Raw genomic sequence first — 72,089 nt, 5'->3', positions numbered from 1 at the left:
ACCTTTGCTTTGGGTGTGGATGTATGACTAATTATTATTATTATTGTTTTCAATCTCTTTTACTGTTTGTCTTGTAGATGTGTTTTGAGTAATTTTTGTTTTCTGTGTTTTTTCTATCATTTGAAAGAAAGTGAACTGTTGTTACTAATGAGATAATTGTATGGGTTCATATAAAGCGGGGCTCGTGATTTGTCATACGACTGATACCAGATGGTAATGGAGCAATTCTAACTACTGTGAAAGAAAAGTAGATATTCTCATTTAAAATGAGATCTTAGATGGAAGCTGGTACATAGCATTAACCATCATATAATGACAATAGTAAAACTAGAGGTGAGCTTGAGAGTGTTACTTGCTTAGTAGCTCTGGGTAAACATGCCAGATTCAAAATCAGCAGCCCTAAGTCATTATTACTTCCACTCATCAGGTCCTGTAAAAGTGTATGAGGGATATCCTTTTTGGGTTTTATGTTTAAAGGAATATGTTTAATTACTTCATAATCTCTGTCATTCTGATCAGTAGCACCACTGATCCCATTTTTCTACCTTCATTAACTACCCTGATAAATATTGGATTATAAACTTGTTACTTCCAATAGTTAAAAATACTGTGTTCCTTCTAAATGTCTCTTCATTTCATAAAATAATTCTTTCTTTAATCATGCTAGGCCATGATTTTGTAACTTTGTGTTTGGATTACTGCAATGGAATCTACTTTAAACTCTACATTACCAATTCTTCTTACTGGCAGTTCATCTGGATGTCAGACGGGGCTTCCTAAAACAGTTTTCTGCTAGCTTAGGTAAATACACAACAGATTACTCTTATTAGCTTTCCATTTTATTCTTATTAGTTATTCATCAGTCTTTTCTATATTCTGTTACTTAACTCTTTTGTTGAGTTTATCACAATTGTTTTAGTCCCCTTTATACCCCTACCTTGCGACTTCCTATGCCATTGCTTACTCCACTTCTTGTCTGTGTCTATGTTCTCTGATCCTGAATCAAACTCTATTTATGTCTTGAGATTAACTATTAAGCAATGCCAACTTCCCTCTGCCTGAATGAAAAAATATTTAATATTTATCTTCCCAGTCATCAGAGTTTTCTTAACATTTTAGACCATCCCATTCAGTACTCAAGCATATATTTCTATATACTATTTTAATTTATCTTTGTTAATGTATGCATGTTGTACAAATAATATGTACAAATACTTTAATAAGTTCTATTAACTTGTAAACCCGTTTTCTCTTTTTGCAAAATAAACCAACACAAGACTTTTCCAAACATAATTCTGGACATGTGACTACAACATTTATGTTGTTTTAAACCGTTTAGGCTTCTGCTCCAAAAATACAGCACTTGAGCGGGAAATGACTTCTGATAGCACATTAGTCAAGGGAGGGATAAAGTAATTTTCCACTGCAGGGAACATCTGAGATTTAGTTCAGTAAATGAAAGAGAGAAGGAGGGTTGTGCAGGAAAATATGCACCTTTATGCACTGTGCTTTTGTTTCTGGTTACCTGGATGAGACAGAGGTCTATCCTACATGCATACCCCAACCAATGTAAAACACTGAAATACTCATTCTATGCTTTGTGCCGTAAGGAATTTCCAAAGGATTTGTGAATAAAATCAAAATTATTAACTATGTCTAAAAAGATGATCTTGAGACGGTTTTACTGGTTAAACATGTGATGCTAAGCAAAGATTTCCCACTTAACTAGAAAGAGAAAAACAGGTGAAGTGTGGATTGCTCTGCAAATTAGTGCATAGCTGAAACCATCTTTGCCAATTGGATTGTTAAACCCAAAGTGAGCCTTTGGTTCACAGCAATGACCTTTCTATAATGCCACCTAAACGAAACCCAGAGTATTTTTTTTAAATAAAAGCATATCCATGTTTTAATTACAATTAAATTTTGGTATTATTATTGTTGTGGTTGTTGTTGTAAACTATCTGGATTAAAATGCTGTGTACCTTAAAATTTGTGGATATAAGCTGTGGTAAAGAAAACATATTCTGTAAACAGATTTCCCCTGTTCCACAAATGTGGCAGCTATTGAGGTTAATTGTACTATAAATGATATACTTCTATAGTAAATCGAACCTACATTTGTGACTGTGATATGTACATATATGAGTTTTTTAAGACATGTTGGCATTCTCTGGGAGACAACAACAGGAAGAGGCAGCTTCATGATTTAATAAAATTAACAGTCTGCTGGGAGTAATTATAATTAGAGCAATTTTGAGTATAAAAGCTCTTCTGATTACTCCTGCAATATTGTTCTAATATTCTTGGCATCTTTTGTATCTGCTTAAAGAAGGCATAATTCCTGTGATCTCTGCTACAAGGCTGGGATTTCCTCAAGTACTCTTGACCATCAACAAACCTAAAAGGGCCTTTAAATGAGAAAATGTCTCGGGTTTTGGCATCTGCTTTATTTATTCTTTCTTTGTTTCTTGGATTCTGGAAGCTTTAAGTCTCATCTGCCAGAATCTCTCCATGCATGGTCCATGGTTGGTGTATCAGTCTTCACAGTACCTCCTGGGCCCAGATTTGTTGGCTCTGCTGGTCTTTTTGTGGAGCTCCTGTCTCTTTCGGGTCCTTCTATCCCTTTACTCTTCCATTAGACACGCCGGGCTCTGCCCAAAGTTTAGTTGTGAGTCTCAGCATCTGCTTCAATCCCCAGGTGGGTGGAATCTTTCAGAGGATATCTATGATGGGCTCCCATTCTGTTCCTTTTCTTCATCTGCTCCCCGTGGCTGTCCTATTTGTCTTTCTGAGTGAGAATTAAGCATCCTCCCTAGGATCCTCCTTGTTACTTAGCTTCTTTAGTTCTGTGGATTGTAGTATGGTTATTCTGTATTATATGGCTTATATCCATTTATAAGTGAGTATATATCATGCATGTCTTTCTAGGTTTGCCTGCAAATTTAACGGTGCCCTTGTTTTTAATAGCTGAATAGTATCCCATTGTATAGATATACCATTGTTTCTTTATCCATTCTTTTGTTGAGTGACATCTGAGTTGTTTCCAGTTTCTGGCTACTATAAATAAAGCCACTATGACCATAGTTGTACATATATCCTTGTTGTATGATGGAGCATGTTTTAGATATATGCCCATGGGTGATATAGCTGTATCTTGAGGTAGAGCTTTTCCCAATTTTCTGAGGAAGAGTCAGATTAATTTTCAAAGTGGTTGTACAAGTTTGCACTCCCAAACAGGAATGCAAGAGTATTTTCCTTTATCTGCAACTTCACCAGCATGTGTTGTCACTTGAGTTTTTAATCTTAGCCATTCTGATAGTGTAAGATGGAATCATAGTGTTGTTTTGATTTCTCTGATGACTAAGGATATTGAGCATTTCTTTAAGTGTTTCTCCACCATTTGAACATTTCTTTAGATGCTTCTCAGCCATTCTATATTCCTTTTCTGAGAATTCTTTTTAGCTTTGTAGCCTGTTTTTAATTGGATTATTTAGTTTGTTGGTGTTTAACTTCTTGAGTTCTATATGTACTATCCCTCTGTCAGATATAGGGTCGGTGAAGATCCTTTCCCAGTCTGTAGGCTGTTGATTTGCTCTATTGACAGTGTCCTTTGCCTTACAGATGCTTTTCAGTTTCATCATGTCCTGTTTATTAATTGTTGATCTTAGAGCATGAGTTGTTATTCTGTTCAGGAAATTGTCTCCTGTGCCAATGAATTGTAAGATCTTCCCCATTTTTTCTTCTAATACATATAGTGAGTCTTGTTTTATGTAGAGATCTTTGATCCACTTGGACTTGAGTTTAGTGCAGGGTAATAAATCCATTTGCATTTTTCTACATTTAGACATCTAGTTAGACCAGCCCATTTATTAAAAATGCTCTTTTTTCCATTGTATGGTTTTGGTACCTTTGTAAAAAATCAAGTGTCCATAGGTGTGTGGATTTATTTCTGGGTGTTCAATTTAATTCCATTGATCCATCAGTCTGTTTCTATGCCAGTACCATGCAATTTTTATTACTCTTGTTCTATAGTACAGCTTGAGAATAGTGATTCAGATACCTCAGGAAGATCTTTTATTGTACAGGATTGTTTTAGCAATTCTTGATTTTTTGTTTTTTGTTTTTCCATAGGAAGTTGAGGATTGGCTTTTCTATGTCTTTAAAGAATTGTGTTGGGAATTGCATTTATTGCTTTTGGTAGGATGCCATTTTTACTATGATAATCCTACTGATCCATGAGTATGGGAGATCTTCCCATTTTCTGGTATCTTCTTCAATTTCTTTCTTCATAGACTTGAATTTCTGTCTTACAAGTCTTTTACTTGCTTGATTAGATTTACACCAAGATACTTTGTTTTTTTGTGGCTATTGTGAAGGGTATTATTTCTCTAATTTCTTACTCAGCCCATTTGTCATTTGTATACAGGGAGGCTGCTGATTTTTTTTCAGTTAATTTTGTATTCAGCCACTTTGCTGAAGGTGTTTATCAGCTGTAGGAGTTCCCTGGTAAACACTTATTTATAATATCATATTATCCACAGATAGTGACACCTTGGCTTCTTCCTTTCTAAAGTTTTATTCTATTTATTTTATTTACTCTATAGAATAGTTGCACATAAAATTTATTACTTTCTATTAATAAAATAAGTCTCTCCAGCATCACTAACTAAAGGGAAGATGAGGTTCATACATTGTTATTTTTCTATGATTTGTCACATACCCTTAGATTCTAAGGTCATGGTGAATCCCCGTTTGTCTTTCCTGTTGGTCTGAGTATCCTTTGGCTCTATTTTTCTGTCTTTTGCTGATCCTCTTTGTTTACTTATTTATTTATACTTATTGCTTATAGAGAAACTATGCCACCATTAGATTTTACTCCAGTTTCTCTCTGAAATATATTTATTTCCACATCTTTATTCTTGAGACAAGTTCACATTCTGTCTAGTTTGATCATCTCTGTGTACCCAATCTAGTTTTGAGCTCACCACAGTCCTTCTGACTCATACAGGCATGAGCCACCATGACTAATGCCACCTTATTTTTAAAGGATGGCTTGATGAGATACAGAATTTTGAGTTGGTGGGGGTTTTCCACCATTTTAATGATGACCTGCCATTGTCTTCAGATTTCCATTGTTCCTAAGTATTAATTGCAGACTGTGATTTTTTTACTTGCCTAATTGATTACAACTGTTCTCCCAGATGACTTGAAGATAATTTTCTCTATTTCACTTAAGTTGGTCAACTTATGGTATAATTATGGTGTCTGTGAGGGTCAGGCTTGACCGTCATCACCTTGACTACATTGAGAAATGGAGAGGGGCTTCAACAAAAAAGGTTTCCACATGTGTATTATGTGGTAATTTCAGAGACAACTGGCATGCAGGGCAGAAACTGAGGAGGAGGCATCCTCTTAAATGTGGGCTCTATATAGTAAATTGGGGCCAAGATGGAGAATGAGGGATGCCAGTTAGTATGTACAACCTGCATTTTTTTTTTTCTGAGTGAATCTTCTGCTGCTGCCATCACCCTGAACTTCAGATTCCAGCTTCTGCAGTCTTTTGATATGAACATAAGGAAGCCACGCTCTACAGGGATCCTGGCCTTCAGCCTTGGGCACTGCCCCATCATTTTTTCTTCTTTTTCTGAGGTTCTAGCATGTTAGACTGATCAGCTCCCACATGTTCTGGATCTGCAACCTGTAAAAGACCCTGTTGGACTGAGAAGCCTCCATTCATTTAGGACATTCTCATAACATCCCTTTTATAATGATAAAATACATATACATAGATGATTGATTGACCAAATGTGACGGATTACCGTGTTCATTCTTCTCTTTTAGATAACCTTCATTAATACAAGGACAGACCCTCTTCAGGATAGTGTCAGAGAGCTGAGTGAAAAATAGACACTATATCCTATTTCAATTTCATAGTAGTAGAAGGTGATTTGTCACATGAAACTATTACAAAAATGCAAAAAGAGAAGTAAAAATTTCCTTGTTTTTCCAAATCAAATACAATTTTAGGAATAATTTAAATAATATTTTTACTCAGAATTTGGAGGAGAGATTCTTTAAGTGGACTTGCCTCTGTATATAGGCCACATAATATTACTTATATATACAGCAGAGCTGATTTTCAAAATGAGTTTATATTGGATAACACATGTTATGGCTACTACTGACTGACAACTTAACAAAATCCATAACTGTATCAGAAATAAGCCTCTGGTCATGCTTGTGGGAGATTTTCTTGTGAGATAATTGACAGGAAATAAATTATAAGTGTGAGTGTTATCTGGATTGTGTATATGGAGAGAGAGCTGAACACCAATGTGCTTGTGCTCAATGCTTACTTCTGATTGTGGATGTGATGTGACCAGGGTCTTTAAGTTCTTAAAATTTTGACTTCCCTGCCATGCTGGACTGTAATCCTGAACCATGAGCCAAATAAACCCTTAAGTTGGTTCTCTCAAGATAATTTTTAAAGTAAGAGAAGAAAGTAAGTAATCATTTCTCTACTGAACTTATATGCCATCATTTTTTTATTTTAACCCAGTAATCTCTCTAGTAACTTTGTAACTATCTATCTATCTATCTATCTATCTATCTATCTATCTATCTATCTAACTATCTATTATCTATCCATCTACTTGGTTTTGTACAGGGTTTCTCTGCATAGATCTGGTTGTCCTGGAAGTGACTCTCTCATACAGGGTGTCCTTGAACTCAGAGATACACCTGCCTCTGCCTCCCAAGTAATGGGATTAAAGGAATGCACCATCTGGCTATTTAGTTCTAATTGTACATAAATTGACACTGATTCTCAGATATTTCTATATTTAATGCTAGCATCCTAAAACAGCAGAATAATTTTTCTTTAATTTATTCCAATTTTCATCCCCCTATTCTCTCCCTTTTTAAATTCCTATACTTTTTCCTGAAGCTGCTTTTTTTTTTAATTTGTGGTTTGACTTAGATTTTAACTTTTCCTCTTTTTATATGGTATGCACGAATTACCTTTTTATCATTGACATGCCATTCATATACACACAAAAAAACCAATCAAATACAACTGCTCCAGGAGAAGTTGTCATTATTATTATATTAGTTGTTGTTAACACTTGCTGAGCATGTAGTCTGTGGAGTCTGTTAAAAAGAGAAATTGAAACTGAATTTGCTAAGGATGTTTGCTTGCCTTAGTTTTACTAGGAAATTACTATGATGAAACGCAAATATGATCAACAATGCTAACTTAATTATTTGAGATGAATGGAAAGCAGCCTCTTCATTCCCTCTGAAAGTACAGTACATTTTTGTTCTTAGCAACCTAAAGATCCTGTATCACCAGCCAGCCATTATTGGTCTGTATGATGGCCTTCTTAGGCTCACTGCCATCTAGATTAACTGTGGCAGTTACCTTTTTCTGTGCAACCTTACACAGTGTTATAATATAACACTTGAATATAAACATCCCCAATAAAATGTTTCTTTTTAAGATAAAAGAAGATAAGAAAGTATATTTGACTAGTCCAAGAATTCATGACTAGTGCAGTAGGCTATAAATCTCTAACCAACAGCCTTCTTCTGCAGCTTCTACGTCCTTCATTCCATGAGCACTCTGGGAACTGGATTTTGTCCCACTGATTAACTGCTTCTTTCAGAAGACTGTAAAATGAATTGTTATTATGGATGTGATTTTCCCTTTTCAAGCACCTTTTCAATATGGTCCCTCTTATATTCAGAACCCTTATCTGTCAGATTTCTTGTTTCATCTCATCTAGAAATACAACCTTGTAACCTAGGTGCTGACTGAATAGTCCTTGTCTCTCTTTCCTCAATTCAGGTTCTCATTTGGACCATTGCAACATCCCCTTAAAACATGGTTTTAGGTTTTCTTCTGAGCAATTGTTTATGCTGCCAGTAGTTATCTTCATGAATGTGACTGTTGTGCCCTTACTCAATAAAGACGTCTCTCTCTCATGTGATAGAAAATAAAAGTCAGACTTCTTAGGGCAACAGTATATTTCCATAATTTGGGCCTGATACTACCTTTCAGACTCAATTCTTTCTTCCCTTGTATGCACTAGCTTTCATTTTGATTTCTTTACAGTGAGTTATCAGCTTCCACAAGTATTTTTCCATCCTTTCTAATATGAATCCATATCATTTCTCTGTTTAAAACCTACATTTGTCTTACTATTCATGCAAAATGCTCCCTTCCTATCATGCTGACCTTAATGTACTTGCTCAAACTCACTTCTCCTATGTTTGTTCATACTTTTCCTGTTTCATTCACTACAGCATGCATGAATCATGGCTACAATGTTTATGAGTACTTGGTTTTACCAGTTTCTTGATGCAAATGACCATAAGTAATAGTGATAGCCAGGATTTATTTCTAATTCATAAGATAATCTGTAAACAGTACTCAAGTTTCCTATTGCTGTAGCTATTTTGATGATATTTTTCAAAGGTAAACTGTTAAAAATAAATATTAAACATTTTATCTAGTAAAATATTAAGGAATATCTGACCTACAAGGTACAACATTGACCTTAACTTTGCCCAGATTTTTTTTTTTTTTCAATGCAGTTTATTCAGGAACATTGAACAATCCTCGGACCCCGGGGAAAGCCAGCCCACAGCTTAAATAGCCTCTGGGTAGCCAACCCAGGCGTGCCACGGGGGCAATGCAGATAGGTCCACATACATGGAAGCAAGCCAGATCCTCGGCCTTAGCCAAATGTGGAGTTGTTCGTGACAGAGAGCACTCACCATCGGGAAGGTGGAAGGCAGAAACCAGCTCCATCTTTAAGGCATAGCATTCCGCAGCTCTCTACAGTTCCCCCTTTTTGTTTTAGACGCATCAGGCAAGAGTAGAGGTCTGATCTCTGATATTAGAAATAAATTGGGACTTTGTACAGATGTTCATTTAGGTGTCATCCACCCAAAGAGCATCAGACCCGTCCAATACCTTTTTCTCAGAGGCGGGACCTGGGGCATCAACCCGCATGCAATCAGACATGCTCTTCTCTGGGTCCAAAGCGGCTGACCCTGAGTGCAGTCTTTGCCCAGATTTTATGAAGAACAGGTCAACAGATAGTATCTACTTTATTAAAGATAAAGAAATGGATTTGGGTTTTTAGTGGAGGATTTTTGTTGAGCCATTGTTTGATTAAATAATTTTAGCAAAACAAAATAAGAAACAGAATTTTTTTTTATCCTGGAAAATTCAACACTTTATATGAAAATGTCGTAACTGTTAGTATTTAGAGATGTTTTTCCCACATCAGAAAGGTAAGAAATTTATTATACAAACTTAAAATATCAAAAAATAAATGCCCTTTTCTGTTTCTCAATTTCTTTGTATCAAACATGGAGGCAGGTAAATTCCTTTCCCCAAGAACTTCATAGGTAAATCAGAGTATACAAGCACAAAGAAGTCACCTGTTCTCTATCAATATCCTTTGGCTATGGTTCCAGAGGGCAAAGCCATCTATATAACAATATGTAGCTCAAATCTAATTGAGATCACTTTTTAAGTCAGGCCCAGCCTTAGCTGGGCAGCTGATCTGAGAACTGTCTGAGGATTATCTTGCCATTGAACCCTGGGGAAAGAAAGGCTGGGTGACCTGGGTCTTGGGAACTCCTTGTCACCCTAAAGCTCAGAAACTCGGGGCATTTGCCTGAGAACGTCTGCCAGAGTGAAGTTGTGGCTCTCATGGGGATGGGGTCATTGCTGTTATTCTTCCAGTCTCCAAGACAAAATACATGGTGTGAGAAGCCATGGAGGCAGTGCCAAAAACCACCTGGAAAAGACCCACAGTTGTACCAGGGCCAGGTCAAAGTGTGAGTCATTGAAACTGCTGACCACTACAAAACCATGGCAATTTTGTTTTTTACCCTCAGCAGGATCACAGTTAAGTAAAAGGACCAAAGTGAAGGCATTTAGAGGAAGAATTCAACTTGCTACAGAGGCATTTATTTTCTCCTGTCTTACTATGGCCATGATGTTATTCTAACTGACCTATTTAGAAACATTTAAGAGCAGTATAATGAGCAGTCGGTGAGGATTGGCAATTTCCTTAAGCTAGTTCATGCGTCACTCTGTTCTTGTTTGTCCAGCTGCCAGGATAAATTATGATCTGTTGAAGTGGATCTTGCTTGGTGCTCTTTGATGTTGTCCGGAACATTTGGACAGTCACATGTATCTTTCTGAGCAAGTGCATCATTTGATGGACTAATGCAGCTCAGATGATGCTTGGATATTCTGGAAGCACACAGGCACTCAAAATTGGTGGGAAAATGAACTAAGGGAAAGACTAAAGGATATTTGTGACTGTCCAGTTCTAAATGTTACTCCATGTGCTGGGACAGTGTGATGTTACCTCCTCACTGATGTGTCTAACATCTGGGATTTCACAGATGTTACAACTGAATCTCTTTATTGCCTAGTACTTCAACTTGCTCTACACATTACTGCCGATACTCTCCTATAGGTTCCCCCCACCTTAACAAATCAGAACCTTTTTCAGGTTTGGCATATTTACCATGGACATGATCATTCATATCCATAGTGCTAATGGAAGCTGTGAGAGACTATGTTCCTAATTATAGTCACTTCCATTCTGCCCTTCATTCTCTCTTTCATCATATATCATTCATACTTTTCAGAAATGCAATTCTATCACTTTCTTTATGATTATCTCCATAACTGTGCACATTTTAAATTACAAAAGTGTACAAATACACTTTTTGTTTTGTAAAAAAATATCTAGATAGTCTTCATTTCTCCTTCCCCTTTCCTTTCTCTGTATATAATTGCTAAATGCTTTCAGTAGTTTACTTCTTTGGATTTTCACAAAAACCATGTGATGTGTATTTCTCTTCCTCATTTAAAGAAGAAAAAAAGATTGGCTTACTGAAATCAGATAATTTGCTGATATATCTGTGTTTGGGCTGCCTAGGAGTCAGAGTCAAATCACGGCATGGCTTTGTGTTTCCAGGTGATGTCCCCTCATTTCTTCCCATGACAAATGCAAGCCTGGTACTTGAGCAAAGGAAAGACATCTCATTGCCAAGAATAAAGAAGAAGGACTTACAGCAGATCTTGAAGATCATTTGTCATTATCTTCTGGAAAGGAAATTTTATTTTTTGTTATAAGTGTTTTCAGTTTTTGAGTCCCCACTTATTTTTCAGATCCTTCGCAAGTTGGCCTGAAGATATGCCTATAGCCAAACACACAACTCCAAAGGAGTTAAAAGATTATACTACTGACATCACACTGCAGTGGGGGCATGTACCCATCAAAATAAAAAAAAAATAAACAGTGCCTAATAACCAACTGAAACTTACCAGAAAAGAGGGTAATATTGGATGACTTTCCCACTACAATATTGAGAAATTGTCCTCTTCACTTAACTAGACATAGACATTTCCTGTCTTTGTTTGAGTAGGCCAGTTTCATGTGACACAGTATTTTGTAATAAGGGCTGAAGATGAAGCTCAGTTGTTACTGCTTGCCTGGTTTGTGATGGCTTGGGTTATATTCTCGGTACTGTAAATAATAGGTTTTAAAGGTTTTTAATAATCTCAGCTCATGCATTCTATGGTTGTTTCTTCTGTTCCAAGTTTTGTAGGCAGATATCAGAAATTGGTGGATTTGGATAACTATAGGAGCAATTTATTAGATTTATTAAGACAGAGTGTACTTCCCAGGGAGGAGTGAACCAGAGTTGGAGTCAAGGTTGGAAACTCAATGGGCTCCATGCCAGTGGTCTGGAATCATTGGAGGTCATTTGTACTGTATGCATAATTTTTTTTTTGCACATGCTTTAATGTGGGACTTGGTGAGTAGGACATTCCATTTTTCCCTCTGACAACTACTTTATTCTATACGCTAATTTTGATCTCACTCTTCCCTATTCCTCATCCATGATAATATGTAATCACTCCTTTTTATTACTCACTTCTAAGAGGATATTAGACATATAATGTAAGATAAACGTATGAAAATCTGTACTCCTAAAGAAGCTAAGCAAGAAGGACGACCCAGAGTAAGATGATCAATCTTCATTCAGAAAGGCAAACAGGATAGACATCAGAAGAGGGAAAAAACAGGGAACAGGACAGGAGCTTACCACAGAGGGCCTGTGAAAGATTCTACCCAGATGCTGAGACTCATAACCAAACTTTGGGCAGAGTGCAGGGAATCTTATGAAAGAAGGGCAAGATGAAATACGTGGAGAAGACAGGGACTCCACAAGGAGAGCAACAGAACCAAGAAATCTGAGCACAGGGTTCTTTTCTGAGACTCATACTCCAACCAAGGACCATTCACGGAAATTACCTAGAACCCCTGCACAGATGTAGTCCATGGCAGCTCAGTGTCCAAGTGGGTTCCCTAGTAAATGGACTAAGGACTGTCTCTGACATGAACTCAATGGCTGGCTCTTTGATCACTTCCCCCTGAGGGGGAAGCAACCTTACCAGGCCACAGAGGAAGACAATGCAGCCAGTTCCAATGAGACCCGACAGACTAGGGTCAGATGGAAGGGGAGGAGGACCTCCTGTGGCAGTGGACGAGGGGAAGGGCATGGGAGGAAACGAGGGAGGGAGGGTGGGTGGAATTGGGAGGGGATGAGGAAGGTGGCTACAGTTCGGATACAAAGTGAATAAATTTTAATTAATAAAAATTAATAATAATAAAAAGAACACACACACAGATACAAAGAAACATTATTGTTAAGTCCTCAACCAAAATTGAGTGTTTTTCAGAGACTCTGGTCATGTCTGTTGGTTGCACAAGCATTAGAAAACAAACCTCACATAGTTTGCTACCCACTCACTTGAGAATCCCCATCACAAGTGCCCTATCAAGTGATGACTTGATCTAAGTTCAGGTCGAGGGAGACAAATACATGAGCAGCTTTTTTTTTTTTTTTTTGTAGTAAAGTTGGTAGGCTTTGGGTGTACTATATCCAAAGGTGAATAGGAAACCAACAAAGATACAGCTACTGAGAGAAAATATTTTGTAAAGTATAGAACATTGTGTTCTTATTCTGTTGAAAGTCATTTATTCAAAGACATTGTAAGATGTATATTGCAAAATGAGTGAGAGATTCGGGCTGAAGGCAGAGACTTAAGGCATAGATAAAGCATAAGGTATTAGGAAACAGTATTCGAAAACTGTTCCAACAAGAGGACATGTACCCCCACAGGTTATGTTTTTTCAGCCCCTGGCCCCTGGTTGTTGATGCTGTTTGGGAAAGTTGTGAAATGCTTGGCTGGTGGAGCCTTGTTGAAGAAAGTATGTCAGTGGGGATAGGCATTTGGTATTTATAGCCATGACCTATTTCCTGTTCCTGATTTCTTCTTGCATTTGAAGATGCGAGCTCTCAGCTTCCTGTACCTGTCACCATGCTTGCTGTTTGCTGTTGTGCTTCCCTGACAGGATAGACTCTAAAACCTCTTGAACTGTGTTAGTTTAAATAAACTCTTTCTTCTGTAAGTTGGTCATAGTGTTTTATCATACTAACAGAAAAGTAACGAATATAATGCATAAACTTATTTTCTAGACAACTAAAAAATGCAAAGAAAGAAAACCATGAAAATAAAAAAAGAGGAAGATATATTTGTGGAAATCATTCACTGTCACAAATCTCCAAGTATGTTTTTTTTGTTTATTATTATTAGTTACATTTTATTAACTCTGTATCCCAGCTGTATCCCACTCCCTTATTCTCTCCCAATTCCACCCTCCCTCAGCTTCTCCCTGCTCCTTTCCAAGTCCACAGATTGGGGAGGACCTCCTCCCTTTTGTCTGGCCCTGTTTTATCAGGTATCTTCAGGGCTGGCTGCAAAGTCCTCCTCTGTGCCCTAGCAGGACTGCTCCTCCTTTCGGGGGTGGGGAGGCCAAAGAGCCTGCCATTGAGCTCCTGTCAGAGATAGTCCCTGTTGCCCTTACTATGGGAAAGCAGTTGGTTATTGAGCTACCACCAGCTTTGTCCGAGTAAAGGTTTTAGGTTATATCCATACATGTTCCTTGGTTGGAGAGACAGTTTCAGAAAAAATCCCTGTGCCCAGATATATTTGGTCCTTGTGGGGCTCCTATCCTTTCCCTATCATACTAGCTCCCCTTCTGCTGAAGGTTTGGTTATGAGTCTTAGTATCTGTTTTGAAACGCTGCTTGGTAGGGTCTTTCAGATGCCTTCTGCGGTAGACTCCTGTCATACATCCTATGCACATCTTATTTGCCTTTCTAAGTGAGGATTGATCATCTTACCTCACGTCTGCTTTCTTGTTTATCTCCTTTAGGTGTATAGACTTCATTATGTTTATCATTTCTTGTAGGTCTATATAAGCAAGTATATACCATGTTTGTCTTTCTCCTTCTGGGATACTTCACTCAGAATGATCTTTTCTAGATCCCACCATTTGCCTGCAAATTTCATGATTTCCTCTTTTTTGATTGCTGAGTAGTATTCCATTCTGTAAAAATACCACACTTTCTGTATCCATCCCTCCTTTAATGGACATCTGGGTTGTTTTCAGGTTCTGGCTATTACGAATAAAGCTGCTACAAATATGGTTGAGCAAATGTCCTTGTTGTGTACTTGAGCAAGTTTTGGGTATATACCTAGCAGTGGTATAGCTTGTTTTTAAAGTGTGCAAGAAGTCAACATTGCAAATTTGAAGATGGGCTTATAAAAAAAAAATAGGTAACACTTCTCAGAATCAGGAGGGAAAATACTGTCTCTCTCTTTCTCACACACACACACACATACACACATCAAATTCATTTATACACATATGCACATACCGACACATACATGCAAACACAGAAAGATACAGACAGACACACACACAAACATAGATGCAGTGAAATAAAAACAGTTTTGAGATGAAGTGAAAGTGAGTGCTTCCTTCGTTGAGGCCACGTTTATTATTGTACCAAAATAGTGTGTCCCCTCATTGAGAAATGGACTGATTCTCCTGACCTTATTACCCAGTACACAAAACAAGCATAAAATTAGTGGCTATAACTACACAAAGCATTGGTTTCTTTTAAGCATGTTGTTCTCATAGTCCCCAGGCCAACTGGATCCTCGGTATTTACAAAAGTAATAAAATCAAGTCCCAGAGTCCACTCAAGTTCTGCTCAAACAAACAGAAACAACAACCTTTAATGTGTTACTGATTCCTCTTGCTTGGTGACTCTGCAAGAGCTTAAGGTTTGAGCACCTCTGTTTACAGGGAGTCATAGAAGAAGGTAAACTCAAGCTGAGGTGGAGTGAAAGGTGGGAAACCTTTGTGGAGAAATTATCTCAGCATTTAAGGTGAAACTAAACAAAACTATCTTACCATGTCAGTTTTATTAGTGAAAAGAAGCCAGATGCTGATTTTAGGCATCATTAATTTTTCCTAACATTAGTCCTTTGTAGGATTTTTAACTTTGAGTATTTGCATCAGCAAAGTAGAAGGGAGCAGCAACAGATTAGAAAGGGAAGATTAAGTAGTGAGCAGAGTCTTGATATTTCTTCAAAATGCACAGTTAACATGTATCCTTGAAACACCAGGATGACATTTAAATATCTGTAAATAGATCAGTCATACAGAAATCACTATATTACATTGATGTATTTCATAAGATCTTTAAATGCAAATTAGATGGCTTAACAGACATGTGTAGGCACAGCTAGTTACATGTCATCTTTCTTCTCACATCTCTCTTCATGGGTTTTCCTTGATCTTCTTTCTTTTTCTTTATTAAGAACTGTTTCTGTGTAGAATCATTTTCTTTATCACTGCCTCTTAAGTATCTGATACACTTTCAAGGATTTTACCAGCATTTCTATTTTAAAGATCCGTACTTATTTATAGTATTTCAAGAACATGTGTGGAAGTCTGGTATTCTTTGTTGTAATCATAGCCTACTAAATCTAATGGGATGGCATATTTGTTTACTTCCAATTATACATGCTTTTCTCTAGCCATGCATATAGAACTGGCAGCAAACACTGCAAACATGAGATTCCACAGTCTTGCTTTTTCCCCTTCTGCCCATATTTGCTTCAAATTCTTTCTTGCATCTGTGCAGATTTAAATTTCATGTTGCTTCCTTGCTTAGCCTAAGAAGATGTACTAACTTACTCATATTAACTAATTTTCTGGTGTTGATTGATTGTTGGATAGAACTTAGCCTGCATTGTATTCTCTGCTCTCCCCACATCTGTCCTGATGAAAAAAAGAAATCCTGACCATTACTCAATTCCCAGAACAATGCCTCCAACTCTCCAACTTGACACTTCCAATTAAAAATCATTTCAAACTCAACACATACAAATTAAGCTCCTTACTCTGACAACATTTAATTCTTATTTATCAACCTCCATGTTAAATTCCATTTCTTGGCCACACCTACTCCTGTCCCACAAAAGTTCTAGCTTTAATTTTGTTCTTTGTGCTTATATGGGGAGATCCTATTTTGAAGCCCTAATGAGTTTTATTTTTATTAGGTTTGATTTTATTTCCTGAGAATAAAATTTTTGATTATTTTTAATATTTGTTCATTTCATTTTATTTTAAACTTAGAGATGATTTCTTACAGTACTTAATAGAAACACATTTAACTGTGTTCACATTTTATTTCTATTCCCACAACCAACATATGAACGATTAGGAAGATAGGCCTGCAAGATGGCTGAGTGGGTTAAGGTCTTTAAGTGCCAAGCCTGACAGTTTGAGCTTGATACCTAGAACCAACATGATACAACGAGAGAATAAATTTCCTTAGTGTGTCCTCTGACCATCACACTGGCATTCTAATATGCACACATGCATACACACACCCCCTAAATGAAAATGTAAACAAAAGTCAGTTTAAAAGAAAAAAATCCAATATTTTTAAATGCTATTGTCATCTGTAGTACTCAAGAAAGGACTGAAAACCAAGTTTTCATGTAGTAGTTGTTTAGTAGTTGATGATATTTACCTATGTAAACCTTACTTTGCTTCAAGTTGGCAGGATACTATGAAACTGGGATGTCAGACTTTGTCCTCTCTCAAGTAGAGCAATGAATTTGACATTGGGAAGCCTGAACATATGTAATCATTTCACTAAATCTCAAAAAATTTTAAACAATACAGTAGGGATATAAAAAGTCATAATATTACATATTATGATGAAGAACCTTTATCTTAGAAAAAAATTTTATTATAGTATGTCTCAATATACTGCTGGAGCTATTATTTCTGTCATTATTTATTAGTTTTAAGAATACTGGGTAGCAGATATACCACTCCTGGGCATGTACCTAAAAGATGCTCCACATGCAGCAAAGAAATTTGCTCAGCTATGTTCATAATAGCCAGAAACTGGAAACAACCCAGATGTCCCTCAACCAAAGAATGAATAAAGAAAATGTGATACATTTACACACATTTGAATACTACTCAGCTATTAGAAACAAGGAAATCATGAAATTTGCAAGCAAATGGATGGAACTAGAAAAGATCATCCTGAGGTAACTGAGACCCAGAAAGACACATATGACAGGAGTCTACATGTCCTCTGAGAGGCTCCACCCTGCAGCAGATTACATGGTCATCATCTGAGTCCCCTAGAAAGGGTAAAGGAGGCTGTCTCTGACAAGACTCTGTTGCAGATTTTTTGATCATGTCCTCCTTGCATGACAGGTTACAGGGGAAGAGCATGCATTCAGTCCTGATGTGACTTGGAGTGCTGTGGTGAGTTATGGCGGGGCTCCCAATTACTAAGGAGTTGAGAAGGAGGGATTGGGGAAGAGGAATGAAATGTGGGACCAGGAGGAGAAGAGAGAGATGACCTAGATCAGGACGTTAAGGGAATAAATAAATTTTAAAAAAGGACACTAGGTTACCCAGCACTGCACCTATAATCCTAGAACTTGGGATCAGAGGAAAGTGGATCTCTATTAGTTTGAGGCCAACCTGGTGTATAAAGCAAGTCCAGGACAGGCAAGGATTCACAGAGAAACACTGTCTCAGAAAATTAAAATCAAAGCAAACCAAAACAAAACAAAATAGTGGGTAATATGTGAAAATAAATAAAAGTACTAGTTTATTTAGTTGGAAGAAGCAATAATTTAAAAAAAGCATAGGTACTTAAACCACGAACAATACAGATACATAAAACGCTAAGGAGACAGGAATATGTTGCCTAAGACTCAATGTTAAAGAAAAGATGGCTTCATTAACCACGCCTCTCAGATGCTGTTGACTGAAGTGGAAAAGGATTTCTGTTTACAAGGTTTGCAATGGCATGAGAGGAAAAAAAATATTTACAGAACTTTGTAAGAGAAAGGCAGTTTCTTCTATTTCCTCTAGGAAGTAAACTCTTCACGCTGAGACAGCTAGTGGAAAGCAGCAAATGATGCCATTGATCACAGCTTTAACAGCACCTCCAGGATGATTAAAATAGCATTTTCCCTTTTAGGTTATGACCCACTGCCTAGAACGAACACATAAGTCACTGACAGCAACACCGGAACAGGCTAAGACAGATGAAGTCCAAAAGTGGGGCTCTGTGTCATCAAGAGAAAATTCCTAGACAATTCACATGCCTTCCAAACAATCTTATGCAAATGTCTATCACATACTTGAAAGTGTTCACATGACAGTTCAAGGCTGTTCCCAAACCTTACAATTCCTAAGGTTTTCCCTACATCCTGATGGGTAGTAAAGGAAGAATTGGAGCAGAACATAAGTTTGACCCTTACCAAAAGAAAGACTAGCAGATCTTCTCTGGTTAACTCAACCTCTTTTGATTGAACACTCAGTTGTCCTGGGTTTTTCCTCCATCTTCCTACCTAAGACAGCTTCATTAGATAGATTAACCATGATTTTCTTTGGAACTGTAATGGCAGAAAGGCTTTGTGAGGGAGTGATTTGCAGGGAAATAATCATCATTTTAGCTTATTGTTCTCAAAATATAAACCATTATATGTAACTTTATTTGGTAGACTTTTTCATACATGCCAGTTACAAGAAAAAGCTTACAATTAAATATATGGATTAAAAATTTTTACCCATATTTTAATGTTTGTCTATCACTCCAGCGCAGTCATGAGACTACACACATCTAGTTCTGCTGGGTGATAGATTTTGTGACAACATAATGTACACGTGAAAGCACTCACAATATGTGTGCATTTCTAAGTTTTTGTTGGGCAGCTAGTCAGACTTTCCCACAGTGCTGGTCCAGATCTTATTCACAGTGAAAGGACTTGAGAGAATTGATGACTCTGGCCAGAGCGCAGATGGCTTTTGGAGAGCCCAAGTTTATTCTGGCTGTGTGCCCAGGTCCTAGATTAGAAAAAGGCCATGTTGACATAATGTTTGTTTACTTATCAAATTTAACAAACATGTTTTGGATACTTACTACAGAGAAAGTCTGAAATAATCTCACAAGTAAGTATGTTAAAAATCTGTCAACCTGAACACTGTATAGATAGTTGTCCTATTAAGGTCTTTATGATTGGTTCTGTTCTTGGCACAAAGAGAATAAATCCACCCTGTCACTATCGTGCTATTATTCCTTTCTGGCATTGGTTTTATCTTACATTAACTAGAGTGGAACTTCAAGATTTGCTATCTCTACAGGGCTACCATGCTTCTAAATGGGCCTGCCAGCAGACTCTCCCCCAACCCCTACATTGTATACTCCAAAAGCATTACCCAACTCCAACTATAACTTTTAAAGTATTTATGCTTTAACATGTGTTTTGCTAACTATGACTAGTATATTCTAAATCAGAAATTACTTGATTTTTCTACTACGAGTGGGATTTGGCATAGTACCAAGAGACAGATGATAATAAATGAAGTCAAACACTATTTCAGGTCACTGAAATGTTTTATTGATGTTTGTTGGTGGCATCACGAGAGTATTAGCTGGCTGAAGAGTCTCCATGCTTATTTTCCTTCAAGGCTGGCATAGTCTGCAGCTCTAGAAAGCTAGCCCTCCTTTGGGACTCTGCTTGACTCATTAGATGTTGTGTTTTATTTTAACACATTTAGTTTAGTTTCCAGATATGCTCCATCCTCATTCGGAAAGGCAAACAGGATGGACACTGGAAAAGGGAGAAAACAGGGAACAGGACAGGAGCCTACCACAGAGGGCCTCTGAAACGCTGTACTCTGCAGGGCACCAAGGCAGATGCTGAGACTCATAGCCAAACTCTGGGCAGAGTTCAGGAATCTTATGTAAGAAGGGGGAGATAGAAAGACCTGGAGGGAACAGGAGCTCCACAAGGAGAGCAAAAGAACCAAAAAATCTAGACACAGAGGTGTTTTCTGAGACTGATACTCCAACCAAGGACCATTCATGGAGATAACCTAGAACCCTACTCAGATGTAGCCCATCGCAGCTCAGTGTCCAAATTGGTTCCCTAGTAAGGGGAACAGGGGCTATCTCTGATATGAACTCAGGGGCTGGCTCTTTGTTCTCCTCTTCTTGAGGTATGGAGCAGCCTTACCAGGCCACAGAGGAAGACAATGCAGGCAGTTCTGATGAGACCTGATAGGCTAGAGTCAAATGGAAGGGGAGGAGGTCCTCCCCTATCAGTGGACTAAAGGAAGGGCATAAGAGGAGAAGAGGGGGAGTGGATGGGACTAAGCGGAGACAAGGGAGGGGGCTGGGATACAATGTGAATAAATTGTAATAAATAAAACATAAATTAAAATGAAAAGGAAGTGTATGTCCAGTGAATGTAAGTGTGTGCTCACTCTAATGACTGATTAGAAAATAGTTAAAACAGCCCATATTTTTGATGGGCTATGAAGTATATATTGTAACTGCCTGATACCTGTTCATTCAGAACCTCATCTAGTCCCTTAAACTAGAAGATAAAAATACTTCCAATGGCGTTAGGGCAAGGAAGGGAGACAAGGTTAATTTAAAATACATAAGTTTATTCTAGAAGTAAGGCTAATGAATTCTTAAGGGCAAAGGGTTCAGTCTGGGGAGAGGGGGATGGCTCATTGTTTATAAGCACTTGATTCTCTTTCAGAGGACCTGAGTACAGTTCCTTGCAGGCATAGCAGAGGGCTCATATCCAACTGTAATTTCAGCAACAGGTGATCTGATGCCCTCCCTTGGCTTCTAGAGATACCTGTACACATGTGCTCAAACACATGCCATGCACACACACACACTCCAATAAATAAATATTGAAGACATTTTCAGTTAAAGAATTATAGCAAAAGCAAACTGAGAGATGCGAGCAAGAGCAAATGTACCTTTAGTTTCATCTTCATCACAAGGTCTAACAGCTAATGTCTGTTTAGTGAACATATTTAATCTTGTACTATTTAAAAATAAGTTTTTGTTATTAGATTATTTTATTTTTTGTTTTTATTATTAGTTACATTTTATTAACTCTGTATCCCAGCTATGTCCCCCTCCCTCATTCCCTCCCAATCCCACCCTTCCTCTCTCATCTCCTCCCTGCCCCTTTCCAAGTCCACTGACAGGGGAGGACCTTCTCTTTCATCTGACCCTGTTTTATCAGGTATCTTCAGGGCTGGCTGCAAAGTCCTCCTCTGTGGCCTAGCAGGACTGCTCCTTCCTTGGGGAATAGGGAGGTCTAAGAGCCTGCCATTGAGTTCATGTCAGATATAGTCCCTGTTCCCCTTACTAGGGAAAACCAATTGATTACTGAGTTACCACCGGCTACATCCTAGCAGAATTAGGAATAGTGCTTCCTCAAGACCCAGGTATAATACTCCTAGGCATATACCCAAAATTTGCTCAAGTACACAACAAGGACATTTGTTCAACCATGTTTGTAGCAGCTTTATTTGTATTAGCCAGAACCTGGAAACAACCCAGATGTCCATCAACGGAGGAATGGATACAGAAATTGTGGTATTTTTACACAATCTAATACTACTCAGCAATCAAAAATGAGAAAATCATGAAATTTTCAGGCAAATGGTGGGATTTAGAAGAGATCATCCTGAGTGAGGTATCCCAGAAGGAGAAAGACACACATGATATATACTCACTTATATAGACCTATAAGATATGATAAACATACTAAAGTCTGTACAACTAAAGAAGATAAACAAGAAAGAAGACCCAGGGTAAGATGATCAATCCTCACTTAGAAAGACCAATAGGATGGGCATTGGACGTAAGAGAAAACAAGTAACAGGACAGGAGCCTACCATAGAGGGCCTCTGAAAGACTCTACCTAGCAGTGTATCAAAGCAGATACTAAGACTCATAACCAAACCTTCGGCAGAGTACAGGGAATCATATGAAATAAGGGGGAGTTAGTATGATGTGGAAAGGATAGGAGCTCCACAAGGATCAAATCTATCTGGGCACAGGGGTCTTTTCTGAGACTGATACTCCACCAAGGACCATGTATGGATCATATTATTTTTGAATATTTTGCCAGTGTATGCAATCTGAAGTCCATAGCTCTGTCAAGTTAAAATTAAAAATTCATCAACCCTATTGTATTTACACCTATACAATTCTTCCCATCAAAAAAAAAAAACTTTTTCTTAGCAGTTAACACCATAGTTCCATGTAAGATAAATGTTACTTGACTAACAAAAAACTAACTTTTCTACTCAAAAATTTGTGTAGTAGTAGCCATCTTTTAAAATAGCCGCAGTAATTCCTAGTGACTGATCAGCCTGTCTGCTTTCACACTGCATAACAGTGACTTATGTTGTCAGTATAATGGTGAGGAAATGCTTACAACGAGGCTATGGGACACATTTTTTTCCCCTCCTCCTTTGCTTCTGTCTCATTATTCTTAAGGAGGCCAGCACCAATGCTATAAGACTGAGCAAACAACTCTATGGAGGGGTGCATACATTTACAACACTTTCGGTGAAGAACCAGACACAGACTGGCTACTCTATGAACAGCCGCACGAATGGATTAGCAATTGAAAAGTTTGTTTGGTAATCTTTGTGGATGACATTTTTTTTTAAAGTTAAATTCACTTCTTCATTCATTTTATTTTTTTAATTATTTAACTTTTATTAATTACAATTTATTCATTTTATATCCAGATCGCAGCCCCTTCATGTCTCTCCACCTGGTCCTACCCTCCCACCTTCTTCTCTTCCCCCTCCCCTCCTCCCCAGAGAAGAGGAGTCCTCCCCATACAAACCCACCCCAGCACATCAAGTTGCATTAGGGTTAAGATGCATTCTCTTCCACGGAGGCCAGACAAGGCAGCCCAGCTAGGGGAAAGTGATTTAAAAGTAAGTTTTTATCAGATCAGTTTTGAATATTTTGGAAATGTATGTAATTTAAAGTCAATAGTTCTCTCAAGTTAGAATGAAAAAAAAAGTCAGCAATTTAATTCTATTTATCCTACACTGAAAACAAAAACAGGCAACAGAATCTCTGTCAGAGACAACCCCCACTCCACTTCCTAGGGAACTCACATAATGACCAAGCTGCCCTACATTAGATTTCTTAAAGTTAATTTTATTTCCTTACAACACCTGGCTATTGTTTTAACTGCAACATTTATGACCGACCATGCTCTGAAGTCATCTTGTGCAGAAATGGTGTAAAGTAATAAATATTTGGTGTTTTAACCTCCAACTTTGGGATAGTTTGTTATCTAGTAGTCAGTAACATAGAGTTTTATAAAGATGGTGGGTGTTTGGCTTTCTCTCAAGCACAACTCATGCCCCAATGAACATATAAATTTATACTATTTATTCCCCAAAGAGTACTCACGTATATTTAGGTTGTATTAATAGCAGTACTTTATATACAGCATATAAAATATATACTAATTATTATATATAATATACAATACATAATAGTAATTATTAGTTTATTATTAATAATACATTGTGTATTATAAATATGTTAATATATTAAAACTAAAATAATAATTAGTAATTAGTAGTATAATATTAGTAATTATATATATAATTTAATGTATTCCTTTTAGTAGATGCTAAATAACATTTAATAAAAGCAGTAGATTTAATTATATAGATATAGATAGACATAGGATTACATAGAGCAATTATGCTTTCATTGTCTTTTTTATTTTATATTAATTATTTTTATTTTATTTTTATTAATTACAGTTTATTCACTTTGTATTCCCCCTGTACCTCCCTCCCTCCTCCCCTCTCAATCCCACCCTCCCTCTTTCCCACCCCGTCCCTCTCTCAGTCCACTGATAAGGGAGGTCCTCTTCCCCTTCCCTCTGATCCTAGTGTATCAGGTCTCATCAGGAGTGGCTGAATTGTCTTCCTCTGTGGCCTGGTAAAGCTGCTCCCCCCTCAGGGGGAGGTAATCAAAGAGCAGGCCAATCAGATTATGTCAGAGACAGTCCCTGTCCGCATTACTATGGACCTATTTGGACACTGAACTGCCATAGGCTGCCTACGTGCAGGGGTTCCAGGCCATCTCCATGAGTGGTCCTTGGCTGGAGTATCAGTTTCAGAAAAGATCCCTGTGATTTGTTGCTGTCTTTGTGGCGCTCTTGTCCTCTTCAGCTCTTATTATCTCCCACTTCTTTCATAAGATTCCCTGCATTCTTAACAAAGTCTTGCTATGAGTCTCAGCATCTGCCTTGGTGCCCGGCAGGGCAGAGCCTTTCAGAGGCTTTCTGTGGCAGGCTCCTGTCCTATTCCCTGTTTTCTCCCTCCTTCGACGTCCATCCTCTTTGCCTTTCTGAATGGGGATTGAACATCTTAGCCAGAGTCCTCCTTCCTGATTAGCTTCCTTAGGTGTACAGATTTTAATATGTTTATCCTATATTATATGTCTAATATCCACTTATGAGTGAGTATATGCCCTGTGTATCTCTCTGCTTCTGGGATACCTCACTCAGGATGATCGATTTCCTTGTTCTTTTCTTTTCTTTTCTTTTCTTTTCTTTTCTTTTCTTTTCTTTTCTTTTCTTTTCTTTTCTTTTCTTTTCTTTTCTTTTTTTATCGCTGAGTAATATTCAATTGTGTATATGCACCACAATTTCTTTATCCATTCCTCAACTGAGGGGCATCTGGGCTGTTTCCAGCTTCTGGCTATTACAAATAAAGCTGCTACAAACATGGTTGAGTAGATGTCCTTGTTGTATACTTGAGCCTCTTTTGGATATATGCCTAGTAGTGGTATACCTGGGTTTTGAGGAAGCACCAGATTGTCTCAGATAGTGCCAGATGGATTTCCAAGTGGTTGTATAAGTTTACATTCCCACCAGCAGTGGAGGAGGGTTGCCCTTTCTCCAAATCCTCTCCAGCATGTGTTGTCACTTGAGTTATTCATCTTTGCCATTCTGATGGGTGTAAGGTGAAATCTCAGGGTCATTTTGATTTGCATTTCCCTGATGACTAAGGACATTGAACATTTCTTTTTGTTGTTGTTGTTCTTCTCAATGCAGTTTATTCAGGAACCTTGAACAATCATCTGACCCTGGGGAAAGCCAGCCCACAGCTTAAATAGCCTCTAAGTAGCCAACTCCAGCATGCCACGTGGGCAATGCAGATTGGTCCACATACATGGAAGCAAGCCAGATCCTCAGCCTTAGCCAAATATGGAGTTGTTTGCGACAGAGAGCACTCACCATCAGGAAGGTGGAAGGCGGAAACCAGCTCCATCTTTAAGGCGCGGCATTACACAGCTCTCTACAGTTCCCCCTTTTTGTTTTAGATGCATCAGGCAAGAGTAGAGGTCTGATCTCTGATATTAGAAATAAATTGGGACTTTGTACCAATGTTCATTTAGGTGTCATCCACCCAAAGAGCCTCAGACCCGTCTGATACCTTTTTCTCAGAGGCGGGACCTGGGGCATCAACCCGCATGCAATCAGACATGCTCTTCTCTGGGTCCAAAGCGGCTGACCCTGAGTGCAGTGCTTAGCCTCGCATCCTGAGCATAACATTTTAGCTTTTTATGGTAGCCAACCATGCTTGGGGAGACGGTTCTGCTTCAATGGCTGTAAAGGCCTGAATGATCATGGCTGCATTACGCTGTTGTGAGACTCTAATCTTGCATATACACCACAGGCAAACCAAGGAGACCAACACCAGAAAGCCTGCTAACGCTCCCATGCCTGCCCATTCCTTCAGATGATTCATGGCTGCAGCAATCCATGATGATAATCCTGTGGCTAGTCCTGTGTCCACTCTGGTAGAATTTATCGTGACAATGGCCACTCTCAGCTGCTCCATCGTAGTATCGAATTCTCCAGTCCAATTACCTAAAATATAGCTAGACAATTGTTTAGACAGATTTCTTTAAGTGTTTCTCTGCCAATCGATGTTCCTCTATTGAGAATTCTCTGAGTGAGTTCATGTCAAAAATAGTTTCTGTTCCCCTTACTACGGTACCCACTAGGATACTGAGCTACCATGGGCTACAACTGAGCAGGTGTTCTAGGTTATATCCATACGTGGTGGAATGAAGGAAACCAGAGTCAGAAATATCAACTACAAACTGACTGTACTAATACAAGAAAAAGGTAACAATTTATATAGGCATGGCCTGTATGAGTGTGTGAATGAGTGGGGTTATACAGCCATTACAAAGGCTTTAGTCATTACTTATTTCTATATAACCTGGTATAGGCAGACACTTTTGATTCATCCCATTTTCCATATCTAATAGAAGCTGACTTGTGTTATCCTATTTGAAGATATATGTGAAAGCTTTTATTGCCTTTGATATTCTCCTTGTGAGCAGGTGAGTGGACTTTGGCATCATTTGCTCAGTGGGTATTCATGTGGCTGAGCCTTTACACTTCTGTAAGCAAAGGCGTGTAGCTAATATTTCTCACATTTTAGTGTGCATGCCAATCATCTGAGGAGCCTGGACACTGTAAGTTTCAAATAAGGTTTTGGATGACAGCTCAAAATTCTGCATTTCATTAACCTCTCTCCAGACCTTGAGAGAGGTCAATGTTGCTGGCTCATGTAACAGATTTAGAATAAGAAGGAAAGGAAATGGATATAGTCATGTACTGTGTACACAGACATACTCATATATACTTTTGATCAAGCAGGTGTGTCATTTAGGGCCACCGATTTCAATTTTAGAATCACAATCATTTTTCTTGCAGGTCTGAGGTGCTTCTGGTTGTCTATGTACTTCTTTTCCGTATGTAACTTCATTTCATGTCTGTCTCTGTTGGCAAACAGTTTTCCAAAGGTTTCAAAACACATCGCTGGTCCTTTTCAAGAAGAGCTCTGTAAAGAACCACCTCATTGTTAACTGTTCATTAATAGTTCTCTTACTGACAACTTGGATGCATGCCTCTTAATTTTGCAAGTATTTTAAAATTAAAATCACTTCCAAACTATTTCAAATACTTCTGGCAAAATGTCTGCTTGGAAGCAGAATTCTCAACTCTCCTCCCACAGGTCTTTTCTCTTTTCTGTAGACTTGTGGGTTTCCTTAATAGTCAAAAATTCCACAGTGAAATCCATGTGTGTTGAAAGACATCTGAAATCATTGACATGCCTCAGGGTCTAAGGATGAAGCAACTATCAGCTTTGCCTTTGTAATTGAGCTCTAAAAGGTGATCTTCTATTTAGGGTCATTAAGAAAATCCTTTGTTTTCTCCTCCTCCATCCTTCAGTTCCTTCTTAGAGGAAATCCATTTATGGTTTGGACACATGTCACAGGGTTTATACTTTCATCTTTCTGGAACTTTCCCAAGCCAAACTTCAAGAAGTAGACAATACCTCTTTGTATACAAGGCACAGAAGGTACTCTCAAGTGCAGTGGTTTATGAGACTTTAGGAAAGACTCCAGCTATCTTGGAGAAAGAAAGGCTCACGCTTGTGGTACATGCACTGAAATCCCTTTACTTCTCTATAGCTGAGCAGCTAAGCTGGGATACGCAGAAAAACTCGAGAAATCTTACTTGGTATCCGTTTCTCCAAAGACTGGAACAGAGATTCAAGAATCTTTTGCTATCACACTGAGATCCATTCAGCCTCCACCAGGATTCTTAGATGGGTCATGAGCCTCACTGGACAGTGCTAGCCTGAAGCTGTGGGCAACCAGCCACACGCATGCTCTCCAGTTGGTCTTCTGTTTCCTGTTGTTACCAGTCACTGACCTTCCGTATTTGATGTGTTGTGAACTTTTTAATTTTACTGTGCTTATGAATTTGACCGCTGGTAAGTACCCTTGCTACCTCATCACAATTCACTCAGAGGCACTTCTGACTCAGATCATTAGCTGCCTTCTTCAGAAATCTACTTACATCTGCCTCACCAAAGAGTGTGCATGTTTTCCCTATCATTTTTAAGTTCGCCCACAAAGAGTTAAAGGCACGCATTGGGCCACACAGACAGTGAGTGATCTAACTGGGAACAAATCCTAGGAGACTTGGCTCCCGGTCCAGTATGCCACATACTTGTTGGGTTGATGGCTGTGAATTCACACGCTGCTCATCCTGCAGAAACATGTAGATGACAGTTCCATTAGCAGGCTGAAGAAATCAGTTCATGTTTTCCAGAATACCTATTCTGACTGGCTGTAAATGGTCCCGATTTTGTTAATGAAAAAAAGACCCATAACGTTACAGGGGATCTTTTCATTACAGACTATATTCTCAACAAGTCTCTTTTGGTAGCAGGGGCAGCTGCTGCTGCTGCTGTAAGATTCTTCATGGTCTCTAATGTACTGTCTAATATTCTGATGAGGAAGCTCAGCTGTTCTTTGCTTAAAATTTCAGCTATATGCTACTAAACCTGAAACAGATGGTATCTTGGCTGCTGTCATTTGCTAGCTTCAATTCATGTTTTATACAAGGCAGGTAGAAAGCAGGTAATTTGCTGATTGTACTGTTTTGGATTAAGAAGAAAGGAGGGAAGATGGAATGAGAGCAAAATAAATATAGAAATTATAGGAATGAAACCACTTGGAGACAGAGAACACAGCCACTGGAACACTATTACCCTAACATCATATACTATAGTTTGGCTACTACTGAATCATATTTGTGGCCACCCAGATTAACTCTGTGAGTTGATCTCTTGATTTAATATCAGCCTGCCTTTTTCAGCTCCCATGTCATTTGCTGCCATTTGAAAAGAAAACGTACTGCTTGTTACTCAGCCATCTGTGTTTTCAAAAACCCACAGTCTTTTATTTTTCCCCCTTCTTCTTTCTTTCCTTGTCTTTTTGTATGGGAACCAGGAGCAGAGAACATTAAGGAAGAAAAATTAACTACTCAGAGAAAAGGTAGAAGCTCAGAGAAAGGGGGGGGGTGTCTTATGGTTTATGCTTTGTAAGCTGTGGGGGTGACTCAATTTCCTCACCACCCACATAAAAAAGTTGCCACCCAATCACTGTTTTTTTTTTCTTCTGTCCCAAACCCCTCCCCTTAGATTTTGGCTGAGAGACCCTAGGAGAGCCTGCCCTTTCTGGACTCTGCAAGCTGACATATAAAAGCTGTTAGCTGCTGCTGTAGCCAGCAGCATTCAAAACTTGCAGACTTTTGCTCTCTGAGAGTTTGTAGTAGACATACTCCTCTTACAAGGGTTCATGCTACAACATAACAAAGAATCTTACATTGTCGGAGGAACAGTATATTCTTTTTGGCATTGTGCAGAGGTAAGCTATGTTGCTCGACTGGATTCTATTGCATGCGTTATTTTAAAGCAGTTTACATATTTTTTTTCCCCTTAGCAGTGAGACTGGATTCCTGCCCCACTCTGTGTGTTCTGTCACTCGGTATACAGAATGTCTGGGACATATTATCAGCACATTTTCTGTGGCTACCTATATTTATCCTCTTCATTCTCGGGGTCAGCTTGGATTGTTAAAGATTTCTGGCTGGAAACAAGCATGCAGGAGTGTATCTTGCAGCGTGGGCATTTGGGATAAAGGAGCAAAAGGGCAAAGGGGCAAAGGGGCAAAAGGGGCAAAAGGGGCAAAGGGGCAAAAGGGCAAAGGGGCAAAGGGGCAAAGGGGCAAAGGAGCAAAAGGTCAAAAGAGCAAAAGGGCAAAGGGTTCCCATCCATTTTAGGGTAAAGAGTCATGTGTGTTTTTTATTTTTTCTCTAGTTCTAGAAAGTTCCTCTTAGAGAGTCTGATTCATAGCACAGAAAAATGAATAGAAATTATACTAAGTTCCCTTTTGGGCAACATTTGTTTGGATTTTGTGAGAATGTCAACCCAAGCAATGCTCACAAACAATGCTATAACTGTGCATCCTATAGATCTTTTTTGTTTGTTTATTGCTTTTGTAAAGAGCCTAAGCCTATACATTTTTGCTTTAAGGCAACGCAAACCTAGTGGACTTCTCTGCCCCTCAAAATGATAGCTACCTCTTCAGTCAGCCTTGTGATCCTTCTGTCCCTTCTGTGTGAAGCGCGCACCGTTGTCTTACTCAATTCCACTGACTCATCTGCGCCAACCAATAACTTCACTGATACTGAAGCCGCCCTCAGCACACCACAAGAGTCTGTGGATAGCCCCAAGGCCAGGCGGAAGCGCTACATTTCGCAGAATGACATGATCGCCATCCTTGATTACCATAATCAAGTTCGGGGCAAAGTGTTCCCACCAGCAGCAAATATGGAATATATGGTAAGAGGAATTCTTTCTTTCTTGAATTCTGGGTGAGAATGCTTCAATTTGCATGTTAGAGGCACCCAAATAGACCACAGTGTCTGTTTGCCAAGGGATACAGTTTACATACTTGAACAACTTAAAGGTTTTAACGTATCTTACAATGTTAAATTATGTTCTTTCATGAAATAATGTATGTCAGAGACTGGGGAGATGATCTAGATTTTTCTTCTGTGAGTTCCATAACCTGGATGAACCACATTTTCTATTAGGAGAAAAAAAGGGGGAGGGGGATATGCTGACAGCCCACATTTGTAACCTCATCTTTCAAAACAGAATACATGAGATTTTTTCTTTGTTTTCTGAATCTAAAAGTCATATTTATCAGCTAAAACATTTGGTGGGAATATTCTTTGAAATTAAAGGTTTCATGTGCATGATTTGTTTCTGGCTAGGTGTTTCTCCCTTTTCTTGGACAAAGCTCTCACTTGTGCTAATCTACTTGTATCCTAAGAGGACATGCTGACTCTTTCTTCCTTGTGATTTAAGGCTGTGTCTTTCAGATAAGAGTGAAACCAGTGCACTTGCTAGCTCATGGTTCCAAGTTGCCATGAACACATTCCTTGCACGCTCTTAAAAATAGACTATGTTTAAATCATTTCGCTCAGAGAGCAAAAATATTAAGTTGGTCTTAAAAGAAACAAGTCTTGCTGAACTTTATTTTTGGTTTAGAAATCATACAAAGTTATGATTTAAAGTTCTGCATTTCATGAGACCACATTGTAGAGTGTGTTAAATGCAGTGAAGACCATCAGTATTTCTCAGCTTCTGGAGTCATCTAATTTTCCTCAATAGGATTTCTGTGCTTAACTAATTGCAGGTGTTAATGTCACAAGAAAAATAGACTTACTACATTAATCTAAGGAAATCATAGTATCAGTCATGGTTGTGATTGTGTCATGATAAGGAATATAGATACTAGCATTTAAATGTACTTAAATTCTAGTTTTGTCCTTTTAAGTGGCGTGAGCTCTTTATTCAGTGTGCTCCACTCTCATCTTCTCTAAGATAAGGATAAAGTTAGTGTCTGCCACAAGAGATTGCTATGAGAAATATATGAGTTAAGGGCAGAGAAATAAGTCCAGAACTCACAGATACATAGTTGTTCATTAAACTTTAGCTTTAATGATTTTTCTCTGAATTTTCTGTGAAAGGGAACCAGTGATAACTTATTCAAGAACTGAAAACAGAAACAGTTGCTCACTTTCAGGAGGGAGGCAGTTATACATAGAGGAGAAAATATGTTTCAAAAGCTGCTATAGATTGTGAAAGGGAAAAAAAAAGCATTGAGCACTCTGTGAGCTCAGGAAGGATTAACACCTATACTACAGGGTCAGGGAGGACTTTCTGGCTGTGACCACACTGACACAAAACCTCAGACAAAGGCCAAACCACCGAGCCAGCTTTGGTAGCAAGCTCATCTGGGTTCAGACCATGACTGTGCCACTCACTATGGTCTATCACAAGTTGCTCAGTGGTTCTTTGACACACTTTGTCTCTCCCTTTCTTTATAGTGGGAATAACAGTGCACACAATGGGCAATCAATAAATGATGGAATAATGTAATTCCCTATGGTCATGGTGTTGAGGGCAAAGAGGTCACCCAGAGTAGAACCATAAGAGGGTACAACACAGTAGAAATCAGTAAAAAGCAATCACTTTTTCTCATTCCATCTCCCCTTATCAAGGATTAAGTCACTCCATATGCATTTATTTAATTGATTCTATGTGCCAGAGCCCTTGCTAATTGTTTCCACAGATGACCTCATTTGATAGCCCACACTCTCCATCTGAAGTTGAGATTGTGATCAAAATTTTCCCAATGAAATCACTTAGAGCTAGAGATGTTAATGATAAACTAGAATGGTGTCTCTAAAAGATGGTATTGTCCATATTAACAATGGGAAGAATCTCTTCATTGGTGATACCTAGCTTATTTCCACTGAAGGAAACTTTGGAAAATATAAAAAAAATTGATAATCTCCATAAAAATTCCAGAAGAGATCATACATTATTCTTGTTCTGTTTATCATTATCTCATTGTTTTCTTCTCAGGTCAAAACCTCCACATCTGATTTGTTTTGTCATAACCCAGCATGGTACTAATTACATGTTATATATTCACAAATCATTCTTAGTTCAATAAAAGTAATAAAAATCTACAACCCAAACAGTATGCACTATGAAGCAAACAGACCATTTGAAAATCTGTTTGAAAACCTACATATTCACTGTTTACTTAACATGTACTGTATCCTGAACTCTTTATATACCTAGGATATATTTATGAACAAAAGTAACAACCTTCGTCAACCTCCTCAACCTCTTCAACAACTAAAGTAAATCAACTGAAGCAGATAAGAAGGGGATGAGGCCACAAAGTCTTGTGGTGAGGATTAGGCGCCCCCTGAGGTTGTTGGAAAGTATGGCCTGGGGACAGGAGGAAGAGAATTTCCAGAAGAAAAGAGCGAGGCAAAGGACCAGAGGTAGAACATTGACAAGTTTAGAGAGAAATATCCTCCCTTTTGTGATTCTCTGGTTCAGTCCATCAATAGAAATGCTTTGACTGGGTCCCTTGTGATGACATTCAGTGGCAGGGATAAATTAATAAGTAGCTTGGAGGTTTGTGTAGGTATGAGTGACTCAGCTTTCGCGGTTAAGTGAAAATTATGGATCTCAGTGGGAAACTGTTGCCTTTATTTTGACTGACTCAACACTGATTTGAATTGGCATCAGCTGGAAAGCTAAGTCAGTTCCTAACCTGTACCATGATTCCCAGAAACTCAGCGCATGCTTATTACACTACTTAACAGATACTTGTTCTCTGAGTCACCGACTTGCGCTCAACTTGCTCTCGCCAGTGTGCGGCTACTCTGGAGAACTTCATAGAAAATGGCCTTAGGCTCAGTGCTTTCTCCAGTTACACTTGACTGCTTTGTAGTTCCTTTATTCTATAATGCCCTGAGCCTTTTGTCCAGTTTTTCTCCATGCATGCTAATGCTATTCTCCTCAACTAATTCATTTATCTGTCCTTCAAGATTTCTGTATTAGAATACAAGGGCATTGCTTTAAGGGAATTTTTCATGCACAGCCATGTACATCTCATCTTTCCTCTAAACTGCTCTGCCCTTCATCGCCTCAATGTTTATTATATTGTTCTCATTACAAACACACTGGACAAATAGTCACCTGTACACTTATTACCCAGTTTCTAATTTTAGGGCTACAGGTGCTAAGCTAATGATTATTCTCCTTTTTCTCTGTGTTGTGTCTTGGAAGTCTTTATGTCTAGTGAGCATCCATTATTTATTGCACTCAGGTGAAACCTCAATGAATTATTGTATGTTTATAAGCAGAACCAATATTGATACCATTATAAATACTTTAGCATTTTCCCACACACTTAAAATAAAACAAATATTTTACAAATTCTTTAGAACCTCTTAAAAATAGATTATTTAAGTACTAATTTTAGATAGGGTGCAATTCAATGAAACAAAATGTAAGCACCAAATTTTCTATATTCATAAAATGGTTATATACTATTTTACATAGTACCTGCAACTTCAATAAAACATTCATTGCGTGCAGTAGTTATTTTCCTAAAACAGAGTTCTTTTACATAAATAACAGTACAGATAGAACGTAAAATGTGCAAGTGGAATCTTTGCACTGTTGGCTCCAATTCTTCAATTAGCTTCTTGAATAATTTCCAGGGTGCTTTGGACACCAGCTGCTTTTCATTCTTCTTAAGAGCAGCTTAAACCATGACTCTAAACCACAAACCACATTAGTTTCTTAGAATAAAAATTATCCCCCAAAGAATAAGTTTGCAAAAGTTATACAGAGTCCAGTTTGTAGGATGTTCTCTGATTCAGAGCAATTGAAGAAATTAATTTAAATACATTGAAGCCTCTCTATAGGAGGAAGAAATCCAACGATGAAATTTTTTGTCTTTAAACTGTAAACAGTGCAGTAAAAATCAAAAGAAATAGGGGATAAAACCAGTAATCATATAATTCATTATAATGCTCTGCTGTATGAGATTGATGTAGTAAATGCGAAACAGTCAAACACTGTGCAAGTGTATTGGCGACAGAAGCGATAATCTCTTGCTGGAAAATGATGAAAAAACTCTGTGGAGGAGGAGCATGTGACACTGAAACTCTGGAAAAGGTTTGATGGCTGTGCTAGAGTCCCAAACCAGGAGTAACGAACAGCTGTAGCACTGTTCTCCAGCCAGGATTCCCAGCAGGTGCAGAAGGAATCAGGAAGAACATGACATTTGAGATCAAGGGCAGAAGACATCTTAGAAAGGTTACCTCAGCACATATAGTGGTGACTGCTGAGGACCAGTGCTAGATTTTCAGGGAAGAGTAAAGAACAACTGCAGTTAATATGAAGAAAACAAGTGAATTGCAGCACACATGGTAGGAATCCTCAAAATCTTCAAAGAATGGTGAACATGGCAGTGCTAGATAGCAATGCTAGAAATGTGCTGGAAAGGGGATAATAATGATATATCCAGAAGCCCAAATCACTTTATCAATTAACTTATTATATTTGTTTCGTGCCAGCAAATATGAGTTGCCGAGCTAAATATGAAAGGCTTCCTGTGTTCTTCTAAAAACAGGAAACATACTTATAACCAAGTAGTAGTAGGTAATAAAATAACAGCATGATTCAGTGAAGAGCGAGCCAATTAATCCATCCTCAGTAAAGGCCAACACATTGTTGGCCTTGAATGATGATTTGTGATTTGGGAATAGAGAAAAATGCTAATTTAATTTATCTGGGCTTTAAGTAGAGAAAAATATAGGCAATTTAAACTACTATTTTTTTCTTTGCTTTGCTAGTTGGGTAAATATTATGGTATCAGTTCTAAGGCAGGAAAATTGTGGAGTTCAAGGCTAACCTGGGCCTACAGTGAGTTGTAGACTAGCCAGAGACACATACAAAATCTTTCCTCAAAAATAATTACCATATCTTTCATTGCTTTTTTTTTTTCTGTTAAAAGCCATGCTTTATGCCAGATGACATATTTCTTCTCATTTGGGAAGGATAACTATTGATTTTATTGGAAATACAAGAAATTTTCTGGGTCCAACTTTTCAGTATGTGCTTTTGGGACTTCTAGAAGGGTCACAAGAACTGTTGCCCAGAAGTAGTGGGCTGAGCAAGTTGACTGACAGGAAGCCACTTGCCAGCACATTTAGGGGTTGTATTCCTGCTCTCCTGAATGAGGACTTGCATGTCTTGGCTTCGTTGGAGGCCAGGCACATTTTGCAGGTACCTTTCTTGCAGATACATTATACTGTAGTTTACTTGTACAGCAAAGAAAGAAGTATTCCCTGGAAGTTTATGTCCTTCCTTTGTTTCAGTTTTCCACATCTGAAGACAAGAACTTTTCACACACACACACACACACACACACACACACACACACACACGACTGGGTTTTTGAGACGGGGTTTCTCTATGCAGCCTTGGTTGTCCTGGAACTCACTCTGTGGCCCAGGATGGCGTCGAACTCAGAAATCTACCTTCCTCTGGCTCTCAAGTGCTTGGATTAAAGGTATGCAGTACCACTACCTGGCAACTCATGTTAAAAATATTAAAGTTAATATTCAGAATCATATCACTGGGGAACAGAAAGAATAGCTATGAGTCACATATGGGAGACCTGGAGGGAGACTGGATTCCTAGCATTCAGTACTGCAATCTTAGTGGCAAATGATATTTGGCTCCATATTGGGAAGCAAAAAATAGTTTTGTATTTCTGCTGAGAGCTTATAGAACCTAGTGTCACATATTGTCCCAGAGTTAATAATCAAGAAACAAGTGGCTTTTCTCCCCTAGAGTATGTGACTATAGTGAGGAGCTGGGCAGGTCATTTAGTCTTCAGTCTCTCATTCCACTTTAAGGGTGCATGAGCCTGTCACCTTCCTAGAGCGGAGGGCAATGAGGAAGAGAGACTGAGAGTGGCTGTATATCAAGAAAGCGGTCAAGGCAGTGTGCTAGGTGCCAAAGCAAAGGAAATGAAAAGTAGTCCAAGAGTGCAGAAAGAGGCCTGCACCAGGCATAAGCTGCAGTAGCATTGCAGTGCAAGCTTCCAAAAGCGACAATGCTAAATATTAGGCTGATGAGAGATAAGAAGAGCGGGACTGTGTGGTCAGTAGAGAAGGGGTCTTCTATAAATAAAGATGAAGTGTGGCACGTTGAAGATGTAGAAACTCCATAGTAGGCTTAATGCTTGAAGAGTAGAGAATTACAAGGTTGAAGTTGGAAGACATTTAGAAATGTTGATTGGACTTTGTTGCGAATCAAGAGAAGTTTTAACAGTTTTAGTTGGGAAGTTACATAATCATATTTGAATTTTAGAAAGGTCATTCTAGTCACAGGCTAAGGAGAGACTGGAAAGCAGCAGGAGTGGGGACAGGATGGCCAGTCAGAGGCTGTCATGACAGTCTGGGTAAGAGATAATTGAAACCTGAAGTACATTTGAGGCAAAAGGGTAAGCCGGTTGCCTCAAAAAAGCTGTGCAATGGTTTGGAAATCAGGTCAGGAAGTGTGATTCATACAAAGTCTCAAAGAAAGGTTTACAGGATGGAGCAGTCAGGACCTCAACTCTGACTCTGAGGAGACAACTGGGTTAATTTGAGTCACAGAACACAAAGTTCAGAAAAAGTTTTAGGAAAGTAGGAAGAGGCAGGAGATATTGCCTAGTGAACATGGCTATGAAAGTTGAAAAGAGGATAGAATGTGGGAAGGTGAATTCTTTCAGTGCAGAAAATTTGGGGTAGGAATATGCTTTGATGGTCAAAAAAGAACGTTCTACAAGAGGCAGGTTAGAGCAGTTTCATGGAGACGGGAGTATAAACATTTTGTCTGTAGAAAGAAAACTACTCAGTGTTTGCAAGAAAATGCCATTCTAAGCCAAGTCTGTTTCAAGGACCTAGTTACTGCCAAGCTACTCTGTCAACTGTGGACAATACATTTGAAGAAAACAATCAAATGGCTTCTCCAAATGTAGAAATCTACTACTCTGACTATCTTGTGTCTTGAATTTAATATATCTAAAAACTGTATCACAAAGAGCCCATGGGTATTCAGTTTAAGAACTTGAGGTACTTGATATCTTTGAGGATTTTTGAAGGATGGCAATGGAACAAGGGCAAGGAAGATCAAAACTAATGTCTTAAACAAGTTAAGAAAAAAATTTGAAACAAATGCATCCTGAAGATGGGAGATGGGATGTGAGTGCTCCCATACTATGTGTCCATAGCATTTCAAATCAGGAAACAAACATTTTGACACAAATATGGTGGAATGTCCGACATCTTTGTATTAGAAATAAACTTTTCATGAAACCTTTTAAATTACACAGTAACCAGTGCAAACAAAGATGCCATTCAAGGACACAATATTTTTTCCACTAAAAATTCATATTTCTTAATTTAGTTAAACATGAATATTTTACCGTATCTGTTTCTGCATATTCTTTGGAAATAATTTTTCAGCAGGCAGCAGGTAGCCAAAAAGACATCTAAGTTCTGAGGTGTGGGCAGTGCAACGCTTGGGGTTTGCATGTGTATCTCATGATATCTGCATAAAAAAGAAATCATTTTTAGCATATCATGACACTGAATATGTGAAGAAAAGTGACCATTCATGAAAACGCCTTGACAGCCTAAACATAACTGTCAGATGACAACTAGTGTGTGACATCCTCCCAATGCTCTGAAGAGGAGGCTCATTGCTAGAATCCCTTAACATTTATTTTCAGACTTTAAGATTAAAAGCAGATGCTAAGAGCTTGAAGGAAGGAAAATACTCTTTCAAAACTTCCAAAATTGTCTAATGTTATCTCCTTCTGTCTAATGCTATTTTCCCCAGGAGAAAGTGCTTTGTTTCTGTACAGTTCTTTCTCTGACTTTTCAAGCTTTATCTGTTTTCTTGTCAGACTGCCTGCTTAGCAGAGATTAATGGTTGATAAACTGATGAAAGGTTCTCCAAGTAATTCCCATTTCAGGTGTCTCCCCAAGCTCCTGACCTTAGCACCGTTTTAAAATTCCCAACAGTAACAGGCATTATTGAGTGAACTCTAGCCTTCTTAGAACTGTGATAAACAATTTTCAGTCTGTGCATCAAGTTTACTTATCACACAGTCGTGAGAGCTGAGGGCTGAATTCTTCATTTAGAGGTAGAAACTTAGATTTTGGAGGGGATAAATTCTCTAAGTCTTTGAATCAGCTGATCAGAGTGGTCTATGACGGCAAACGTATTCTTCAAACAGCAGTGCCGTCCAACACACTACATCACAGAACAGTGTGGGGTAGTGTATGCTTCCTTTCATCTGTTAAGAGAGAGTAAGTAACTATGACATTGATCCTGGACTGCCAGTCATCAAGATTTATTAACCACATGTATCATTTGTTTAAATGATACATGGATACAGAAATCTGTTCCCCCATTTCCACAGTTACCACATAGACTCTGAGAGAAGGTCCCACAAAGATACTTGGTTTCTTTAAAAACCTGGGAAACCAAGTATGTAATTCAGGAAATTCAAAACCAAGGTCCACTCCTTGCCAAGGCACAAGTGTCCACAAGAACTGTGTCATTAGGTCATCTTGACAACTCATATCTGTGTAGCTATGAGGGGAAAAAAAGGTACTTCATACTTGTCCTCCTTTGGATTGGGTTCCAACAGGGGTGTGTTCTAGTGTGAGCGAGATCCTTGGCAATGACCTGGCCAGGCCAATAAAGAGCAAAGGTGGCATATTACTGTCCTGAGGATGACTGGGAGATTTCATAGACACATTCTGCTGATTCACATTTTCATAAACGGATTTGAAGATAAAATGTGTCTTTTACCTTCAGGCTTGATGGAAAGGGATTGCCACAATTTTTAATTTCTTATCCTTGAGATTTTGGAATTTTGGAAAGGCATTTCTCTAACAAGTCACACTTACTGTGTTGGATAATAAAGCCATCTATAGTCATCATTACATTACATGGGTCTCTAATCCAGAGATTTGATTCACTAGATCTAGAGTAGGGCTGGGTATCTGCTTTCACAACAGTCCCGAGGACATTCTGGAAGTTATTACCTTGGTCAGAACTCTAAAGGTGCTTTAAGAACAATCAAAGGTCATGAGTCAAGAGTTGGGGCTCAGTTTTGAGGTTATGATATGTGGTTCAAATAGCCATTCCTTTATAAAGAGGCAATGAAGAGATTAATAGATCAAAGCAAAGAATTACTTCAGAAATAAAACTCTACACTAACACACAGTGATTCTGATGTTTATTTAATTCTTGCTTTCAGGAAATAGGTGGACACTATCAGGAAAAGATGTCTGTAACACAGAATGATCCTTACTCTGTGTCTTAGTTAGGGTTTCTATTGCTGTGATAAAACACCATGACCAAAATCAAGTTGAGGAGGAAACAGTTTATTCAGTTTACACATCCACATTGCCATTATCACCAAAAGAAGTCAGGATAAGAACTCAAACAGGGCAGGATTCTGGAGGCAGGAGCTGCTGCAGAGGCTGCAGAAGGATTCAACTTACTGGCTTGCCTCCCATGGCTTGTTCAGCCTGCTTTCTTATAGAACCCAAGAGTACTGGCCCAGGGTGGCACTATCCATGATTGGCTGGGCCCTTCCCCAACAATCACTAAGAATATTTCAGCCAGGTTAGTACACCTGCGATCCCAGCACCGAGAGAAGCTGAGGCAGGCAGATCTCTGTATGTTCGAGGCCACCTTGGTCCACAAAGCAAGTCCTGGATGGCCAAGGCGAAACAGAAAAACCCTGTCTCAAAAAACCAAAAACAAACAAATAAAACAGAGAAAAAGGTTTCACAGCTAGATCTTATAGACATATTTTTCAATTAAGGGTCTCTCCTTTCAGCTAACTCCAGTTTCTGTGTCAAGTTGGTACAAGACTAGCCAGCACCCTTGGGAATGTGTTTCACCCACTAGAAGAAGCAGAATTTTAAGATTATTTATTTATTTTGAGAAACTGGGCTTCTTTATATGATGCACTACAATTTGAAATTTTTCTTGCTTGAAGTTTGGCTTAAGTATGGTATAGAATCATTCTTTCTATGTTACTACTCACGGGTATGAAAAGAAAAGGAAATATATTCATTTTAACATAGTGGCAACAATAACACTGCATTTTGCAGATGCTTGCGATAGCCAAACTGTCAGCCTCTACATGAGCTCATGTTGTAGATCAAGGCATCTTCCATGGATCCCCTTTTGCTGCTGCACACTTGTAATTCAGCTCACCAGACAAAGGGGCTGTTTATTAGTACATTGAAAATCTCAAAATCAGACAACTGACAAGACAGCTCTTGTCTGTATTGTATTAATATTGTCTATTTTTCTTTTGCTGACTTATGTAAGACAGGAAATTTCTCCCAACTTTCTGCCATGAAGCAACTTTTTTTTTTTTTTGACTCAATTTTGTGTCTCTGGGTCAAGCTCAAAAAGATCTCTGAACTTGATGCGGATCCTGCATTCTTTTCATTTTCCTCTTAACTCTCAGGTCACAACTCTGCCAGATATTCAGATGACATCAGTTTGAATTCTAGGTCTGTTTTGTGTCTTAAGCTAAGTGTTTTCAGTTTCACATGATTTAGAGTGAATATACTCTGTTTAGCTCAAGTTATCTCTAAGTTCATTAATAAACAGGAAACCCATGCTAACTCTTTTAATTCAAAGCTAATTAGACAATTTAAGACCAACTCCATGGCTCTTAACAATAGAGTAGAATCGGACGGATCTGATGCTCTTTGGGTGGATGACACCTAAATGAACATCAGTACAAAGTCCCAATTTATTTCTAATATCAGAGATCAGACCTCTACTCTTGCCTGATGCATCTAAAACAAAAAGGGGGAACTGTAGAGAGCTGCGTAATGCCGTGCCTTAAAGATGGAGCTGGTTTTCGCCTTCCACCTTCCCGATGGTGAGTGCTCTCTGTCACAAACAACTCCACATTTGGCTAAGGCCGAGGATCTGGCTTGCTTCCATGTATGTGGACCTATCTGCATTGCCCACGTGGCATGCTGGGTTTGGCTACCCAGAGGCTATTTAAGCTGTGGGCTGGCTTTCCCCAGGGTCCGATGATTGTTCAAGGTTCCTGAATAAACTGCATTGAAAAAAAAACAAAAAACAAAACAATAGAATAGAAGAAATTACTTGGGACAATATGGCAGATCTGTAAGCCTATACATACTTTACTCCATTGAATATTATTCTAAGCTTATAAATTACCTAATTTACAGCATGATTTCTATTTCCAGTTGGTTCTATAATTGCTTTGTATACTCACTCATGATACTCTTAATTTTTTTATTTTTATTTTTTACAATTTATTCATCTATATCCCAATTGTAGCCCCCTCCCTCAACTCCTCCCAGTCCCACCCTCTCTCACACTCTTTCCCCTTCCCCCATTCCTCTTTTCCTAGTCCACTGAAAGGGGGAGATCTTCTCTCCTTCCATCTGACACTAGCTTATCAAGTCTCATCAGGACTGCCTGGTTCCTCTTCTTCTGTGGCATGGCAATGCAGCATCACCAAGGGTAGGTGATCAAAGAGCAAGCAATAGTGTTCATGGCAGAGGCAACCTCTGCTCCCCTTACTGGGGAGCCCACATAGAGATTGAACTACCATGGGGTACATATGAGCAAGAGGTCTAGGTCCTCTCCATTCATGGTTCTCAGTTGGTCCATCAGTCTCTGTAGGACCCTCTGGGCCCAGCATTTCTGGATTTGTTGGTCTCCTTGTGTCTCTCTTGTCCCCTCCTTCTATCCTTCCCTTCTTTCATAAGATTCCCTGCCCTCTGCCCAAAGTTTGGTTGAGTCTCAGCATCTGCTTCAATTCCCTGGTTGGTGGAGCCTTTCAGAGGTTAGATAGGCTATGATAGACTCCAGTCCTGTTCCTTCTCTTCCAATGCTTCTGGTGTCTATTGTGTTTGCCATTCTGAATGAGATTTAAGCATCCTCCCTAGAGTCCCCATTCTTGTTTAGCTTTTTTAGGTCTATAGATTTTATTATGTTTATCCTATATTATCTGTCTAATATCCAATTATAAGGGAGTATATACTATGTGTGTCTTTCTGGTTCTGGGTTACCTCAACTCATGATGATCTTTTTTAGTTACATCCATTACTTTTAATTTTTATGGCAGTCCTAAGAATGATTGAAGTGTTTGTAAATAGGTTATTTGTGACAGAGTCTTATCAGAAGGTCAAGATATTTGAAAAAAAAAATGTTGTTCTAATAAAAGATTACGCTTTTTGGCATATTTATAGTGACTGAGTGGGAACAAGTACACATCTGTGCATTCACTTGTTTCTTCTGTTGATGTATCCATCATGTACAATAATGAGTCTATTATATTATATTATGTTATATAGCTGGTCAGAATATAATTCTGGTATTACATTCTAAATTATATACCAGAAATACCCAGTTTATTGCCTATCAAGAATCCAAAATGTCCTAACTTAAACCACATGATTGTGCAATTTGCAACTCCTTTCTCAGAACTGGTGTAAGTTACTAAGTTCCTTCAGGATGTTAACCTGGAACCATTATTTCCAACACAGAACTTCTGTATTGGAAGAAAGATAATGCAAGGCCAATCCTTATTGGCTACAAACTTCTGTTAATTTTTTATTGATTTTAAAAATGAAGTTAAAATTTTAAGAATCAATATATCTCATCACATTCATAAATTCATTAGAATATGTTAAATGCATAAATTATATATTCATATTTTTGAATTGTTACCAACAGAAATATAGCAAATGCGGAGGTCAATATTATGAGAATATAGCATACTCTCTTCATAACTCCCTACTCAAAGTAACCTTTCCATTTTAGAAGATGGGTATGCTTGGGGACAAAAAGACAACACAGCTCCTCTGCCCTGCCTTCCAGAAGGCATCAGAGAGACAGTCAATCAGATCTACAGGAGAGAAGATCACCTCTTTGTGAGGGAAATGACTTTCCAGACTCCTCCTTCAGGAACATGGCAAAGGCAAAAATCTTTCTCATCAGTTCCTATAGATCATGCTTTGAGAGAAAACAAAAGCAGTTATACTGAGTTGGCCTGTAACTTCCTTCTCCATAGTACTGCTTATTGTAAGTTTACATTGAAACATCTAAGTATTTTGGCCTCAGTAATGCCAAATGCATTTTCTATATATAAAAATTCCTTATAATAGTTAACAAAAAATATTCTTTTATTTTTCAAGTATACATGAACTGTTTGGGTTATATATATATATATTTTTTTTTCAATGCAGTTTATTCAGGAACATTGAACAATCCTCGGACCCCGGGGAAAGCCAGCCCACAGCTTAAATAGCCTCTGGGTAGCCAACCCAGGCGTGTCACGGGGGCAATGCAGATAGGTCCACATACATGGAAGCAAGCCAGATCCTCGGCCTTAGCCAAATGTGGAGTTGTTCCTGACAGAGAGCACTCACCATCAGGAAGGTGGAGGGCGGAAACCAGCTCCATCTTTAAGGCATAGCATTCTGCAGCTGGGTTATATTTTGTTATATCTAATATCTAATGTGCATATGTTTTATGAATGTAAAGATAGCAACACACTTTATTAAAATTGTTAAATTCCTGACATTTTTCTTTTACATATTTAAGGTATGCAATGTTCTCTCTCTCTCTTTATCTTTCTCTCTCTTGTTCTCCTCCCCCAAGGTAAGAGGCTGGAAATAATCTAGGGAGATGATGGCATACAAGCATGAGGACTTTAACCTCAGTTAAATCTCCCAGAACCTCCATAAAAATGTCAGGGGCATCAACACGCTTGTAATCTCAGAGCTCTGAAAGTGGATTCAAAAGGCTTTCTGGGGCTTGCTAGCCATCCACTCTTGATAAACAGGCCAGCTCCAGAGTTAAGGAAATATCTTGTGTAAATAACAAACGAATGAATGAATGAATGAATAATGAATGAATGAATGAATGAATGAATGGGTAAAGAGTGACTAAAGAAGACAACTGGTGTCATCTTCTGGCCTACACATGTACATGCCCACACACATACACACACACATACACACAATGTTAAATATTTTGAATTAGTTTGTATAGAATGTATTTTTTTCCTAGTTCTGGTAAATCACTGGTCAGTACTATGTAGCTCTTTTTGGCATTGATTTGGGGAGTTTTCAAGTATATCCAAATCACAAGACGCTGACACTGAAGGAAACCTACAGACAACATTGCCTCCATTTTTGTTTTATAGCTTAGTTAACTGGCAGACAGATGATGAATAACGTGCCCCAGTCGCTGAAGATCTCAGAAGCAGAATTAAGGACAAATACAAGATCACTGCATTTCAGATCAGTGCTATTTGTACCATTTCTGTACTATCATATTTACTTGATTATAATAAAATATTAAAGTATTTTTAAAACTGAAGATACAGTATATATTACTATATAATACATATATACTATATATTATATATAGTATATATAATACTATACAAACTATATAATACATGTGTACATGTATTTTTCTCAGATAACTGTGATTACTTAACAACCTTTAAAGAGGTAAGTTGGTTGGAGATACCATCCTTTTTTTTGAATTAATTAGGCAGTTTTGCATGTTAATGAACTTCGGTCAATTTCAGAAATCATCTTTCACTAATTTTTGATGAAAGAACAAATGTTTGATAAGTCCATTATCATCAAAACAAAATATCTTTTATATGTTCATTTAAATAAGAGGATAAAATAGTTTTACATTAAATTTGTTAGGTTAAAGTCCTTTGTCAATTTATGGAAGATGACTCTAATGTTCAAGAAGTATTCGTATTCTGTATCTGTGTCTTCATATTTTAATAGAAAGTTGACTATCACTGCAGAGGTAATTTGTTATTCATAATGCTTGGCTGACCACTTTATGCAGTTATTGAGATGGGAATGCCAATCCATGCAGTGACTAACATTAATGTTTATGAAATCAAAGAGTCATGAAAACTTTGCTCTACAATTTTCAACTAACAATAATTTATTATACATACCTCTTCACTAACATCCTTTCTCATGAAAAACATGTTTTTCTTAATTTGAGGAAACCATATTGTATTATATTTGTATTAAACGCTATGTTGCACAATGAAATGATTTTATTATAACTATATTTAGCTCACACTAACTAAAACAGTACATTTTCATTGACAATAAAGATGCTAATGCTATAGAATGTGAGCATTTCATGAAACTGAGTATTCTATAGCAATTCTGACCTAAGTTACAATATAATACTTGGCATTGTTGATTCTGGGAAAATAATTTTAATAAATCTGGTTCTACTTATTTGTGAAAAAGACTTTGCTAAATATTAATTTTAATGCACTAAAATTTCACAGATCTATTTGTAATGTCCCCAAATTATCATTAGAATTGATTTTTTTTTCTTTTAAACTATCCCTCTCCCAAACTGATGTTCATATTGCATTAACTTTAAGAGAAATGATCTGAATTTGCTTTGTTTTATCTAAAATCCCAGGACCCAGAATTAAAAGAATTCCTGAAAACTAGAGCATTGTGTTTTTCTTTTCTTCCTGTTTATTATAACAAATTCAGCCAAACTGAAAGACTATTTAACTTTTTTATTTTTATTAATTACAGTTTATTCACTTTGTGTCCAATCTGTAGCTCCCTCCTTCTTCCCCTCCCAATCCTACCCTCTCTTCCTCTTCTCCAACCATGTCCCTCCCTGAGTCCACTGATTGGGGAGGTCCTTCTTCTCCTCCATCTGACCTTAGCTTATCAGGTCTCATTAGGACTGGCTGCATTGTGTTCCTCTGTGGCCAGGTAAGGCTGCTACCCCCTCAGGGGAAGGTGATCAAAGAGCAGGCCAAGCAGTTCATATCAGAGACAGTCCCTGTCCCCATTACTATGGAACCCACTTGGACACTGGGCTGCCATGGGCTACATCTGTGCAGGGGTTCTAGCTTATCTCCACGAATGGTCCTTGGTTGGAGTATCAGTCTCAGAAAAGACCCCTGTGCCCAGATATTTTGGTTCTGTTGCTCTCCTTGTGGAGCTCCTATCCTCTCCAGGTCTTTCTATATCCCCCTTCTTTCCTAAGATTCCCTGCACTCTGCCCAAAGTTTGGCTATGAGTCTCAGCAATTGCTTTAATACCCTGTTGGGTAGAGTCTTTTAGAGGCCCTCTGTGGTAGGCTCCTGTTCTGTTCCCTGTTTTCTCATTATTTAACTTTTACAGGTCTGGGATGAAAATCTTGCAAAATCTGCTGAGGCATGGGCAGCCACTTGTATTTGGGACCATGGACCTTCTTATTTGCTGAGATTTTTGGGTCAAAATCTGTCTGTAAGAACTGGAAGGTAGGAAGAATTTACTAGATTATACCTTATTATAGACCATACACAAAATGATATCAATTTTAATTTGTATCAGAAAATTTTCACTGATTTCTATGATTAAAAAAATGTTTGTTTTATGAATAAATGATATTTTTTAAAAAAAATATACAACTAATTTATAAGGCTTAAGACCAGCTTTCCCTTTTACCTTTGGAACATGCTACTTTGAGCTGTGTTTTTCATTGACCTCACAGAATCCATATTGTGCATTCTGTGTCCTGCTCCCCAAACCACACACCTCAAAATCTCCATGACTTTGTAGAAACCGTCTACGTATGTTTGTGTACAACATTTCCATTGTTGTGTATACTTGCATATAAACAAATAAATTAGTAAATAGTCAAACTGTTAAGAAAGAAAAATCTGCTTTTACATATGTGTGGACACAGGCATATATAACTTCAAGAAAGCTGTTCTCACTGACAAGATATTTTTTTTCTACTGCAGAATATCATGACCAACATTATTTTACTCTATATTTTAATGGGCTCCTACAGTATAGTAAAAGTATTTTAACTACTGCCTTGTGCCCAATTGGATCATTTATAAAATTTCAATAAAGAAAATTTTCTGTTTAAATTAAGTAAGGCTTGGGTGATTCCTGAATTATTTGTGGGTTTGTTTTTTTTTTTTTTTCTGTTTTTGGAGTGCCCTGTCACGTATTTAGAGCATGTACTGTCATGAGTATGTTTATGCTTTGTTCTTTCCAGAAAACTCAAGATCTCTAGCAGATTGTGATCGTAATTGTCAGGGATGGACATGAGCTTGAGTTATCATCAATAATCTTTAATACTTATTTATAGTGTAAATTGAATCTGCTAAATAGCTCCCTGTTGTACTGAGTTCTTTGTTGCTCTTTCTCTTGATTTCTAGATATCGCTCTATTCTCCAGTTGGTCAAGCCGTGGTATGATGAAGTGAAGGATTATGCCTTTCCTTACCCCCAGGACTGCAACCCTCGGTGTCCTATGCGGTGCTTTGGTCCCATGTGCACTCATTATACACAGGTCATTTCAACTGCTGTGCTCAGTTTTAGATTCTCATCTTTAAAAACGATTTTCTGATTTGGGTGGAAGCTGGTATTTTAAAGCAACATTGGAAGATGTTGTTTTATTTTTACAGATGGTTTGGGCCACTTCTAATCGAATAGGATGCGCAATCAATACTTGCCAAAACATGAATGTCTGGGGATCTGTGTGGCGAAGAGCAGTGTACTTGGTCTGCAACTATGCACCAAAGTAAGTACCGACTTGAGCTCCATTTCCTGGGTCCTTGACTGATCTCCTTAGAAGTCGGCAGCGCAATGGGCATTCTTGATGGAGAAGTCAAAGTGCTCCGGAGTACTTCCTCATCCTCACCTGCTCTTCGTCTCCACCCTCACCCTCACTGCCACAGTCCTGAAAAAAAAATGACAGGGTAAAAAGCTTCTTTTCACTGGGACAAGGACTCAATTGTAAGGAACAATTGTAAGGCTACAATTGTAAGGAACACACGTCTAGACACCTGAGCTAGCTATGTTCTCCTTACCACCTCTGCACCATTGGGTATGTATAAGCACGGTGTTTCATAAGCATTTGCACCGTTATCGGAGGCATGAAGATCATCCTCAAGCACTGCTACCTGTATCAAAGGCATTAGAAAGGATGCTCTGGAGGAGTTATCAGCAACACAATATTCTGGATTATCAGTATTAGGATGTTCGCCTACCATTTTCACTAGGAAAGCACCATATTAGGAAAGAATCTTCTCTTAATTCTCTCATCCTTTATAGTAAAATATAGTCAGTATCGTCACCCTATAGCCTACATAAACACACTACCAATTTATCAAAGATTGTAACATCTAGTCATATGTTCAAATATTGCTCATAAATATCAATAACCATTTTCTAACCCTCGAAAACAGTGACTCTGAGGATGGTAACGTGTTCCAATATTTACAGAGATCTCTTCACATCTGGAATAAGTACCAAATGTGTAAAGGATTTATGATACTCATGGTGTCTTCCAAAGTCAGTCTCAAAGATTTTCTCCACCTTTTCCAAAACAAGGAGGGAGGGGGAACAGTATGTCATAAGTGACAATGTGGTCATGACTCATTGATATAGGCCTGGGCCAATTCTTCTGAAAAGTTAGAAAATTTGTGCTTTTCCTTCAGAAGAATTGTAATGAGAAGTCTAAAAAAAGTCTCAAAAGGCATATAAACACTCCATTCATTTGATGTTTTGACTTTCACGTCTTTTATCTGCCTATTAAGCATTTTACCCACCCACCCCTGACATAAATTGGCTGGTTTGTAACAAAATGACCAAAGACAGATTTTTTTTTTAAATTCACTTAGCTATTCTCTTTTGGCCAATTAATAGGATTTCTTAATAATATTGACTGATTTATAGGCCCCACATATGTCATTTCATTGGCATTAATGTATTATATTTTTAATAAAAACATTTTTTGATCATATGTGATTAAGATCTTTATATTTTTGAATTGGGGATAAATATTATTTTTCCAATATCAGTATGAAGTTTTCTGCAGGCTGATACTTTCAGTGGGAAAAGAAGAAAGGGAGAAAAATAAAGAGAGAACAGGAGAGAACATGTAAATAAATGGATTGGAACAAAAATGTATGAATGATATATGAATTGACTGACTTATTGCTGAATATTTTCATCATTTATTCAATAATAAGTATGATTTTGTAAAAGTTTGTAATATATCATAATATCACATATGATAAACTTTTAGCTCTGCATTTTTGTTCCCAAAATATGTGCCTGATAGTCTAAAAATAATAAGTAGAAAATATGTAATTATATAACACAGGCTGATTCCATACATTGTTCTCATATAGTTTTGAATACATACATAGTGGGAGATGATATATTTATCACAGGATGGGAGCAGTCGAGAGAAGATGAGAACACATGAGTCACATGATAGGAGGATAGACTCGAGTGTTTCCCGATGAGCATGTGGTGTTATCACAATGACACCCTAGGAATCTTGTCCTCCAGACAGACAGGAGAATCTATTGAGAAGCAGGAAGTCCTAAAACTCCACTGCAGTTTGTAATATGAACATTCAATTAGTCAGTTTTTGATGAGTACACTTTCAAATCTTGAAAACAGTCTGAATTTCTAACTGACTGGTTTGCTAAATAATTTTATATCCTGTATATGTGCTTCACAGTCTCCTTAGGGTCTTCTTCAGGTTGAGTTCACATTAGGATCTGTCATGGTTCTGTGCTCATACCTGACCTTTTTTCTTCATTTATTTTCATACATATATATACATATATATATGTAGTCTAATACTGAAAATAAATTTATTGTCACTTTATTATAATTTAAAGAACAAAATTTCAGAAGCATCATAGATGTGTTCAGCCATTCTAAATAGTGAATTTGCTTCAGTATTATAATCATGTGGTCATCACAGTGAAAGGAAGGACAAATCAAGTAGTTGTATGTGCTCACAACAATGAAAAATAAAGTAGCATCAATGAAAAACTGAGTAGATTTGACTTCCTTTGCGGGAAGAGATTTGAGAATCATTTTAGCTCCTATGAGCCATTACTATCTTACCATGAGAATATTAGAATCTTAAATTTTTCATAACTTCAAAAATGAATCTTATGAGCATTTGAAACCAAATATTTTTGTGTATAGTAAATTATTATTCAGTTTATACCTCCCAACAAACTATTTGCTATTTCTTGGTTAATTTGCATTATTATATATGATTTGTTCCAGTGCAGCATTTTATATGTGTATATAATATATTTTGATCACATTTTCCCCATGCCCTTTCTTGTACCTCCTCCTGTTCTGATCACCTCCTCCTTCTTCCCAAACTTTTCCTTTCTACTTTAACGTCTTTCCTGTTGATGATGACCTAAGGAGTTTAATTAGTGTTACTTACAGGATTGTGCATGTTACCCATGGCTATACCACTGAAGAAAATATTTCCCTCCTTCAGCACCCAGTTAGCTTCTCAGAGAGGGTTGGAACCTCAGGGGCCCATCCCCAGCTATGACAGCATGTGAGTGGCCCCAGGCTCATGCAGATCTTCTGCAAGTAATCACACCTCCTGTGATTTAAAATCCTAGATGTTCTTAAACAGCACTGAGAGGGAATTAGGACAAGTTGAGTAGCATTACGGGTATGGAACTGTGACCTGACTTTGTGCCCAAGAGTGCTGCTGGAGCAGAAGACAAAGGTGATGGAGTGAGCCAGGTGTCCATAATATCACCAGACATTGTAGACAGGACTTCTTACTTACCTGTCTGTTGAGATTCTGGTAATTTTGTCAGAGAGAGTTAGAGAGACAGAGAGAGACAGAGGGGCAGAGATGAAATAGATGGGAGGAGAGAGCATTTTTTAAAGCAAAAAAAAACATGGGAAAAAAGAATATGACTTTTAGTGTCTTATAAAAGTATGCTCCTTAAAAATACCATCGTGTGTCAATGGTGTGTAAGCACACATGTGAAAGGAGTCTGGTTTGGGGTGAATGAGCAGCACTCATGTCATCTTTTCCTTTTCCATCCTAGGGGTAACTGGATTGGAGAAGCACCATATAAAGTCGGAGTGCCGTGTTCATCATGTCCTCCGAGTTATGGGGGAGCCTGTACTGACAATCTGTGCTTTCCAGGCGTAACATCAAACTACCTGTACTGGTTTAAATAAGCTTATCTTTCTTCCCCTCTGGGATATACATTGGTTTCTGGACTAATAAGTGTATGCATAGTGAGGTTTGAACATGTTATACATATTTTATTATAATCCTGTTTTTATTTTAATGACCAGCTGTCTAATGCTTGTCTAGGGTGTTAAGTCTTAGATACAAGCAAAACATCAATTTCTATTTTTTTTTGGACCTTACATTTAAATTAAAATCTTGTATGTGTAGTGATGACATAGTTTTTGCATCCAATTCCAAAACCTGCATTTCAGAGTTATTATGTTATTATGTCCCTAAGGAATGAAATGTATGTTCAAACTTTAATATATGTGTATTCATATGTATACAAGTGTATACATATGCACACACATATGATATATGATATGACACATAGGTAATAATATGATATAGAAGTCAACATGGGAAGATTTAAAATATATTTGAGGTTATAGGACACTTTTAAGATCATTTCTACAATACCCATGAAAGGATAGTTTGCCACTCAGTTACACTTGCAAAAAATTTAGTTAAATGATTTTAGAATTCATTCTGGAGATATTTTACTTTATTTGGGTCTACAAAGTATATGGTGAATTTATGTACATTTTCATAACACATTTTTTGCTTAGTTTTAATTTTTGAAAGAGTAACCTATTGAGTTTTTACCTTAACAATTTACTTTGTTGGTTATGTTCTGATAATGCAAAAAAATTACATGTGATTTCTGCCTTTGAGAAACCATCAGAGAAACCCCAAAATAACATAGCCTAGTAATTTTGCTATAAAATTATTTCTAACAAAAGTTTTCATGTATTTTGAACAAACATAATGACCATGTAAAGGTAGAATGGCTGCTAATATCTGCTATCTCAGATTTCAAATGTCTGTTTGCCAGGGAACTACAGCTTCAAAATTCAAATGAGATATGGAAGGTACCCTTGTTCTATTGCTGAGATACCATGACCAAGGCAGCTTATAAAAACAGCACTAAAATATCGGGGGCTTGCTTCCAGTTTCAGAAGGTTAGTCTGTGATCATCATGTTGGGAAGATGGAGGCATTCGGACAGGAGGCAAGGCCCTGGAGCAGTAGCTGAAAGCCTCATCTGTAGGCAGGAGTCAGTAGTGAGACTGAGCCTGTCGTGAGCTTTTAAAACATCAAAGCCAACCCACAGTGACACACTTCCTCCAACAAGGTCACATCTTTTTTGTTTATTTCTCCAACAAGATCACACCTCCTAATCCTTCCTAAAACAGTCCACCAACCAAGACCCAACATTCAAATATATGAACCTAACAGGTCAATTATTATCCAAACCACCAAACAGGGTAATAATCATCAATCTCTGAGTACAGGAATTTCTGAAGCAGATTAAGCTAGGATCGTTAGGATAGAAATGAAGTCCCAGAGAAGTAAGAGGTCTGACCTATCACAGGAGTAGCATGCTGGCACAAGGAGACCAGCCAGATGGCTATAGAAGCCCACATTAAAAGAGTCTATCACATTTGGGGACCCATTAACAAAAGTTGAAGATTTTCAGAAAGATGTGTGGGCTTGAGGACACACCCATCTCACTGTTTTCCTTGTCGTTAGTTGGAAGAGTTTAACCTACCTACTTTCTTGAGCTTTTGAATATCATATTCAAGATCCTCCATAAATACCACACGCATTCAATTTTGTTATGATAGCCCTTGATGGGTGTTTTTCAAAAAAATAGTTATTAAACTTTATTTTTATTTTTTTTTTCAATGCAGTTTATTCAGGAACCTTGAACAATCATCTGACCCTGGGGAAAGCCAGCCCACAGCTTAAATAGCCTCTGGGTAGCCAACCCCAGCGTGCCATGTGGGCAATACAGTTAGGTCCACATACATGGAAGCAAGCCAGATCTTCGGCCTTAGCCAAATGTGGAATTGTTCGTGACAGAGAGCACTCACCATCGGGAAGGTGGAGGGCGGAAACCAGCTCCATCTTTAAGGCGCAGCATTCCGCAGCTCTCTACAGTTCCCCCTTTTTGTTTTAGACGCATCAGGCAAGAGTAGAGGTCTGATCTCTGATATTAGAAATAAATTGGGACTTTGTACTGTTTGCCTGTGGTAAAAATGCAAGATTAGAGTCTCACAACAGAGTAATGCAGCCATGACCATTCAGGCCTTTACAGCCATTGAAGCAGGACAGTCTCCCCAAGCATGGTTGGCTACCATAAAAAGCTAAAATATTACGCGCAGGATGCGAGGCTAAGCACTGCACTCAGGGTCAGCCGCTTTGGACCCAGAGAAGAGGATGTCTGATTGCATGCGGGTTGATGCCCCAGGTCCCGCCTCTGAGAAAAAGGTATCAGACGAGTCTAAACTTTATTTTTATATCTTTTGTAGAACAGTAATTTTCAGTTCCTCATCAACTTTGTTTATGAGAATCAAGTAAATAATTACAAACACTGCTCTCATGAGATTAAGAAATACATGTGGTAATTAAAAAAATCTTTTTTCAGAGAGGACAATACAATGTTTGGGCCACACAACAAATTATATTTCTGTGTGTATGTGTGTGTGTGTGTGTACACACACACAAGCAAGCATGAGCATGGGTATAGACTTACAGAACAAGGAAACATGGCTCTTCCAGTGGACAAACAGCAGAAGAAAGCTGCTCATTTGCATTCCATCCACAGCTGTAGTTTCTTAGGTGGGTTTTTTGAGAGAAGACAGAGCATCTTAATTAGATCCATTCAGTGGGAGAGTCCACCATCTGGATGCTGGGTCTACTGTGACAAACAAATGGTTTTATTACTTCTAAGCCCCGAATATTGGAACTAAAAACTTTGTTGCTGAGTGTCCGCCTTTCTGGAAACATCGATGGACCTTATTTAAATAAATATTTCAGGAATACAATAGAGAACAGAAGTAGTACCTAATATAGAGTTCATCCATTTTTTTTCTTTCCTTCATTTTATTTCCCTTGAGACAGTCTCACAAATCCCAGGTTGACCCTAAACTCATGATGTAGTCATGTAGGACTCCTGATCCTCTTTGCCTATAACTCTCAAATACTGGGTTTATAAGTGCATGCCTATTGGAAGGAATTTTCCATTTTGGAGATTCCTGCTTGACCTCACCTAAGAGTGTCTTCATCCTTAATGTCCCTGAAGTAAAACCTATATAAGGAGAAGCTTGCAGCTTCCATTTGTGGGTTTCTTTCTACCTCGCATGAGTAGTTGAGTTTCTCAATTCAAAGGAATAACAGTGATATTTGATATGTAGTTCACAGACTTGCCCATGAAGATTAATCTACCATGTTAACAGAAATTTATGAATATTAAAGTGATCACTCACAGAGCTTCTCCTTGGCATGAACTCTGTAATTAATTGCATTTATCACAGCATATTAAACAGTGGCTGGAATGTAATAAATGTTTAGTTCAATGTTGTTTTTTTTTTTTTTTTTCAGAATTAGTTTAAAAGTCTAAAATTGTAAGAGATGAAATCCATCCAGCCTTCCCATGACTTTTAAACACCAAGAGTTCTCTAAAACATAAATGCTTGAATATACAAAATCTCCAAACAAGCCATCCATGGTATGGAATTGAACCTGATGTCTCCAGGTGTACAAAACCACTCTTTCAAAACTACAGCTAGAACAAGTTGCTTATTTATAACTTAACAACGAAGCTGAAAACACAACGGGTATATTTGTTATTCTGTGTGTACTTTTTAACATTGGTATATAAAATGGCCATGTGAAATATTCTCTTTCCTGGGCCATTGCAAATGATAGTTTGCTTGTATCGATGTAGTGTCTTACATTTCCACAGGGGTGCTAGGTTTTTGGTTTGCACTGTAATTCTCAGAGATTAAACGGGCCTGGCAAGAAACTGTTTCATACAGGCAGCTTTTATATAGTCAGCAGTAAAGTTTTTATTTTGAAAGTTTTCATTAAAAATAATATGACTGACAGCATTGATGTCCCCAGTACTATATTCTTAGTAGAAAAGTAACATTTTGCTAACATAACATGTTATGCAGGAAAAACAACTAAAATAAGTCCATGATTTTCCATCCAAAGCTGATGCATGACTTTCTAGGAATGTGTGTGAACTGCAAAGGTCTGGTCTTAGCATTCTTGTAACGATAGATACATTTGGTTTAATTACATAGAAACGGATTACTATTGTTTTTGCTTTTGGCATCATCGAAACTTTCCTAGAAATTTTTTCTGGCTCTGTTGTCACCTACACTCGAAATGTTCCTGAAAACTTTATTTCTAATATTTACGTAGCTCTAGCACAGAGCAGACCAAGAGGGAGAGCAATTTCAACAAATACACTGTACTCTGAATAGTTAAATCCAAACAATATATTTTCCATATTTTTTGTATTAAACATACCCATAAAGTCTACACTAGTAAAGCCAGTGTATATGTTTACCTTAAGTGTTTTGGCTTCATACATTTCTTGGAAAATAATGCAAAAGTAAATGGATGAGTTGAATGTTTTCCTGAAGGAAAAGGAATGCTGAGACCCTGTCTTTCCCCCTTAGAGTCCACAGTATCATAGGATGCGAATCTTAATATAGATGGAAAACTTTACCTACTGAAGTATTTAGGGGAGATGAAATTATATTTCTAGTAATAGATAATATTGTCTTTGTTTTTATAAGGGTGTTCTATTGTTATATGTGTGGGTGAAGACAATCAAACCTACGAAAAAGCTTTTCTAAATTGTGTTATGGATCAACTTGGAATTGTAAAGTGTTGATTAAAATTAAGAAAGTTAAACAAGAAAATGGTTAATGGTGCTGAAAATACAATCACCATATTGTTGCAATTTTGAGGTTTCTTTAAAATTACAATTGTACTATTAATGGTGAAATACCAGTATTTATGTATTCTGGTGCTAAATATATGGTGCTAAATGAATTGTTAGTGTGAAAGTTTTAAAACTATTCCTTTTATTAACTCAATTCTTGATTCAGAAGTAATAACAAAAATTCTCTCTAATCTTCACCCATGTATGACAGTTGAATCTATTTTCTCTTTATTTAACAATACAATGTTATTACATGTAAATATATTTCTTTAGAAGGGATCTTTTTTTTTTTCTGTGTGTGAGTGTGTGTATGAGAGAGAGAGGAAGACACAAAGACCTGAAAGGGAAGATTACCCCTCTGTTAACCGTGCTGCAAGCCCTGGCGCCCTCTGGTGTTTATGAAAACATATCTGTAGTGGTTCATAAACCTTTGGTTAAAAGCCATCTGTGTCTAGTATAAACGTATCTTGAACTGTCCTGGAGTTTCTCTCCCAAAACCTCCCAGCCCTGAAACCACAAGACAACAATCATGACTGTGGACACCTGCCTTCCTAAGAGGTGAAAAACTTAGTGTGTCCTTCACTCAATTTTTTAAAAAAACATATTGTCCACTCTAAGGTATTTAGTTTTGGATTTGTTTGTTTTTAGGAAATGATTTATTATTGTGTCTCATTATTAGGAGTTGTTGTTTTACTCAGCTAGGGATACAATATACTAGAAGGCCGTCTAAAATATTAACTAGTTATATATAAAACAGAGTGATCCACTTTGATTGTTGTTCTATCATTTGATGTGTTATGTTTTCATAGTATCGAAATAACAATAACAATTTATTACCCTACTAAAGGTGAAAATATGACAGGCATGTTTTGATAGATTTCATAAACCCTCTTAAAGTATCAAATAACCTGAGGTTATTTTCAAACTTCTTAAAGGAAAAGAACCTCTTCTGAGATCTAACTCACACATAAAGCTCCAAACAAACAAACAGACAAACAAACAAAACATAATATGGACCCACTCTCCCCAGATCTAGTGCTCAGAACCTTTTTTCCCTGGGCCATAGAATTCCATTAAACCAAGTAACACTCAGCTAGGTTCGCCAGGTATCCCAATGTACTCTAAAACAATCAGCTAATAAAGGAAAAAATCTGAAAACTTAAAGTATTTCTAGACTTCTTTTAGACATCTGCCTTTGTTCTGAATGTACTGGCAACCTATGTATTCTGAAGGGAATCACACATTGTGCTCAGTTTGTCCCTAAATACTCATTACAGCATTTGTGGTTTCTTAATTTCTAAGCTGGATTTTGAATTAAAGACGGTGCACATATGAAGAGTATGTTTTTAAAATCTATGTTCATCTTTCAAATATGTTTGTAGTCTTAAAATTTAACTTATCACTTCAGATATTTTAAACACAAATTTGGGTGGGCGTGATTCATTATATAGAGCTGTATTGGCAAAAAGGTTCACCTTTATGTTGTGAAATATTATTATGAATGTATGCATTTTTAATCTCTGTCTTTAGGGAACATAGCAAACATAGCTTTTATTCCTACTGTATTACTTCTTTTCTTCCAATAAAATTTATTATTCGTTATTTTGATTTTGATGCCTATTTGATTGTTTTCTTTTCCCAATAATGTTAGAAAGCAGATGATAACACTGTAAGAAGAAAATCATTCCCCTTTCTACAGCAACATTGAATGTAACGCTACCAAAATACATTAATTCTTTCCTTAGTTATTTTTTTTTCTTTTCTCTCACCACTTAACCTTTCCTCTTCTTTTCTCACTAAGCTCCAGAAAAATAAAACATACATAGGAAAAAAAACTGTTTTAGAACAGTGTATCAGGATTTTCTGTGTGTGGAGTATTATAACAGATGGCAATGGTACCCTTATGTCTGCCCTTACAGAGGTCCCAAAGCATTGCTACAGGCAATCCTAGGAACCGGAACCTTCTGGGTAGTCTCTCACTTGTGGCTCCCAAGGTATCATCCCTCTGAGGAGTTGATGATGGATCTTATAGGAAAGTTCCATTTGGACATAAAAGAATCCAGAATTTAGCTAAATTGATTCTTAATGTTTTACCATATGAAAAAGCCTGACTGATTTGAGCCATTTCAGAGAAATTTCAGCTCCTTCTTAACTGTCTCCCTCTTGCTAAGCATTCTTTATCTTATCTCTGCCTCTTATTTCAAGTCTCCACTCTTCAACCCATACCTCTGGCAAGTTCTCTCCACCAGAAAAGGCTAGGGGCATGTAATTGATTTATTAATTGATAAATTGGTGTGTGTGCCTGAAAACTCTATCCTCACAGATGAGAATGATTAATGCCAATGAAATTTCATGCTTCTAGTTTTATAGGTGGAGAATGTTTCTGAAGGTGAAGGCTTGGGGGTGTCAAGGGTGATGAGTGCTTTTGGTTGTCTCTACCTAGTGAGAGCCTTGCCACATGCCCTCATGAGACATAAACACACACTCACAAAGCACAAGTCAGCTTCACTGTATACAGCAGAAAATGGCTTTTTTGAATGTAGTCTGACTGATACAAACTGGCTTCTCTCGGCTTTCCACTAAACTGCCTTTGAATTCGATGAATGGCACTGCACTTACTATCGGAACTCAACTGCATTTAACAGAACTGTATGGAACTCAACTCTCCTCTCTCTTTCTGTGTTGGTCTGGAGAGGTGTGGTATTTCTGGAAGCTGGCCTGGAGCAAGAGTGGGGTCAAGACATGTCAAAATCCCAGGAATCTCATTCTGAGACCAACAGGAGTAGGATTACTCTCCTGCCCAGGCTTGGATGTCCTGGTTCATGTAGCCTTGCACCCTCACCTTTGACCCCAGGAAAAGGTCATTTAGCCTGGTAGCCAGGTTAAATTTTCTTTCCCCTTATAAGGTCATGCTAGGCAGCACCTGGAATTTCTCCTTATGCAAATAAGGCATCCCCAGCACCCTGGTCCCTTGCCAAGGAAAGTACTCTCACCCTGGAAGTTTATATCCACCCCTAAAGGTTTAAGTAGCAGGAGGCAGAACCTTAAGAAGACTGCCAGAGCATGCAGGAAGAAGGTGAGAGGTCCTATTTCAGGAGAAATCAATTTCTCCCCTCCATTATGACTCACCATGACGATTGCTGGCAGTCTTTTCCCTGTCTCTCTTTCTCTTTCCCAGTTTGTCCTGTTGAGAGGAATTGGGCATGGCAAAGTCACAAATGCTAACCTCTGGCCAAGGCTATTTCTTGGCATGGGAGGAAGGCCTCCCTTCCTCTATTTGAACCCATATGGATGTCAGCTTCAACCGTTATACTTCTCATAAAAATCTAGTAACACACTGAACAGTTAAGAACCACTATGGTAGCTGCAGGCTTTCTAAAATCTGCATACAAGCTTGCATCTAGGACTCTGGGGAATGTCCCACAGACCCGCAGGACTCCCTCTCCCCACACCCAGGAATATTTCTGGATGGTGGAGGGAGACCTTCAGGACCCCAATTTGTGGACTCAGGTCTCTTACTTCCCCTGCTGCTGAGAAAGCCAGAAAGGAAAGCCCACCTCCCTCTGTTTTCTACCCATTATAGCTGCTGTCTGCCAGTGCTTGGGCCCCTAAGCCAGGGCCCATCAAACATGCTTCACACCCCTTCAGATGACTCTGAGAATGATGAATGTCTTGAAGCAATCCCTTTGCAGGCTTTAGGGCTCTCTAAAAGACCATAGAGGAGATTCAACAAGCAGCTGCTTCCTCAGTCTTGGTTGCACACTCTGGCCCCACCCAATTCTTCCTGTATCCTCCTTTGCTACCCTACATACCCTACATAGCACCACTAGACAGTTCTCACTCCGCCACTCCATTCACTATCCAGCAGCTCTCAGACCTGTGGGAATGCACGGCTCTGGGAATCCAGGCATTTTTAGTTAATGTCCACCCCACTCAGGCTAAGACTTAAAAGAGCTCAGACAGTCAGTCAAAGATCATACTATGAATGCACGTTGCACTAGATCCCTTCTCCTAAGTCCAATAGGCACTTTAAACACACCCTGGGGTTGCTCTAGCGGGCCTGCTCTTCCTACAGTGGGAGGCTCTCCATAGCAGGTCAGGCAAAATTAGGGCTGAGATGATATCATAAGGGGCCACAATGAGCTTTCTGGCCAGGGAGCTTTCTCCACAAAAGCCCAGCAGGCATCCCATCCAGCAGGAGATTACAGCCAGATGAGCCTCTCCTCACTTTAAGCCTGGGACAGAATCACCCCCTCACCACCACTGGCTCAGAAGACCCTGCCTCTTCCTTGTTTTCCCTTCACACACACACAACACACACACACACACACACACACACACACACACACAACAACAACAAAACAAAAATAAAAAACAAAAATGAAAAACAGAAGAGACTCTCTCTTACTTTGTTCCTAAAACTAAATGAGCCTAGAAAGAAAAATACCTGACCCTGCAGCCTAAGACCTCCTTCTTCAGAACATCATTTCAGAGGGTATGATTTCTGAGTACAGACTTGCCTGCCAAAACAAGATGAATTGTGGCCACTCAGAATATTGGGATGGTACCCCATCAGGCTACTTCCCCAGGCCTTTGCAACAGTGACTGAAACAGAAGGCACTTACTTTAAGTGTGGTGAAAAAGGGGCAGGGAGGAGCTGAGGGAGGGAGGGTGGGATTGGGAGGGAATAAGGGAGCTGGATACAGCTGGGATACAGAGTTAATAAAATGTAAATAATAATAATAATAATAATAACAACAACAACAACAATAAAACAAGACTAAGAAGGCAAGGCTAGGATACCAACGTCCTGATAACAAGAAAGGCCTCCCAAATTTCCGGTAGCAATGTCATAGCCTCGATCATGTTCTAATACATCAAGTAGGTCATCAGCAGATGCAGCCCTTCCACTCTGGACTTCCTAGGCTTTGAAACTGGAATAAATTAATTTTGTCACAAATTGGTCATCATGTATAATTCTGTAGGATCAGGAGATAAATGGATACATAAATATTAAAAATAAAGAATCTTTTATAAAAGAAAGAAAGAAAGAAAGAAAGAAAGAAAGAAAGAAAGAAAGAAAGAAAGAAAGAAAACGGACACTGAAAGGCAAGTGCCCTGAGAAGGGCTCCTCCACCAGAAATGTTTCTTCCCCCAAGACTGTCTGTCCTGATGCCTTAGGGGAGTCCATCTGAGGACAGATTGTCATTCCCTTTATGACAAAGATGGCCAGCCACTGGAGCCTTTAAACTTAAAACATGGCAGTCCTCAACCACAACAGTAAGAAGGAAAACTTCTCCATGAGCTGTATGGGTTTCCAGCATCTCAGAAGGCTCCTACCAAAGATAACCATGAAAAGAGGTGACAAACTATTCAAATGTCTCATTTATTCTGGAACAGATAAAACGATTTTAAGAAAACAAGAAGTCCCACAAGACTGGAAACTAATTCCTGGGCCTCAACTTGTAGGCCTAAGAGTTTGCTCTCAGCCTTTACTGCCAAAAATGCCTACAAATAAGAGGACCCTGACAGTCTATGGACATGAGATGCCCTCTTGTGGCCAACTTCTCCACCAATGTCTAGGAAGACACTTCCTGGAGCCTCTGGAAGTTACTCTCACTAGTCAGCCGAAAGAAAATTATAGTAGGGTAAATGATTATTCCTGTAGTAATAATCATACTCATAAAAGCTTTAAAAACCTCCCTTTGTTACCCTGAATTCTAAGGACTGATGTTAAATATAACACTCTCTCCCTCAAATGGTTTTCTAAGAAACCTGTCTGAGTTGAAAAGTGGTCTAAGAGCAACAATCAATAAATGGGACCTCATGAAACTGAAAAGCTTCAGTGAAACAAGGGACACTGTCCTCAGAACAAAACAACTGTCTACAGATTGGGAAAGGATCTTCACCAACCCTATATGTGACAGAGGGCTAATATCCAGAATATATAAAGAACTTAAGAAGTTAAGCAGCAACAAATAAAGTAATCCAATTAAAAAGTGGGGTACAGAGCTAAACAAGTAATTTGCAATAGAAGGATATAGAAACACTTAAAGTAATGCTCAACATCTTTAGTCATCAAGAAAATGCAAATCAAAAGGACCCTGAGATTTCACCTTACACCCATCAGAATGGCTGAGATCAAAAACCCAAGTGAAAACACATGCTGGACAGGATGTGGAGAAAGGGGAACCCTCCTCCATTGCTGGTGGGAATGTAAACTTGTACAACCAATCTGGTGCTTTCTTAGACAATTAGGAATAGTGCTTCCTCAAAATCCAGCTATACCATTCCTAGGCATATATCCAAAATATGCTTAAGTATGAAACAAGGACATTTGCTCAACCATGTTTGTACCAGCTTTATTTGTAATAGCCAGAAGCTGGAAACAACCCAGATGTCCCTCAAAAGAGAAATGGTTACAGAAATTGTGGTACATCTACACAATGGAAAATTATGCAGCAATAAAAAACAAGGAAATCATAAAATTTATAGGTAAATGGTGGGAACTGGAAAAGATCATCCTGAGTGAGGTATCCCAGAAGCAGAAAGACACACAAGGTATATACTCTCTTATAAGTCATATAATATAGGATAAATCTACTAAAAATCTGTACATCTAAAGAAACTAATCAATAAGGATGACGCTGGCTAAAATGCTCAATCCCCATTCAGAAAGGCAAAGACGATGGTCATCAGAAGTAGGAGAAAACAAGGAACAGGACAAGAGCCTACCACAGAGGGCCTCTGAAAGGCTACCCTGCAGGATATCAAAGCAGATGCTGAGACTTATGTCCAACCTTTGGGTAGAGTACAGGGAATCTTGTGAAAGAAGTAAATAGTAAGATCTGGAGAGGACAGGAGCTCTATAAGAAGAGCAACAGAACCAAAAAATCTGGGAAGAAGGTTTTTTTCTGAGACTGATACTCCAACCAAGAACCATTTATGGAGATAACCTAGAACCTCTGTACAGATGTAGCCCATGGCAATTCAGTGTCCAAGTGGGTTCCATAGCAATGGGAACAGGGACTGTCTCTGACTTGAACTGATTGGCCTGCTCTTTGATTACCTCCTGCTGAGGGGATAGCAGCCTTACCAAGCCACAGAGGAAGACAATGCAGCCAGTCCTGATGAAACCTGATGGACTAAGATCAGAAGGAAGGGGAGGAGGATGTCCCCTATCAGTGGACTGGGGGAGGGGCATGGGTGGAGAAGGGGGGCAATTGGATTGGGAGGGGAGAACGGAGGGAGCTACAGGAGGATATAAAGTGAATAAACTTTAATTAATAAAAATTAAATTTTTTGCATCAGTGTTCATAAGAGAGATAGGTCTGAAGTTTTCTTTTTTTGTTGGGTCTTTGTGTGGTCCAACTGGATGTCTACATGCAGAAAAATGAAAATAGATCCATATTTATCACCTTGCACAAAACTAAAGTCCAAGTGGATCAAAGACCTCAATATAAAACCAGATACTCTAAATCGGTTAAAAGAAAAAGTGGGGAACAGCGTAGAACTCATTGCCATAGGAGACAACTTCCTGAACAGAACACCAGCAGCACAGGCTCTAAGAGCAACAATCAATAATTGGGACCTCATGAAACTGAAAAGCTTCTGTAAAGCAAAAGACACAGTTGTCAGAACAAAATGACAGCCTACAGACTGGGAAAGGATCTTCACCAACCCTATATGTGACAGAGGGCTGATATCCAGCATATATAAAGAACTAAAGAAGTTAAAAAGCAATAAATCAAGTAATCCAATTAAAAAATGGTGTATGGAGCTAAACAGAGAATTCTCTGTAGAGGAATAGAGATTGGCAGAGAAACACTTAAAGAGATGCTCAATATCCTTAGCCATCAGGGAGATGCAAATCAAAATGACCCTGAGTTTTCACCTTACACCCATCAGAATGGCTAAGATGAATAAATCAAGTGACAACACATGCTGGAGAGGTTGTGGAGAAATGGGAACCCTCCTCCATCGCTAGTGGAAATGTAAACTGGTACAACCACTTTGGTAGTCAATCTGGTGCTTTCTCAGACAATTAGGAATAGTGCTTCCTCAAGATCCAGCTATACCATTCCTAAGCATATATCCAAAAGATGCTCAAGTATACAACAAGGATATTTGCTCAACCATGTTTGTAGCAGCTTTATTTGTAATAGCCAGAATCTGGAAACAGCCCAGATGTCCCTTAATGGAGGAATGGATACAGAAATTGTGTGCATCTACACAATGGAATACTCTCAGCAATTAAAAATGAGGAAATCATGAAATTTGCAGACAAATGGTGGGATCTAGAAAAGATTATCGTGAGTGAGGTATCCCAGAAGGAGAAAGACACACATGGTATATAGTCACTCCTATAGTCCTATAAGATATGATAAACATAATGTAATCTATACACCTAAAGAAGATAAACAAGAAAGAGGACCTGGGGTAAGATGATCAATCCTCACTTAGAAAGACAAATGGGAGGTGCATTAAATGTAGGAGAAAACAAGTAACAGGACAGGAGCCTACCGCAGAGGGCCCCTGAAAGACTCTACCTAGCAATGTATCAAAGCAGATACTAAGACTCATAACCAAACCTTTGGCAGAGTGCAGGGAATTATATGAAAGAAGGGGGAGTTTGTATGATGTGGAAAGGCTAGGAGCTCCACAAGGACCAAATATATCTGAGCACAGGGGTCTTTTCTGAGATTGACACTCCACCAAGTACCATGTATGGATATAACCTAGAACCTCTGCTCTGATGTAGCCCATGGTAGCTCAGTAGCCAATTGATTTCCCCATAGTAAGGGGAAGAGGGACTATTTCTGACAGGAACTCAATGGCAGGCTCTTTGACTTCCCCATCCCCCAAGGGAGGAACAGTCCTGCTAGGCCATAGAGGAGGACTTTGTAGCCAGTCCTGAAGATACCTGATAAAACAGGATCAGATGAATGGGGAGGAGGTCCTCCCCTATCAGTGGACTTGGAAAGGGTCAGGGAGGAGATGAGGGAGGGAGGGAGGTTTGGGGAGGGATGAGGGAGCAGAATACAGCTGGGATACAGAGTTAATAAAATGTAATAAATAAAAATTACAATTAATTAAAAAAAAGAAAATTGGTCTTTATAAAGGGAGAAACTTGGAGAGTAGAAGACTAACTCCAGCTTTGCCATATTCACCCTTCCCACAGTCCATGGAACACAGAAAACAGTTAAGGGGACAGAGATGGCTACAGGATTTAAAGAGTTTGGGGTCCCCCCAAAGGGGGATAACCCTGGCCTCCACCATTCCCACCAACATCAGTTTCTTAGCAATAGACATAAAAACCCCTCTTCCCTGTGAGCTCCCTCTTCTGAGACAGTTGAGGTTTCAGGCACCATTAACACAGCCCTAAAAGACATGGCATTGGTCAGGTATGATCCAACAATGTTCTTACATTGTTGTTGTCTTATTTTTAGCTCTTCCCCTATTCTCCTGGGAGCACTGTGTCAGCCCCAGGGAGTGCTGGAATAGAGCCACACCCTGGTGGGCAGTGCCCCTAGAATTCTAACTGAGGTTGGTGCATTGGCTGGTGTTATCAGAAATGGCAGGGATAAGGCCCTGCAAACCTTAGAAAAAGAACCATGTATCCTTATAATTTTTTTCTCTCTGATATTCAATGGCTACAAAGAAATCATTCCCGCTTTGCTATTAGCCTAATTAAATTCCTGGGATAAATTGATAATCATTACACTAAAGAACTATGGGTTTCTGCCCTCACTCTGTTGGGGTGGCTATCACCCCCTTGGCTCTTTGCAGAGAAGCCCATCACAGAGACCCCATCAATATTTACTGATGGAGGAAAGAGAGGACACTCAGCAATAATGCACCCCTCATTATGCAGTTTAGAAAGTTGTTCCATCACTCCCCAACATAAGGAACTGTGTGCTATTTAAGAAGTCAATGGGCCCTTTAATCTTTTTCAGTGTATATGCTGTTAATTTTTTCCTCGGTTATCAAGATCTTTGTCAAACTAGATGCCAAGTCACTATTCCCCGTGCTCATCCAAGTCTCTACCCTCTTACATGGAAGAGCTACTTCCTTATACATACAGCATGTCAGTGTGTGTGTGTGTGTGTGTGTGTGTATGTGTGTGTGCATGTGTGTGTGGGGGGGGAAGAAAAATAAAATTAAGCTCATGTAGCATTCTTTCAGCCAGTGAGATGAGATGATTCAGTGTGTAATAGTAATTGATGCACTTCTTGACAATCTGAATTTGAATCTTAGCTTTCACAGTGAAAGGGGAGAATCACCTCCGAAAAGTTGTGCTCTGAACCCCTCAAATATGCTATTGCGTGTACACATCATAACTCATTTGCACATCACACATATGCACATAATTTCCTTAATCTTAAAGGAGAACTTGAGACTGGTTAGGAAACTATAGGTGTATACGTTTAAATAATTTAAGAAATTGTGTACTCTATGGAACAATTTTTGAAGGAATATTGAAGAAAAATGTAAAGATAAAAGCAAAACAGACAAATGGAAGAACTGATGAATTGAAAACAATCAGGAATGGAGGAATTTAGAAGCAAAGAAACAAATATAAATGGCTAAACAGCATGCTAAAATCCATCTATGTCAACAATTACAGCCAATGGCCAACTCATACCAAATTTGCAGAAAGATATAAAACATTTAAATATTTATGCACCAAAATAACAAAGCTTCAATGTCAAAGACTGAAAAAGAAAATAGACAACTCAGCGTTCATCTGAAGGGTTTTAAGCCTTCTCAGTACCTAATAGCATCGGCCGCCACAAAAGTCAGACAGCCACAGAAGGTCTGGTTGACCAGTGTCATGTATCTGGGACACGTAAAAGATTTCGCCAACAATTGTCATAGAATAATGTTTGAATATGTGCCAACTCACCACCCACTAAGTTGGACATACATGAAAAATTCCAAAAGACTGAAACCATCCATAATATATATATTTGATCACAATGTAATTAAAATGAAACATAAGAATAAACAGAATGATTATAGATTCTTAGAAATTTACTAAAACAGCAATAGACCAAAGAAAAGTCACTGGAGATGATTAAATATTTTAAACACACAATGAAATTATTAACAATATGAGTAACAAAAGTAATGCGATGTTCAGCTATGCATTTATAGCATTAAATTAATATGTTGGGGTCCGAATTTTAAAATTTAATCATTTAAGGTTACATGACAAGAAGATGTACAAAGATTGTAGAGTAAAAGTGAAATTGAAAAGTTTTAAAGGGGAAAATAATAAAGATATATTTAGAAATCAATCAAAGAAATCTAGCACATGAAAGCAATATTATTTAATTAGATAGTGGTTTGTTTTTCCAAAGAGCCTGTTAAAATTGATATACTGTTATCAGCATGTACTCACAGTGAAAATTGAGCCCATACTACTGATCTTGCAGATGTTAAAAGGCAATATATGATACAAATATATATGTACATTTGAAAATTTTAAGAAGGTAGAGAAAGAGCTTGAAATTAAAAAAAAAAGAATGAGCACAGGAAGAAAATGTATGAAGTATCATGTTTGTTGGATGAACTGAATATATAATTAAAAACATTCCTTTGGGGAATTCTCCAAAACAAGATAGTTTTTCAGTTGAATTATGCAAAATATTTGGGAAAGAAATTATGTTAAAATCCCAGACTATTCCAAATGAATAGTAAAATAAGGAAAACTTTCCAAACTTTTTATCAAGCCAGGATGATTTTGATGCTTCAGTGAAACAAGGATTTTCATTTATTTTTCTATTTATTGTTTTCTTTTTAAAGAAAGCATTTCTCTGTGTAACCCATTCTGTCCTGGAACTCACTTTGTAGACCAGGCTGGTCTCCACTTCAGAGATCTGGTTACCCCTGCTTCTGAGTGCTGAGATCATATGCCACCATCACTCAGTTTGACAAGGATTTTGTAAGAAAGAAAACTTGGTAGTCAATTACATTTCAAGAAATGAAAAGACTAAAATATTATGTAAAACAATGTAGATGTCCCTCAACTGAGGAATGGATACAGAAATTGTAGTACATTTACACAATGGAATACTACTCAGCTATTTAAAACAAGGAAATCATGAAATTTTCAGGCAAATTATGGGAACTAGAAAAGATCATCCTGAGTGAGGTAACCCAGAAGCAGAAAGACACACAGGCATATAGTCACTTATAGGTGGATATTAGCCATATAATACAGGATAAACATACTAAAATTTATAGTCCTAAAGAAGCTAAGCAACAAGGAGGATCATAGGGAGAATGCTTTAATCATCATTTAGAAGGGCAAACAGGATAGACATCAGAAGCAGGAGAAGACAGGGAACAGGACAGGAGCCTACCAGAGAGGGCCTCTGAAAGACTCTACCTAGCAAGGAATCCAAACAGATGCTGAGACTCATAGCCAAACATTGGGCAGAGTGCAGGGAATCCTATGGAAGAAGGAGGACATAGAAAGGCATGGAGGGAACAGGAGCTCCAAAAAGGAGAGCAACAGATCCAAAAAACTGTGGGCCCGGGGGGGGGGCTGCAGAGACCAATACTCCAACCAAGGACCATGCATGGATCGGAACTAGACCCTCTGCACAGATGTAGCCCATAGCAGCTCAGTTTCCAAGTAAGGAGAGCAGGTGCTGCCTCTGCCATGAAATTCGGTTGCCTGCTCTTTGATCACTTGCTCCTAGAGATGTGGTCTTGCCTGGCCACAGAGAAGAGGATCCAGGCAGTCCTGATGAGACTTGACAAACTATGAGCAGCTGGCAAAGGAGAACTCCCCCTATCAATAGACTAGGGGAAGGGATAGGGGAGAAAAGGGAGGGAGGGTGGGACTGGATGGAGATGAGGGAGGAGGCTACAGCCCGGATACAAAGTAAATAAATTGTAATAAATAATTAATAAAATGTTTAAAAAATTAAAAAGAATTTTCAAGTGAAATCAAATTTATGCAAAGAGTCATTCATTATGTATAATATGACCAAGAGGTATTTTATTATAAATCAAAGTTGATTTAGTATTCAGAAACTAGTCAATAAAATTTGCATAATTATGATAAATAAGAAAATTCCTGTCTTTTATACTGAGCCAGAATAATCATTGGATAAAATTCAACACATAAACAACAAACACAAAAATTTGATTTCTTTTTAAGATGCAAAAAACTTCCAGAGTCTGATAAGAAGCTATTGATAATATCTTAATGGTACCCTTAGACATAAACTGCTTAAACATAGAGCATGCTTCTCACAATGCTCAAAAATAAGGCAACAATGGTATGTGTTATCATTACACTTTTAATGTTGATTTTTAGTAAACAATGTCTTTCTCTTATAGAAGCAGAGAGCAGAGCAATGATTATAGAGGCTAGGGAAGGCATATAGAGGGAGGATAATTAATAGCCACAGGAATACGGTTTGATAGAGCACTGATTTCTAATGTCAACAGCATAATAGAGTGCCTACAGTTCACAGCAGTTAACTCTGCATGGAAAAATAACTTTTAGAGAATACAGATAAATGCCACCTGCCTGGGGTGAAGGGTACTCCACTTAAGTTTATCTGGGCTAACACTGTGCCTAATGCATATACAAAATGACAACAGTTTACTTGTGGATTTAAAGATCACGTGAAGGTAAGGAGGCGTGTGAGTGAAGAAGTGCTTAACGTAAAGAATGGAATCATGACCCATTCAGCTAGGATCTGAACCTAACAGTGTCAACTCTTCACTATGCTTGTAGCTTGTAGTTTTCTTAATATGACGACTGGTGAATTAATGAAAAATTGCTAAACACGGAACAATGGTACTGCCTGTTGCTTTAGTTATGCGTTTAGTTACTGAAGCCAAAATAACTTAAATGAACAACTAATGAGGGAGTGCTTTGTTTGGGGACACAGTTCCAAAGGGTGCATGAATTTGGAGGTTTCCTCACCCCATGAATTTCGGTGGAACACCATGGCATGTGGTGGTGTGGAGTTGTTCATGCAGAAAAAGGTAGACAGACAGGTAGGAGAGGCTGGGGACAAGATATGGAGATCTGCCCCAGTGACCTACGGTCTGTAGCTAGATGCCACCTTCTATCTTTTCCAACATTGAAGAAGAGTACCATTACTTGGCGTCCAAATTCCCAACATGTGGACCTTTTGGAGGGTATATTTTTATATATGAACCATAATGTATTTCTGGCTAAAAACTAAATAATTAGTTCTAAGTCATAAAAATGATATATATTTTTTCATTTTTATAAAAATATTTATTTTTTTATTAATTATAATTTATTTACTTTGTGTCTGAGATGTAGCCCATCCCTCATCCCCTCCCATTACCACCATCCCTCCCTCTTCTCCTTCCATGTACCTCTCCAAGTCCACTTATAGGGAGGTCTTTCTCCACTTCCATCTGACTCCAGCCTGTTAGGTCTCATCAGAACTGGCTACATTATCTTCCTCTGTGGCCTGGTAAGGTTGCTCCCCCCTCAGAGGTAAGTGATCAAAGAGTCAGACACTGAGTTCATGTCAAAGACAGCACCTGTTCCCCTTATGAGGGTACCCACTGGAGACTGAGCTGCCATGGGCTACATCTGTGCAGGAGTTCTAGGTTATCTTCATGCGTGGTCCTTGGTTGGAGTATCAGTCTCAGAAAAGACCTCTATACCCAGGTTTATTGATTCTGTTGCTCTCCTTGTGGAGCTCTTGTCCCATCCAGGTCTTTCTATCTCCCCTTTCTTTCATAAGCTTCCCTGCACTCTGCCCAAAGTTTGGCTATTAGTTTCAGCCTCTGCTTAGATACTCTGCTGGGAAGAGTCTTTCAGAGGCCCTCTGTAGTAGGCTCCTGTCCTGTTCCCTGTTTTCTCCCACTTCAGAGGTCCATTCGTTTTGCCTTTCTGAATGAAGATTGAGCAACTTACCCAGGGTCCTCCTTCTCGTTTACCTTCTTTAGATGTACAGATTTTAGTATATTTATCTTATATTATATGTCTGATATCCACTTACAAGAGAGTATATACCATGTGTGTCTTTCTTCTTTGGGGATACCTCACTCAGGATGACCTTTTCTAGTTCCCACCATTTGCATGAAAATTTCATGATTTCCTTGTTTTTAATTACTGTGTAGTATTCCATTGTGTAAACGTACCACAATTTCTGTATCCATTCCTCAGTGAGGGACATCTGGGTTGCTTCCAAAATCTAGCGTTTAGGAATAAAGCAATTGTGAACATGGTTGAGCAAATGACCTTGTTGTTTATTTGAGCATAATTTGGATATATGCCCAGGAGTGCTACAGCTGGATCTTGAGGTAGCACTCACTTTTCCTAATTTTCTGAGAAAGCACCAGAATGATTTCCAAAGTGGTTGTATAAGGTTACATTCCCACCAGCAATGGAGGAGGGTTGCCCTTTCCCCACAACCTCTCCAGCATGTGTTGTCACTTGAGTTTCTGATCTTAGCTCTACTGATGGGTATAAGCTGAAATCTCAGAGTTGTTTTGGTTTGCATTTCCTTGATGACTAAGGACAT

General features: G+C 38.3%; 1 protein-coding gene across 3 annotated transcripts; it reads left to right on the top strand.

Moving 5' to 3' along the window:
- The first annotated feature begins 29,426 nt into the window (after positions 1–29,426).
- On the top strand, positions 29,427–58,161 carry Pi15 (peptidase inhibitor 15). Of its 3 annotated transcripts, none has more exons than XR_009592460.1 (7): positions 29,427–29,606; positions 30,275–30,583; positions 46,912–47,030; positions 47,943–48,075; positions 48,191–48,306; positions 51,620–54,083; positions 55,197–58,161. XR_009592460.1 is itself a non-coding variant. In XM_060385807.1 (7 exons), exons 2-7 carry the CDS (start codon positions 30,311–30,313, stop codon positions 55,213–55,215), a joined length of 780 nt encoding a protein of 259 aa, XP_060241790.1. In that variant the 5' UTR covers positions 29,427–29,606; positions 30,275–30,310; the 3' UTR covers positions 55,216–58,161. The 3 variants fall into 3 exon arrangements, 2 of the variants coding, with proteins under 2 accessions (XP_060241790.1, XP_060241791.1); XM_060385807.1 differs by having other exon boundaries at positions 51,620–51,739; XM_060385808.1 differs by lacking the exon at positions 55,197–58,161 and having other exon boundaries at positions 51,620–55,190.
- The last annotated feature ends 13,928 nt before the right edge of the window (positions 58,162–72,089 follow it).

This window comes from Meriones unguiculatus, chromosome 6 (assembly GCF_030254825.1).
Source record: "Meriones unguiculatus strain TT.TT164.6M chromosome 6, Bangor_MerUng_6.1, whole genome shotgun sequence".
Lineage (NCBI taxonomy): Eukaryota > Metazoa > Chordata > Mammalia > Rodentia > Muridae > Meriones > Meriones unguiculatus.
The sequence above is the reverse complement of the archived record's forward strand: the minus strand, read 5'-3'. Positions and strand labels throughout refer to the sequence as shown.

Coding starts and splice junctions, on each gene's coding strand:
- Pi15 (XM_060385807.1), top strand. CDS start 30,311: ATGATAGCTACCTCTTCAGTCAGCCTTGTGATCCTTCTGTCCCTTCTG. Junction 47,031..47,942: donor CTGTCTGTAAGAACTGGAAG/GTAGGAAGAATT, acceptor CTTGATTTCTAG/ATATCGCTCTATTCTCCAGT. Junction 48,076..48,190: donor TGTGCACTCATTATACACAG/GTCATTTCAACT, acceptor TTATTTTTACAG/ATGGTTTGGGCCACTTCTAA.